The 72,089-nt window shown below is 43.9% G+C and overlaps 2 protein-coding genes across 3 annotated transcripts; both read right to left on the bottom strand.

Moving 5' to 3' along the window:
* Window positions 1-9,835: 9,835 nt before the first annotated feature.
* On the bottom strand, window positions 9,836-13,021 carry LOC147903722 (G-type lectin S-receptor-like serine/threonine-protein kinase SD2-5). The gene has a single exon (XM_087372595.1). It carries the CDS (start codon window positions 12,938-12,940, stop codon window positions 10,118-10,120), a length of 2,823 nt encoding a protein of 940 aa, XP_087228721.1. The 5' UTR covers window positions 12,941-13,021; the 3' UTR covers window positions 9,836-10,117.
* A 10,404-nt stretch (window positions 13,022-23,425) lies between these two features.
* Window positions 23,426-54,463, bottom strand: BLOS1 (GCN5L1 family protein). Of its 2 annotated transcripts, none has more exons than XM_087372571.1 (4): window positions 54,298-54,463; window positions 32,627-32,742; window positions 24,265-24,470; window positions 23,426-23,990 (listed from the first exon to the last, which is right to left on the bottom strand). In XM_087372571.1, exons 2-4 carry the CDS (start codon window positions 32,703-32,705, stop codon window positions 23,859-23,861), a joined length of 417 nt encoding a protein of 138 aa, XP_087228697.1. In that variant the 5' UTR covers window positions 32,706-32,742; window positions 54,298-54,463; the 3' UTR covers window positions 23,426-23,858. The 2 variants fall into 2 exon arrangements, with proteins under 2 accessions (XP_087228697.1, XP_087228698.1); XM_087372572.1 differs by having other exon boundaries at window positions 23,426-24,081; window positions 54,298-54,457.
* Window positions 54,464-72,089: the final 17,626 nt, after the last annotated feature.

Genomic DNA, 72,089 nt, shown 5'->3' on the forward strand with positions numbered 1-72,089 from the left:
AAAGAGGTTTTTATGATCTGGTCGAGGCTTTCACATTGGTTAATGCTAAGAGAGCCAATGCCACTCTTTGGATTGCAACCTCGTCAAAACAAAATCAAGGAGAGAAGAAATGCCACTTAATGGACTGCATGGTACAAGAGAAAGCAAGAACCCAATGACAAACCTTGCCTACTCAACCACAAAATAGTTATCCGTGTTGAAAAATGAACTGGTCGTAGCATGTGAAAGTTGCATCTCTATGAGGCAAAAGCACAGATCCAAGAATACAAGTGAAATGGCAAGAGCTTGAAACAATAGGATCGAACTTTAAAATGGCGAGACTACAAGTAAAATGCCGAGAGCTTTAAAACGGTAGGCTTGACATGCAAACAAATTACTATTTATAGTCTTTCAACAAATTCATGATACGATCACATGAAATGACAGTTCAACAAAGAGAAGAATGCGAATAAAACAATTCGTCACCTTTTCTTACGAATGAAAATTGAACCTTGAAAGACACAAAGTTGAATGGTATGGCGACACACACAGCTACTGCGCTTTTGGGTATACAAGCAAAACGTTGTCAATAGGACTCAGTTCAAACTTCAGGGACTCCTACAAGGCAGCCATGCACAATTTCCAAACATGTACACTCTCAAAGCTCTTCTCATGAAGCTGGTGACGGCCTGTACCTTCCACCAACAAATGTAGACTCCCTCGAGCAAGCACAACCGAACCAACACATGCAGAGCAGAGCAGACCACTCCCAAGGATGCTCAAGTGGTACATAGACAAGAAGAGCAGCCCGAGCCACAGCAGCCACTTCTACAACGGCAAGTAGGGACCTAGATTTTGGTGATGTGATGTGAGATCTGACTATGGAGAAATTGTGGATAATCAACTCAGTATCTGAGGACTGATGAATGTGTAATCGTGGTTGTTACGAACGGGTGAGTCTATTAGACTCGACCTGCAATTCTTGATATGTATTCTCTCTTGCAATATATGAGGATGACCGCGTGAGATAGACTCACCGAGTCTTTTGCATTTCATTTGCTGTGTATTTATTTTGTCTTCTCTACTCATCCTCCCAGTTGCTCACATAGGTTATGGGCCCACACACCCTCTGAATGCCTCACATTCCGCTCAAGCTTGCTAGTCATCATCATCTACATCCTCAGTTTTCAATTCACCAAACTCCCCATGGCCTTCGACCCCATAGCACTCCCACGAGCACTCCTGAATTCCCGAGTATTGGAACTACTCAAAGGAACCAATTATGGCCTTTGGAAATGGAAGGTCAGAATGGTTCTTGAAAAGAAGGCACTCTGGTGAATTGTCACAGGGGAAGAACAAGATCCCAACTCTCTTGAAAACCATAGTGCCTCGTCCCATCCTCATGTCCTAATGCTGGAAGCGGATTTTCCAATCTTGTAGTAAGTCCGACACCTGCAGCTGCTTCTTCTCAAACACTTGTACCTCCTGTCATATCTCCCACCACACCTCCTGCAGGTCCTAGTCCAGAATCTTTGGCCTTCCAAGCACGAGAAAGACAAGCAAAACTCATTATTTGCTTGACTTTAGGCGACATTCCCTCCAGTCAGGTCCAAGACTGCGCCACTACTCGTGATGCATGGGAAACTCCACGTGACATATACGAAGAACGCAATGTTGGGAACATCCTCACCATGCAATGATGACTCAACAATTGGAACTTGAAAGAAGGAGAGCCAGTTGCTCCTCACATCAAGAAACTCAAAGCCCTTGCTTGCCAACTCGATGCAGCAAGAGCACCTGTACCCCCGTCCCTACTGGCCTTTACAATAGTTGGGAGCATGCCACCATATTTTGACCCACTCGTCATGACTATTAAAGGTCGCAATGACAATGTTACTGTTCGCAATGTCACCACTCGACTTCTCCAAGAAGATGCACGGCGCAAACATGGAAAAGTCTCCATGGATCACGCTCTGATAGGAGGACTAGCACCAGGGGGATCTAGCTACGGTCCCAAGAAAGGTTCTATCAACCCACCCAAGAATACATGGAATGCACCCAACTACTCCGACCAGGTCTTTTGGCATTTTAGAGAGACCTTCAATCAACAACAGGCTCACATGAGACAGGTGCGTGGAATGCATTTGCTACTACTGCACCGAAAATGGACACTATGCACGAGATTACCCCAAACGGGATGAGGATCTCAAGATGCAAGATCAGTTGCGCATTCATTTAGTGCAAGCTATAGGAGATTCAACTCCCAAAGCTCTTGTGGCGACGCTTCGCAGGGAAGCAGACCAACCCAAGACAATCGAATTTGCTCTGACATCCAAGGGGACTCACAAGCAAAGTCCGGACCACCATTGGTATCCTGATTCTAGAGCAACTTGTCTTATGTGCTTTGACAGGCAAGCCTTCTTCTCATACCACTCACTTTTCCACACATGCGACATTGTCATAGGCGACAATGGTCACATTCAAGCAATTGGACATGGAGTTGTCCACATCCTCCTCAAGAATGGAGAACAAGCCACGATCCAGGTTGTCCTCCATGTACCCGAGCTAGCCAAGAATCTTCTCTCTATTGGTACTCTCGATAGTCGCAGACTTACCATTCAATTCTCTCTTGGTCGCTGTCTACTCCTTCGACAAAATGCTATCTATGCTTGAGGCACCAAAACAAACGGTCTATACATGCTTGATGCCATCACCTGCTACCAACATCCTTCTTCCCAAGCTCTTGCTACGGTTGCAAAAGCTCGACATGATGCACTGTGGCATCGGACAATTCGGGCACGTAAGCTCCAAGAAACTGGAGCGGATGGCCAAACATAGAAGGATTTGAATACACACCAGGCAAGGACCTTGAACTTTGCACTCGTTGTGTCTTTGGCAAAGATCATCAAGAGCCCTTCACTCACCATCATGGAATTCGCACCACTGAATCCACACCACTGAATCCACACCGACCTCTGCGAACCTCTCCCCATCCAATCTCTCGGCGGATCCAAGTACTTAGCCACTTTCATAGATGGATTTTCCCGCTATATCTTCATTGCCTTCCTCTCTCACAAAGACGAAGTACTTTTTGAATTCAAAGCCTTCAAAGCTCTTTACCGGCAAAACAATCAAGCACCTACGCTTTGACAATGGAGGCGAATGTAAAAGTTATGCCTTCAATCAAATCTACCTCGAAGTAGGAATTCACCGTGAATTCACCATCCCCAACACCCCTGAACAAAATCCGATCTTAGAAAGAAAGAACAAAGACATTCTCTCCATGGTACGTTGCATGCTCCATCATGAACAAGTCTTGCGATTCCTATGGGCTGAAGCTACATGCACCGCCGTCTACATACTCAACAGGGTTCCCACCTCCTCTCTGAGCGACAGGACCCCCTATGAACTCTGGCATGGTCGTAAGCCAAATGTCACTCATCTCGGAGTTTTTGGCTGCCATGTGTTCACTCATGTGCCTTCAGATCAACACACCAAACTTGCTCCACGTGGTCGACACGACCTCTTCATTGGTGGCTATGCCACTCATGGACGCAGCTACAAAATCTATGATCCCACGAACCGCCACGTGTATTTTTCAAATGACGTTCTCTTTGTTGAAGACTCCCCACCACCTGTCACAGGGAAAACGGTAGACACCAATGCCACCGATACCACCACCGACGACCCCGTCTTCCCCAACATAACACTGCCCCTCGTGGTCGTGTTGGACACCTCCACAAATGGACACATGTCGCCCATGCCGAGCTCACCCGATCTCTCCTCCTCCACCCATTCCCCGATCGACGTCTTCCCACCATCCTTCCTGCGAAACCAACCATTGATTCCCCAACCCAATCTCTCCAGAGTCCCCTCGTCTCGACCAATTGCATAGTCCCGTCCAGTACTCCGTGCAGCACATCTTCTCTTGCCTTGCACATTGACATCCGGCCCGTTGACCCAACGCCTTCCTAGCTTCTCGACGACATCCTTCGACGCTCTTCCCGGCCTCGACAGCCACCCACCCGCTTCGATGAAACCTCCTTCATCGCCACTCTCCCTCCACCCACTGAACCCACCTGCCTACGAGAAGCCCAAGCATCTCCTCACTTGTTCGCATAGGAACAAGCAATGGGCGATGAGTTTCTCTCAATTCAATAGAATCATACCTGGGATTTAGTTGACCTCCCGCCTGGACGCCATGCAATTGGCAGCAAATGGATATTCCGCATCAGTATACCCCTAACGGTCAGTTATCTCGATTCAAAGCAAGGCTAGTAGCACAGGGCTTCAGCCAACAAGAAGGTATAGACTACTCCGATACATTCGCCCCAGTCGTCCGCATTGCTTCCATTCGCTTACTGATCACCTGGGCAACCCTCCATCGCATGCACATTCATCAACTTGATGTGCAAACAGCATTTCTTCATGGTGATCTTACTAAAGAGATCTATCTTCGCCCCCCTCCAGGCTTTCATCACCCTCCTCATCAAGTCTGTCGCTTAAGAAAAGCTCTTTACGGTCTGAAACAAGCCAGTCGCTCATGGTACCTAAAAATCGACCAATACTTCCTCAATCACGGTTTCAATCACTGTTACAGTGACTCCAGCCTCTATGTCTGCCACGCCACAGACATTTTCTTAGTTGTAGCTCTTTACGTTGATGATTTGATCGTCTTTTGCAACGATCTCTCTCGACTCGAACTCTTCAAAATCGACATCCAATCCAATTTTTCCATGACAGATTCCGGGCCATTACACTACTGTCTCGGCATACAGGTCCATCGTTCCATTGATCTCGGCACCACATGGATTCATCAAATGCTCCAACGATACATTCATCAAATGCTCAACGATACATTCATCAAATGCTCCAACGATACAATATGGCAAATTGCACTCCTGTCAGTACACCTATGGACCTCAACGTCAAAATTTGCAAGGACATGAGTCCCAGCACTGATGAAGAACGTACTGCAATGTCGTCCATCCCCTATCGCAGTCTTGTGGGATCCCTAATGTACGCCATGGTCTGTACTAGACCCGACATTGCAATGGCTATCACACGCCTCGCACAATTCATGACTAATCCTGGTATTCAGCATTGGCACGCAGCTCAACGAGTCCTTCGTAAGTTCGTTATCTCGAAGGCTCTGCTCACTTCGGGATTTCCTATCATGCTCACTCTCCCCAATTTATGGGATTCGCAGACGCCCGATTGGGCTGGAGACATTGATGATCGCAGATCAACCACTGGTTTCATATACTTCCTCTCTGCTGGTCCAATTTCATGGACCTCTACCAAATAGAAGTCCATAGCTCTCTCTTCCACAGAGGCAGAATACATTGCTGTCTGCCAAGCAGCAAAAGAACACGTTTGGCTCACAACACTTTCCAACGAGCTCAGAATTCAACTCCCGAACCCGATCCTCTACAACGACAACAATGGTTGTATTTGCTTAACCAAAAACGGATGTTTCCACAAACGCAGCAAACATGTAGACCTCCAATATCACTTCGTTCGTGATTTAGTCCAAAGTGGAGCTCTAAAACTCCACTACTGTCCTAGGAACCCACGACATGCTGACTGATATCTTCACCAAACCATTCCCAAAAGACAGATTTGAATTCCTCCGTACCGGCATTGGTTTAACGACCATTCCTCAGACACTTCATTGAGGGGGGGATTGTGGATAATCAACTCAGTATCTGAGGACTGACGAACGTGTAATCGTGGTTGTTACGAACGGACGAGTCTGTTAGACTCGACCCGTTCTTGATATGTATTCTCTCTTGCAATATTATATGAGGATGACCGCGTGGGATAGACTCACCGAGTCTTTTGCATTTCATTCGCTGTGTATTTCTTTTGTCTTCTCTGCTCGTCCTCCTCAGTGAACACAGTCTCCAGCATGAAGAATGGATACATCGACGAGATGTCCTTGGGATCGATTAAAAAGCAGTATGCGACAGTTGTGAATTGCCAGGTTCGATGGAAGAGTGTCACACACAGCATACCTGAAGGCAGCCAGCACCAAGTCGTTCAAAGCTCGCATGCCAGGCTGAAGAAGCACAGCCAGCGCCCGGTCGTTCTAAGCTCGCTTGGAGTCTTCATACGGAAAGTGTTCACTTCTGAAGAAGCTTGAAGAGGGAGTGAGAGTAGGATGAAAGAGCCGTGGTAGACTGGCATGTGGAGTGGCTATGAAGAAGGCAGAATGGAGCAAAATTTCGAGCGAGAGAGCGATGTCATTAGGGATGATGCCAGCAAAATTGGCGTGCAACACGTCGAGCCCCTATATGCTCCAGTAGAGAAGCGTTCATCCCATCTCCATTGGGGTCCAGAATTGCCAGAATGAGGCATCGAGGATTTCAGGGAGTGCTCATGGGAACAGGGTAGAAATGTTGGGTTCGATCGACGCGGGAATGGATTCTTATCTATTGAATATGCATTGGTTGACTGGTGTGGGTACTCTGTGCATATGACTCATTGAGCCATATTGACTTGGAGAGCTGCAAGGCTTAATCGGCTTTATATCTCTGAGTGTGGATGGTGGATTGATCCACGAGCGAAGGGAGAAGTGATCACCTCATCCGGTCACTTGCCTATTCTCTTCTGATCCAAACTTGCCACTTGTTCACCTTTAGCTAAAGGACCAATTCCTTTCAAAATGAACACTAGTGTGTTCGGTTCTCCTGTTTTGATGAAGCAATTAGGCATGCGTGGCTTTCGTGTCCCCAAAATTGGGAGTGCCCCGTCCGGAAATGGGAATTGTGTCTACAAAGAGTCACTCATGTATGCAAAAACTTTGGAAGATTCAAAGCCCACCAAAAACGTGTACATGGGACACCACTAGCAGCTTTGCGAAACTCTTTGCAATTGGCTTTGAAGGATTCCCCACACGACCCATTCCTTCCACTCGTGTTGAATGCTTTGGAAGTGCAGATATGGGCCTTAGAACAGGCTAAGCTCGTAGCAGCCCGAGTGCAATCATAGCTCATATGGCTTGATGTCGAAGACTATCTATCAGAGGTATTCTTCCACCACATTAGAGAGAAGAGAATGCATGAACATATTGCAATGATGAGTGATAGTAACAGACATCTTGTAACTGAAGAGCGGCAGATTGCTCAAGTTGTTTCTCAGCATCTATCCAGTATTGTTGGTTCGTGCCCCATTGCTTCTCGATTATGATTCTCGAGTAGACCAATTCTTGGAGCATACACTCCCAGTCATAACCCAGGAGGAGGCACTCATGCTTCAACAACCATTCTTTGAGGCTGAATTGCACTTTGTTGTTAACTCAAGGCAAGGCAAAAATCTCCTGGTCTCGATGGCATTCTTGTGGATTTCTTCCAATATTACTAGGACCTTTGCAAAAGTGATTTAATGGAACTCCTAAATCATTGCGTGAGGGAAGGAAAATAATTGCGTGGGGGAAGGATGGTTGCCAATCTCTATGAGCCAGAGTGTCATAAAGCTCATCCCAAAGTCCATTAATCGGGCAAAGCCAGATGATTGGCATCCACTTACAATGCTGAATGCGGCTTACAAAATCTTTGCAAAAGCAATGGCTCTACACATCAAGTTTATACTGACTCGGGTGCATACATGATACCATACTCAATATGTTACTTGCGACTTAGCATGGAATGATATCTAATGAGAAATTTCTACTTCTTAACCTTGATCTCAAAAAAGCCTACAGTTGCTTTAGTTGGTCTTTTATTCTCAAGGTGATGTCCAAGCTTGGCTTTTGGAGTGGTTTTTGCAACATGACAAGATCTCTCTTCACTAATGCTACTGTCATTGTTTCTAACAATGGATATTTCTATGATGAGTTTCCTTGATGACGCTCCATTTGCCAAGGGTGTCCACTCGTGCCAGTATTATTCGCCATCATCATTGAGCCTCTGTTGCAGCAGATTGATCACCACATAAACAGAGGGACATTATCTGGGCTACCACTGCTTGATGGATCACACCTTTTTGCTCAATGTTTCGCAGACGATAACTCCAATTTCTTGAAGGTTAAAAAGGGCAATGTTGATAAGCTATTAAAGTTATATCAGGATTTTGCTGCTATCTTGTGAAGATCACTATTCTTTATTTGCACTAGGTTCATCCGCCAGACTCTGGTTGGCGCAGTATGGATTTACACATATAAAGGTGGGTGAGGTTTTCCGATATCTTGGTTGTCCAGTAGGGCTCGGAGTATCTGTGAAACAACGTATGGATTGGCTGCTCCAAAATGTAACGACCACATTCGACAAATGGCGCACAAAACCAGTTACTCTACTCGGTAGGATCACAGTTCTCGAGCATATATTGTCCCCGATGCTTGTCTTTGCTTCTACAATCCTTCCCTTTGCACAAGGCAGCTTTGTTGCAATAGATCGGTTGGCAAAAGACATGATATGGTGTCAACAATGGCATGCTTTTCCATGATCCTATGTAACTACTCCTAAGGACTCTGGCGGGTTAGGCGTTGAGCCGTTTAAGTGGAAATGTCATTCTTATGCTCCAAATGGGTCCTCAAACTGGATACTTCACAGCTTTGGGTAGCCCTGGCCAGATACTGGATAGAGCAAGCAAGGGTACTTGGATTCTCTCATGGCACACTCAACTGGCAAGAAGTGCTCCTATCAGACTTTCTTGTAAAAGTGTGGCAATCAAAGATTCTTCAAAAGTGAATCCCCATGTGGAAAAAATTCCAAGTGTAGATGGAAAGGACCTTCATGGCAGATGGAAGACAGATCATTGGGGATGAACATATGGGTTAACAAGTGGGCCTTTGTCAATCAAATTGTGGCAGTCACAAGTAGCCCAAGATTGTCAAGACGTTTGAATGATCGCAGAATGGATTCGTGGCTCTCCATATGGGCCTTTGTCAATCAAATTGTGGCAGTCACAAGTAGCCCAAGATTGTCAAGACGTTTGAATGATCGCAGAATGAATTCGTGGCTCTCCATATGGGATCGTAAATCTTGTTGATTTTTCAGCATGCAGACTAAGAGATGTTCCTTAATATACAACCCTTGGTCGATTGAGAGACAATTGGCCAACTAGTTATGCATACAGTTGGACTCTAGACTTCCGGGGTTGGACGAATGCATGGGGCAAGAAGCTAACAACGCCTTCACGCAAAGATATGCATGCCAGTCCAGTGGCCAATATTTATGCTGATGTTCAGAAGGCATGGAATCCTCAAGCGCTCCCTTGAGGTTTGGATCATGTGAGTGGGTAGAGTGTGGTCTTTGATGCCTTCTTATAGTCTCAACTTCATGCTCTGGAGACTCCTAACATGCATGTTTTTCTACCAAGGACAGAGTCGATAAGTGGAAGGACATTTCTCCTTGCTGCCCTTTCTGCAATGTTGGATTAGAAACACACTTTCACCTTTTTTAAGGCTGTATTACTATACAAGGGCTGTGGAAACAAATCGAGAGATGGCTTTCTCGGGTGCATATCTACATTCCCCTCGTGGAAGAAAGTAATCCTTGGCGATAGAGGCAAGACGAACGACTCCTTACTGCATCTCTGGCACTTACTATGGGTAGGAGTTGTCAGTGAGGCCTAGAAGATTCAGAATTTAATGGTCTTTAGACATCAAAGAGCTCCCACCTGACTCGGTACGTCAGGTTCAACATGAACTCCTTGACATGTTACCAGAAGATGTTTTCGCATTCCCAACCTTGGCATTAGAGCACACCCTTTAGGGCTGTATTTTCTCCCTTTCTTGTATTTATTCTTTCTTTAATATAATTTAATTTCTAGCCAAAAAAAAAAAACATGATGTTACTAATCGAGTACAGTAATCGTTTTCTCTATTAAGGAGAGGTGTGAGAGAGTACGATCGGAGAAATGTAAGAAATATTGGCCATTCGATTGTTTTTTTGAGGGGTAACAATCTAGTACTCAGTTGCAACCCTTCCATGATCTCTTTCAAGTATGTTCACAGCTCATTGTTCACGGCTCAGGGCTGTGAGGCATCCATTCTGATGGACTATGCACCGTGTGCAGAGAAAGCGATGCATGAAGCTCTGGTACTTAAGTATATAGAAACATTTCACCGTGGATTGGGCGAACGGGTTTCACATTAGTGTATTTGAATGAATGAGCAGCAAATACTGCATGAATATCATCGAGGAGACACAGTAATCTCTGATACAGATTTACCACAAGACGACGAGTCCTGCTCCAGATCGATGGTGGAACGTGGACGACGGCGGAAGCAAGACGGAAGCAGTGGCGGTTCTTCGAATTCCTCGCTGCCTTTCAACCACATCACGACCACGCTCATTCTCGGCCTCAGCTCAGGATCCTCTTGTACACACCACAATGCAGCCTTGACTGTCCTCTCCAGTTGCTCTCGATCGTATGCTTCGCCCAATCGCTTGTCTACAACTTCCGTCACTGTTCCTCCTTCTTTCCTTGTCAAGGACACCCACGATGGGAAATGCCACTTCTCAGATCCCACGAGAGCTAACTCCATATTCCTCCTCCCTCGTACGATTTCCAAGAGCAACATTCCGAAGCTGTAGACATCACATTTTGTATTCGCTACAGAATTCAACACCCACTCCGGCGCTATGTAACCGGGAGTCCCTCTTACTCCCGTCTCCACACGCGAGATGGCTCTGTTCATTTCCCTGGATAACCCAAAATCGGCCACTTTGGGGGAGAAATGCTCGTCCAGCAAGATATTTTGAGGCTTTATGTCGAAGTGCAAAATGGGATGGATACAATCCTCGTGCAGATACGCGATCCCCTGAGCAGTTCCCACAGCCACACGGAAACGGGTCTCCCAATCTAAAATCACGTTGGCATCTGGGCCAAAGAGCCACTGATCCAAGGAGCCATTGGGCATGTATTCATAAACAAGCAGTCGCTTAGAGCGTTCCGAACAGAAACCCTGCAACCGGACGATATGGAGATGGTTGATTCCGCCAATGGTGGCCACTTCAGCCAGAAACTGCTTCTGTCCTCCAGATACAGTTTCTAGCTTTTTCACAGCCACTTTTCTCCCATCCCAGAGAGTTCCGTAAAAAACTGATCCAAATCCACCCACACCCAACTTCTTGGAAAAGCCATGAGTTGCCAACCGTAGCTCCTGATAAGTGAATCTATGCGGTAAGGATGGCAAAAGACTAAGGACCTGGTCATCTTCCTTGTCCGACTCAGTTTCCGAGTATAAGGTCCGGCTTTTTTTCTTCCACCGTGCAATTGCGAGAGCGACAGAAAGAACAAGCACAACGCTGCCCCCAACCGACAGAAGCAATACTACAAGTATACGATTGCTGGACCGCGTAGGGGATGCAACATGGCTACTTGACGTAGAACGTGGAGGGAGCGGGAGCAATTTCAGGAAGGCAGAGTAATCAGATCCATTGGACTGAGAATTATTTACTTGGATGAGATTGAGCACTTTATCTACAGCAACGCACGAAGACGTGCTGTATTGGTAAAACAGAGCGTTGCAGGAGCAGTTTGAGAGGCACTGATAGGTGCAATCTTGGAGCGAAACTGGATCAGATTTCCACCCGGGTACTAGCATGGGAATGATCGTTGTGCCGGGGTATTCTTGCAGAAACAGCTGGGAGCTGGGCGGCTGCTTGTCTGTACAGTGTGGGAGAGTTACTGCAGGCTTGCAACCTCCTTTAGAATCGATAAAAGATACAAAAGGTGCATTGGCTGGGGAAACGGGGCATCTGCAAGCTGAGGAATGAGCATCATCATCGCTAATAACTGCGTACTCTCCGCAAGAGCTAGGATTGCTTTTAGATGCGTTAAAATGACGAGCAACTCCTGCTAACGACCCGAGAACAACGTATGAGCCGCAAAGAGCATCTAACTGGTCGATCGGTGGTGTGCCTTGGTGCCCGCCGGTGTGACTGATTCGATAGGGTCGCAAGTATCCATCGTCATCTAGCCGCATAAAATCTGGATCTCCTCCTTGAGAGCCTTCCAAAAGGCAGGTGATGGAATTCGGGCAAGGTGGAGACGATGTAATAGTGAAGTTCTTACCTCGAAACAAAGCGGTAATAGAGGCATTGGAGTCGAGGCAAGGATGCTGAAGTGCGGTGGAGAGGCTAACCTGGGGGTCCTGGATATAGTAAGACCAGATGCCAGCAAGAGAGAGAACGACGTAAGGGAGGGGCTGAGGAAGGTGGGTGTAAAAGACGATCCCAGAGGGATACACGACAGCAGAATAGAGGGAAGAGCTGCTAGTCAATTGCATGCCCTGCGTGAGGGGCTGGGAGCGCAAGAGGGTGTTCGTGGGGTTTTGGAAGCTCTCCCAGATTGACTCGTTGCGCTGATTCAAGAGGACGAGATTACCAGAGTCATGGAGGATGGCAGCTGCTACGCCGCTCACGTTCCAAGCAACACCACCGTTCCAATCGTCGTAGAGAAGCAGTCCTCCACCCTCCCCTCCCGTGAACTTCAGCGACGCCTCCGAGCTCACCGGGTGCTTCAGATTGGCGCTCCACAACGGCACAGCACCGTCTTTATCCACCCAAGTGTAAATACACAGCACATACCCATCTTCGAGCTCTGCACCGTCCGCTACCGCGATCCCGCTCGTGTTGATGCTCAGGAATGCCAAAGAGTAGTTTCGATTCGTGGACGTCAAGACCGGAGCGGAAATGCCTGCACGAAAACTGTAGTCTGTGCTGGTGAAGTAGGCGCTGCTGTAGTTGCTTGGAGTTCCCGGGCCGCGGGTGCGATGGGTTCTGTTGAAATTGTTACCACCTCTCGCTTGGTGGGTGAAGTTGGCGCTGCTGGTGAAGTTGCTTTGAGCTCCTGCGGCGAGAGGCATTCCCCATAAAACTACGAGTAGTACCGCTACAGCAGCAGGAACGTAACGAAGGAATACGTTCAAACTCCCCATACGTTCTTGCTCGTGATCAGCTCGCTCTGTCACTCTCGCGCAGCAAGATTTTAGAAACTCAAAACTCCCCATAGCTCTATTTCTCTTGCGCGACGTGCCTGCTCTGCTCTGTCATGTCTCACTCTCTACAAACTCAGATTTATCTCCTCAAGTCTTCTTACAACACCCTCCCTTGTCTCTCTCTCTCTCCCTCTCAATATCTCTCTCTCCCATTCTCCTCACTCTTCCTCCACACAATTTCCAACGATTCCTTTTTGTTTACTCTGTTTAATCTTGGGAAGGCCTGATGAATGATTGAATATCATTCACCTTGTGAGATCAAGTAGTATTTCTCGTGAGCTTCCCTATGAGGGTATCAATGTGGATCCCGGGATGATCTCAAAGTCAAAGAGATTCTGGGCTGCCCTGTCAGATTATCTGCATATTATCACGTGCGTGGGAGACTCAAGTCAACAGATTCTCGTTCCACGGAGATGGAGGTGACTCGAGGGTGGCCTAATGGCCATTCAAGCCACTCGCAAGAGCCGACTTACTTCGCTCGAGGGCTCGAAGTAGACAGGGTGCCAACGGAACGCCTTAGAAGGAGGCTGGATGCCTCTAATTGGGACAAGTATTTCATGTGAGCTACCGTGTTGTTAGATTCTAGACCATATAACTCGTTCAAAACTTTAAATGATACTTGAACACGTTTCTAGGGGGTTGCACACATGTCCGTGCATGAGGGAAACCCCCAAAATTCTTGTCCGCCCCATTTTAACCAAACCTTAATGGCCCATCCGTGCTTGTGTTCACAAGAGGGTGGACATCCACTGTTTAAGTAATAAATTTGCTGCAATAGTTTCATCCAAATATGGGTAGCTCAGCTGGTAAGGCTCCTAGGCAAGGGTTTGTCCCGAATTTGATTCCCGCAAATGTCTCAGATTGGTCTTCACTCCTCGGACACTCAGTTGGGCACCGTGATCAAGCCGCCCAAGAATTTTTGCTCGCCCGTCCATGAGTCAGACTTTACATCATATTTTCAGATTGGGCAAGCGGACGCATGTGAAAACATCAGGGAGTGGGTGCCCGATTTAATTGGAGGGGGTGTCGTCCGTTGATTTGTGGGCGGACGTGTGTGAGACCCCCCTTACATTACTTCAATGAACATAGACTTTGGACAAATGCGCAGCTCACCCCTACTGGGTTTGTTGGTACTCACAATGAAAGACTACATATCTCTAAGGACCATACGACCATATCAGTAAGCATAGCTTGCCCTACTACAGAACTAGATTAAAAAAAGGTCGACTCTCATCATAACACCTTCATGCACAAAAGGAAGGAGATCTTCTTGGCTATAACTTTTGTAAAATGTCCAGTCGCTTGTGTTTATATAGAAATCGCAAGTTGATTGGTGGATAGACACAACTCCATGCATCGCTTCTATAGCTAATACATCATTGGTAGCCCACGTCGCATGCCTTTTTATTGAAAGAATCATGGTTTAGAAACACAACCTGAGGTGAAGGGTGAGTGTATATACATGGTTCATATGTAAGGGTCACATCGAAGGTCATGGGCCTCATTAACGGTGTCACATGGAGCATGCCTATTTGCACTATGTGGTGCTAAATGTAAACAAGTATGTGGACAAAGTGTGTGGTGTATGACCCACATTGAGCTCTTGGTCCTATTTGAAGGGACCCAAGAGAGTCTATCTTATGGATTGAAATACAAAGTGCCTAAACTTGGTATAGCTATAGTCTTATCACATGTGGTCTCTTTCTCTCTCCTCATCTTCTCTGTGCTCAAGTCTTCACATGGAGCATACCTCATTGATAGTGTCACATAGGGCTAATAATGTTTTTAGGGGTTAATACACATGTTTTTAGGGGTTAATACACATGTTTTTAGGGCTAATACATGGTTCACATGTAAGGGTCACATGGAAGGTCATGGGCCTCATTGACAGTGTCATATGCAGCATGCCTATTTGCCCTATGTGGTGTTGGATGTAAACAAGTATGTGGACAAAGTGTGTGGTGTATGACCCACATTAAGCTCTCAGTCCTATTTGAAGGGACCCAAGAGAGCCTATCTTATGGACTGAAATACAAGGTGCCTAAACTTTGTATAGCTATAGTCTTATCACATGTGGTCTCTTTCTCTCTCCTCATCTTCTTTGTGCTCAAGTTTTCAAAGTTCTCTCTTATGCTTTAGCTTCTATAGTTCTCCACATTCTCGAATGCATAGATCCTAGAAATTTTAACACTTTTCTAGTTCTCCAAGGGATTACTGTCATTTTTAAGCTTTTCACCCCCCACAACCTTAGTCCAAGAACAAAGCTTTCTTCATCACATAAAATGACAAAGTTCCACATGGAATGATGACTTGTGAGTCACCTAAGAAGCTCACATTTCAAACATTCCTCCCATGAGCTAAGGAGGGGGCCAAAACATACAAACAAAACTTGAAAATCTAGGGGTGTATAGAAAAGTCATTCACAGAGGATTGTGTTAAGAACTAATACCATTCGAGACCCATCGTACCCACACACACAACAACACAAAGCAACTATAGATGCGCTTCATAGACGCACAAAATAGCGGGCGCGTCTATAAGCATTGTTCGGATAGAGAAATTACGAGCACGTCTAATAGTGCGTCTAATAGCACATCTATTAGTGTGTCTATTAGCACGTCTAATAGTGCGTGTAATAGCACGTTTATTAGCGCATCTACCAATGCATCTGCACTGTTAATTAGACACAAATTTAGACGCATAACAAAGAATACAAAAAGTGAGATTTTGGGGTAGCCTGATAAATCTACATCAATGCTTTCCAAACATTGCCCATGATTACCAAAGCACGTAATTTTAACAAAAATATCAATGCTTTTTTGCAAACCCATGCCACATATACAAAAATGAAGTGAGGTGAGGAGAAATGCCTATTTGCACCATGTGGTGTTGGATGTAAGCAAGTATGTGGACAAAGTGTGTGGTGTATGACCCACATTGGAGCTCTTGGTCCTATTTGAAGGGACCCAAGAGAGTCAATCTTATGGACTGAAAACAAGGTGCCTAAACTTTATATAGTTATAGTCTTATCACATGTGGTCTCTTTCTCTCTCCTCATCTTCTCTGTGCTCAAGTCTTCAAAGTTCTCTCTTATGCTTTAGGTTCGACTATAGTTCTCCACATTCTCTCACTCTCTCTTTGAACACATAGATCCTAGAAATTTTAACACTTTTCTAGTTCTCCACATTCTCTCACTCTCTCTTTGAACACATAGATCCTAGAAATTTTAACACTTTTCTAGTTCTCCAAGGGATAACTGTCATTTCTAAGCTTTTCAGCCCCCATAAACTTAGTCCAAGAACAAAGCTTTTTTCATCACATAAAATGACAAAGCTCCACATGGAATGATGACTTGTGAGTCACCTAAGAAGCTCGCATTTCCAACATTCCTCCCGTGAGTTGAGGAGGGGGCCAAAACATACAAACAAAACTTGAAAATCTAGGGGTGTATAAAAAAGTCATTCACAAAGGATTGTGTTAAGAACCAATATCATTCGAGACCCATCATACCCACACACGCAATAACACAAAGCAACTATAGATGCACTTCATAGGCACGCAAAATAGCGGGCGTGTCTATAGGCATTCAAATAGAGAAATTACGGGTGCATCTAATAGTGCATCTAATAGCGCGTCTATTAGTGCGTTTATTAGTGCGTCTAATAGTGCGTGTAATAGCACGTCTATTAGCATGTTTATTAGTGCGTCTACCAGTGCATCCACACTGTTAATTAGATGCAGATTTAGATGCAAAACAAAGAATATAGAAAATGAGATTTTGGGGCAGCCTCATAAATGTACATCAATGCTTTCCAAACATTGCCCATGATTACCAAAGCACGTAATTTTAACAAAAATATCAATGCTTTTTTGCAAACCTATGCCACATATACAAAGATTAAGTGAGGTGAGGAGAATGAGACAATATGTAAAATAGTTTTGCGAATATCAATGATGGGCTACAGTTCAATCTCATCCTCAATGAGATCAATCCTTTCCAAACTATCTACTTCAAAATACAAACCAGTGTTGATATCTATAAATACATTCAACCCACTACTACTTGTGCTACTCAGGTGCTCATCAAAATCAGCATCACGAATGGTAGGCTCGTCCTCACGGGTAATGGCCTCAATATCTATAAAAAGTATCTCATGATCATCCTCCTCTCTTGTATCACAGTCATCATCACCTCCATGGCCATGATCATCCTCCATACGCTCTATATTAATAAATGTACTATACGTCACTTTGGAACGTGGCGTAATAGGTATGACATGCCACCATCTATTATTATCCACCATTGGTTGATAGACAACCTAGTTCAAATACAAATACGATCATGTTATTTTCCTTGCATCAAAGGTATCAAATATTTAAAAGTGTATTTTTATATGTGTGTACAATACATGTTCACATTGTTGCAGTAGTACTAGTGTGTCGTTCTTACTTTGCCAAAACTTTGTGGAGTCAATAGTTACAAAGCCACTTGCATGGCGTTTGATTGTTGCATTAGGGCTTCTTTCCACCACGTCCTTAAACCACTTTACATCCAAAACATATACAAAGAAGCATCGAAAATCAAGCTTAATAATATCTTGGATTATGCCACAATAATCATGCATGGCTCCATTGGCCCCCTCAAAGCTAGCAATGATGCCACAATCTTGTGTGTTTCTCTTATCATCAATCCGTTATGTTTGAAAATGCTTGCCCTCACACCATATAGCATTGAACATTGTACACTACACGAAGACAAAATCAATTAAATAAGCAATCTAAATTATTAAAAGCTCCTAACTTATGCATAACATTCTATATACCGACCTTGCTCATGCATCCCCTAGCATACTCCCATTCTTCCATTGTGATATGCATCCCCTCGTCTATCTCTGCTCTCTCTATTTCGTCAAGTAGCAAATCCACATGAATATCCTTTGGAAGTGCTCTTAAATACTAAGGGTATGGCACACGAGATCCGTGGTGTGTACGAAAGAGGGCCCTTTCTTCTTGTCGTCTTGCACATGTTTTTAGGGCTAATAATGTTTCTAGGGGTTCATACACGTTTTTAGGGGTTAATACACATGTTTTTAGGGCTAATACACATGGTTCACATGTAAGGGTCACATGGAAGGTCATGGGCCTCATTGACGGTGTCATATGCAGCATGCCTATTTGCACTATGTGGTGTTGGATGTAAACAATTATGTGGACAATGTGTGTGGTGTATGACCCACATTGGAGCTCTTGGTCCAGCTATTTGAAAGGACCCAAGAGAGTCTATCTTATGGACTGAAATACAAGGTGCCTAAACTTTGTATAGCTATAGTCTTATCACATGTGGTCTCTTTCTCTCTCCTCATCTTCTTTGTGCTCAAGTCTTCAAAGTTCTCTCTTATGCTTTAGCTTATAGTGTGTTTGTGTGTGTTAAAAGACGGGGGGTTAAAGAATTCCTTTTGAGAAGTACGAAGGGGGGGGGGGAAGCATACATGGGTTGTGTTGGGAGATTGTGTCAAAAGGGTGTGTGTGTGTGTGTGTGTGTGTGTGTGTGTGTGTGTGTGTGTGTGTGTACATGTGCGGGTAAAAATCAGGGATATATATATATATATATATATATATAAGGATCTCAAAAAGCACATAAAGATAATGTTCCTTATAATGCTACTAAATATTTAGTTCAATTTGTGAAATTATGCCTAAGGGAGGGGAAAGAAATTGACAATTCAAGATGATAATACAACTTATAAGCACCAAGTATTAGTGAAGGGAGACTAATTTTTACGAACAAAGGATTACTATATAAAAAGCATATCTATATTCATATAAAATAAAATTTCTATACAATAAGGCTTCAGAGCCTTTCTCTCTTCTCTAAAACACTGAGAACATCAGGCTTTGAATTCCCAAATACACTCCTAGCTCTAAACCTAGTCGATAGAGAGTCAACGCTATTGTCGTTGTTGGTCAGGGACATGGCTGCTGTCGTCAATGCCATACCTTGAAAATTGGTTCCAAAGGCATTGAGGGCAGCCATGCGGTTCACCAAAATGACCTTGTTAGCATTGCGATTGATGTCAGCATGACCAATCACTCATGGCAAGGTCTTGCACTTCATGAGGTCATTAGTGCCATGTGGAGAAAACTTTTTATGGATAACCACAAAGCGCCCTTTTGCTTAGCCAAGGTAATGTGCCAGTGAGTGATCTCGGCCGAAGCTACTGCAAACAAGGCGTTGCCGAGATGAGAATAGGCCGACCTCAAATGCCTCCTACAACAGTCCAACATTACATTAGAATTCCATTAAAGCAAAAGTATACCAAGAGAGAAGAAATCCAAAGCTCATAGTTTCTTACCACTATGGAGTCGTCATGCTCAATCCCTTCCTCTTTGTCAATGAGGATGGATCCAAAGGCCTCCTGCTGTTTGGAGTGAGATGTGGAGGCTTCTTTTGGAACATCAGGTAGGTCGGAGTAGATTGATGTCTCTGCATCTTTGATTTGGGCAAGTGTTAAAGCAAGAACCTCTTCTATTGAATCATCTGCTCCCAAAAACCCAAGTTCTTGCATAGTCGTGTCCACCTCGTATCCACACAGGACACCAAGAGCTTCATCCTCTCGGAGACCAAACATAACCTCTATGTCATGGAGAAAGAGATATTGTTCTCCATCGACAAGAAGGGGAGCAAGAAACCATATCATTATTGCGAGGTCAACAAAGGTGATGCCCGAGGTGGATGGAATTTGAGAAGTAGAATGGGGTTCAAGAGGTCGTTGGAGCACTTCTAGGGCCAATGCAGCTTCCCGCTTCTCAGCTTATTCATCTATGGGCTCTTCATTGTAGATGTTGGGCTCATCTACAGAAATAAGAGGATTGGAAAGGGCAGGGGCAAGGTCAGGGCTTGAGGTCGATGCCTCCTCTTCCATCTGTCCCTCCTGGAGAAGTAAAATAAAGGTCATTTCCCAGGATAGGAACCTATTTCCTATGTTTTCGACGACTCCACATGTTAGGAGGTCATCAGTGTCCACCTCCCTAAACCCTAGGGGTGTGAGCTGGGCTCGAAAGTGATCTAAACGCTTCACGAACCTAGGTTCTTGATTGAACAAGTACTTCAAATAAACAATTGGGACCCATCGTTTTGTAGACTCATCAAGTTGATATGCAAAACTCGCGATGTAGTCTTGCATGTACTTGATGAGGTCTTCAAAATCATCTCGGGCTCCCAAGTAGGTGCCTAGGACATCTATGCTCTTATCAAAGACTAGAAATAACTCCTCTCTATCAATTAATGGAGTATGGAAGATGAAATCATGGAAGGCAAACCTAGCAGATCCATGGTAGTTTGGTAGCTAGGAGAACTATGGCTATGATAGTGAAACTTTGAAACTAAAGTAACTTTATAACCTATATATACCCAAATGTTCTAAATATAAAAAATAAAAAGAATTATAAATTTTTTGGGAAAAACTTGACATTGACATGAAATAAAATCATTCAAAACATCAAAATTAATTCCACCACTATTAATTGGAAAATGTCAAAATCCACAATTGTCTCTTGGGGTCGTCTTTTTCGAACCCATATTTACCATGAGACCCGCGATGCAGGCGCGCCTAAGCAGAGGATATGCTTCATTGGCTAGACTAGAGAGACAGTGCTTTCGCTCTCACTTTCAGGATCCACTGACCAAAGGGTTGCTTTTTGACTCCTTGGTCTGCCCAGCAGGGATGTATGGCAGTCCATGCTGGGGGCTAGACTTGTCAGATACAGAGTGGACCGGGTGGAGCGGCTACATGTTCTCATGTTATCACGAATGATCAGTGGGGGTAAGCCATCAGTCCCTCACTAGATCATTCGGGCGGAGTTTGGGTCACCCCCATTACTGCTAGATGCTGCATTTCAGGTCACTACGTATCTGTACCGAGTCAGGGAGTATGTGGATTACACATCCGGGCGTAGCAGGATACCATGGCTAGCACTATCCTCTTCTATGGCACTTACAGCAATAGGAGACTAGAGGTGCTAGTATGCACGCACAGAGAGATGGTTTGCAGGACTAGGGCCCCACATGGACAAACTACCTCCTTTCCAGTACAGCATGGATGCTCCTTTCTCTCCCCTCCGATCACACGAGGTCAACCAGGTTATCCATGAGGATCTACTACAGCTACACACATTCCGGACTTGGTTGGGCCTGAGTGATCTTCCAGTGAAGCTGGGCTTCTACAGAGATCACTTCTTACATATCACAGTGGAGGGTTTCATTGATCCACCAGGATACACGCAGATTCACCTACCCCACTCACAGAGGATCTCCCTTGGGCGATTCCGGGTCTCTTCACACAGACTTCGTATCAAGAGCGGCAAAGCAGAGTGGTTACCCAGGGAGAGGCACATATGCACACTGTGTGACATGCAGGAGATTGAGACAGAGGAGCATTCCATCTTCAGGTGTCCTGTTTACTATGAGATCCGAGGGCGTTTCTACTGCCTCTTCAGAGATAGTTTTGGGGTTTTGGCCCGTTTCCTCTCCTACCCAGACCAACGATGTTTGGTTGGTTTCATTCATGAGGTGCTCAAACACCGCGATAGGATACTCCGAGCACAAAGATAGGAGCAAACCTCTTCCTCGACTGATACCTCTCAAAGCTCTATCACGGAGTTCTTTCAGCTAGATCACATAGACCCCCACGAGGTGAGACCTCAACATGACCGTGACTCGGAGCCTGTGACCCGACAGCTCAAACAGAGGGTTGACTCACAAAGCATACTTAGGGACATCCCCTGCTTGTTTAGGGTCGAAGCCCGACCGGCGGGGATCACAGTGGCCTTGGTTAGACACAGAGCTACGACCAAGAGACGTACCAAGACTGCACCCTTGGGGGGGCAACAATGCTCTATTGCTGACCTCATGCCTCCACTTTCACAACCTCATCCATCCTGATGTCTAGCTACTGCTGATGACGATGATGATGGTTATGATGATGTCGACGATGATGCTGAGGTTGATATATATAGTCAAGATATGACTATGTTGTACTTAGGAATTAGTACTGCCATTTTGCATTTTTTTGCATTCTGCATTGGTGTGGATGCTCATTTAGTAGCTCCACTACCACAACTCATTGTATCAAGTTTTTCACAATCTCATAGACCCATCGGTCTTTCGAAGACTTTAATAAACTTCCTTTCTTTCTTTCTTTCTTTCTTTCTCACTCACCCTTACTTCTAATAAAAGGCACCAATTCAGACTATTTTCAATCTATGAACTATGGCAAAAAAGACATCATTTTTCTTGGATCACAATAGCAAACTTGATGACATTAACTGTGGAAAATGAAATATATCTGGTTTGAAGAAATTATGGGGCATTTTCGATGGCATAGTTGCACGTTGCACATCTAGTTATTGATTTAGATGATCTAATCAAATGGGATGACGAATGCTAGCACGTCCTATGCATGATCAAAGTTAGATCAAGTGACAAAAATGCTCAATTATAATAGACATAAGCTATAAAGTGTGGGATCGTGCTAGTTATGAGCGTCTCTCGACAAAGTTCACAATAAGAGAGTCAATTTGCAAAATAGATTATACAAGTGGTTCACAAAGATAGTTTACAAAAGTATCAAATTTGAACTTCATGACCCCTTATATCTTGAGCTCAATCGATTCGTACACTCTTGCAAGTTCCTTAAAGTGTTGGAAAGCACCAACCTAAGACCATACAAGTTCTTCCTAAAAATCCCTAAGGTGCACTTCTTCAAAATGTTAGGAGCACGAAAGTGAATGAAAGTTAAGTTTAAAAGAAGATAGAAAGGGAAGAAACAATCAAAAAGGAAGAAGGAATTGGCCCACTACACCTAGCAAAATCTTGTGTAGATTTTGTCGAACACTTGTATGACGTGTGTGTGACCTCTTTGCGACTTTTGCAACTAATGTGTGAGCTCTCTCACTTTAACAAAGATCTAGAGGACTAGCCTATGGCTCTATAGCACCACCAAAAGCAATAATCCTAAGAGCTTTTTAAAATTTTCTCTCTCAAACCTTGTCTTAGGTCTCATTATTTCTCCTTACTTTTCTTTTACTTCTACCTCACTTCAAATGTTGTACATACTTGCTCAATGGACTATAGACATGCTAGAGTTTTCTAAAACATCGTTAACTTCCCAATAACGATGCTTGAAGACTTATTAACTTGGTCAACTTCTCATATTTCACGAGAGTGGAAGGTATATGTTGGCTACACAAAAAAGAACTATACCTCGAAATCAGGTCTACCTTATTTGATGTGTTTAAGAGAACATGTACAGAATTGAAATTGAACAATAATTAGTCACAACTTTCATTTAGATTTAGTGCTAATCATACATAGATTCCACCCATAATCAGAGCCGTGTCTATATACTTCTGAAATGAAGTTTGGAAACGTGGTAGGATTTTGTTCCATATAAAGTGTTATCAGTCATTTTCCAAGTCCTTTCTCACACGCAATAAAAGTAACAAAGAAAGACAATGAATATGAAAGGAAGGGGAGAAAGCACAAGCGCACTCGAAGCATACAGCCACTTTGCTAAAAGACAGCAGCAATCCACCTAGCACGCCCTTCATGCAATATTTTCCAAGACGATTAGGAATGGTGAGAAATGTGAAAGGCCTTGTGCAGCACCTGATTACCTTACTGCACTAAAATATGGAACTGGGAGAATGAAGGGCTTATGTAGATGTGCTAAAGCACAAATTCCGGTGCCCTTTATGTCATCTTTACGATACTCTTGGTTTCTTGAACTCCAAATTATAGAGACATGCTTGACATTGCTTGCCAAAATTAATATTGAACGAAGCCAACATTTATTTCAGCTGTCTTTTGCAGATAATATAGAAACTAGTGACATGCCTTCATTATCGATATCCTTCTGTTCAAAATCGTGTGTTATCTTCTGTACAGATCAGATTTCTGTGCACAAACCTGCACTTTGCTCTTCCAATGTTCTATCTGTGCACAATTCTCTCCTTTGGATGAGAAATCCTGTCCAACACGTGACTCAAGTGTATGAAGGCCTTCCTGAAACAAGAGAGATATGTCGCATTGCGCTGGCAATGCTCTCACAGTCATACTCCATCACCTTGATCCAATTTTCGAAGTCCCCAATTTCCTGCTCAAAAGGAAAAAGTTATTTAACAACCATAATCTAATAACTTACTAACCCTAAAGCAATTAATGGAACAGTATTCTTCTACACATACATACGAGACAAACACTTAGTGATCAAAATCAGATTTGTAAAATAACGTATCCATGTAAACAAGTAGTTCTTATGGCTTGAAAATAAACCCACCTTTAAAGCCACATCAAAGCTGTTTACTACCCTGAGCCATTGATTAGTCTGCTTTACAAACCGCTGCACAGTTGCAGCTAAAGCCTGAGCTTCTATTGCAATCCGTTTTTCGTTGATAAAACACTTTTGCACATCTCCATTCAGAGTGTCCACTAAAATATCTGAAACAAGAGCGGCTGCTGCCAAGGCGTCCTTCTTTGCTTTCTCTGTTTTGGAAAAAGAACAAGACATCAGAAGTCAAGCACAAACTACGTTCTTTCACCAGTTCCTCCTGTTACTGACTCGTTTTCTGTTAACTGTTTACCTTCAGCCGGAGGTATTGCCCATTTCCTTATTTGCGGAAGTGTCAACTGACTGTAAAAACTACATCCGTCCACCAGTTCCTTTTGTAACTGACTGATTTTCTGTTGGATATTTATATTCAGTTGCCACAGGAAACATACTACGTAACAATGCAGTATTGTCCATTCTTTCGCCAATTTATGCAAATTCAACACCATTTTGCAACTCACATGCAACGTGATGAAAGGAACAAAATCCCTATCATAAATGTAACTGACACTCTAAAAGCTATAACTCTGAGAAACAAAAAGAATTAAGGGGCATTTAAATTCACTATCACAGAATAACAACTTCTTTTGATTTTCCTGAGACTATTGTCAAATCTCAAGGAGATAAGTTTCGATGGGAGCCGCATGTTCCCATAAACTGATTATAAATTCTGCACAGTGCATCTCTTTAATTATCAATAAAAAGTATCCACGTGTTAGGCCCTAGGTGGTGCATCATTCAATCATTTCATAAATACAAAGGTCATACAGAAAATAGCATTAATTTTGGTCTTAGCATGGCGCAGAAATCAATGCCACATGGGGACGGCTCAAAATCTGCAGCTGTGTTGCCTCTTCAGCATTTCAAGAATGCAGGGCAATTCCTGCATTCTGAAGAAGCATTAACGTGTCCCAGAAATTACATCATTTTGTAAACCCAGATTCAGAACATCTTAGATTGTGCATACATTGTGGTGCTACCAGCAACAAACTTATGGAGAACAACTTGATCCACAGAATTAGAGGATATTTTCTAGGTCAAGCTGGAAGAAGGCCCAATGCAGGAGTTGAATTCAATATGGACTTAAGTAAATCTTCTAGGAATCTACTTGTCTTTCCTCCTCCATTTCGCAAAGAGATCCTTCTTAAAATTGGAAAACCCACCTTTGTTGCACAGAATTCAAACCATGGACCAAAGCAACCTAAGGTTGACAAATATCAGAGCCAAATCTGCTTCTATGGTTGCATAGATCTCAACCATTGTAGTCAAAGGAACTTGTGGAAGTGACTAAGAAGTATAAAAATGCCACACAAGAGGTGTACTCACCAAGAGTCAAAATAGAGTCCTGGCCCCTAGATCCAGAGAAACCAGGCTGCTCATGAATCACTATAACATCCAGATTCCATCCAAAAGGCCATTGCGAAAAGAAGCAATGCCAACCTATTGCAGGTCTACCTACAATTCAAATATCTAAAGCTACAAAACTATTTCACTTAACATAGAGTTTCCAAGATCACTACCCTCATCTCCAAGGCGTGGGTAGTCCTCAAAAATATCTGGGTAGTTCGAGGGACCAAACCTCCTGAACTCGCTCGAGAGAGGCTGTCGTCGACAAGGTCTCGAACCAATAGTCCACATTCTCTTCATTCAAGCTACAACTAGTAAGTCTACTTGATCAACTCATCCATGATCAGCTCCCTAATGAAGTGGTAGTGAACCTCGATTTGCTTCGTCTAGCATGATCACAATGCATCGTGAGTTGTCGCGGTAATCTCCACTAATTCCTCTTGTAGAACCTCCATGTCTTTAAGGAACCATGTGAGCCATAAAGACTGGCATGATGCCATGCAAGCCACTTTGTACTCTGCCTCCATGATGCCATGGAAGCTACTTTGTACTCTGCCTCCATAGATGAAAGAGCGACCATGGGCTGCTTCTTACTAAGCCAGGATATGACCCCCAGTCGTGGAACGTCGAGTGTTCCCATCTCCGACCCAATCAGAATCACAATGTCCAAAAAAATTAATCCCCATGTGGTATGTGATCACATATCCTGAGGTACCCTCCAAGTACCTTAAAACCCACAAGCAAGCTTGCCAATGATTCTCTTGGGGTTTTGATGAGGACTGGCAAGGTAATCCCATTGAGAATGCAATGTCGAGATGAGTGTTCGTGATGTAGAGTAAGCTCCCCACAAGTTGTCGGTACTTGGTCAAATCCACCAGCTCAGAAACATCTTTTTTCTGAGTTTGTTTCCAACTTCCCTGGGCAACATTGCCACCTTGCACTCTTCCATTTGAAACTGCTTAAGAATCTCTTGGTAGTACTTTTACAGAGAGATGAAAGTCTTCTCTTCCTCCTATCAAACTCAATCCCCAAAAAGTAATCCAAAATACCAAGGTCGGTCATCTTTTTTTTTCCCAGAAAAAAGGAACTTCTATTAACACTTGACCAAAGCCACCATAAAAATCAGCAAAACCAAGAAGGTGCTGATCATGGGAAAAAGAACAAGCGCCGCCTAAAAAGAGCCAACTTGTTTCCTGATCTCCTAGCATACTGCCTAGAGAGTCTCTGGAACAAGGGCTAACAACCACAATGCCGGACTACACAACGAACGAATGCCTCTCTCCATGAGAACATAGAAGGAGCCTACAAGCCATGCCTTGCAGAAACGCGACGCCTTTCAACGGTCGCTCTAGCCCCTAGAGTCCCACGCTCCCATATACTCCTAAAGTATAGATGATACCCTGCCAGATGGCAACTAAAGTGGCTGCCAGAGTAGTCTGTTGGCCTCCCATCACCCAACTACAGCGGGCGACCCAAATATGCCAAGCATCGATGCTAGCCATTGTCTCCCACACACTATCCTCTACCAATGGTACAGGGAGCACCATGTGCCTCAATCCTAGTCACTGTCTGACCATGAATCTGAAAGGCCGGAGTGGTGGGGTCTATTCAAAAATGTGTGTGCCTCCTCTGTGAGCCAGGCAACCATCCCCCACATCAAGTCCCTATCCATGCATTGGGTACTCTCCACTATTCTCAAAGTTGCTGACCAAACCCTCTATGATGTCCGGCATCCCCAAAGGCAATGAAGAATTGTCTACATCACTCCATCTGTACAGCAGTGGCATCTGTTGTCCACCCTCATCTACTCCAACCATCCAAAAGAAATCAGTAATCTTCCGTGATCACAAGCTGAACCAAAGACGTGACCAGAACCAAGGAATGATCTCTCTGGGAAGCTCCTGCTCGACCCAATGTCGCTCCCTCGAGGGAGTCTACACCTCTATGCTACATCCAAAAGAAATCAGTAATCTTCCATGATCACAAGCTGAACCAAAGACGTGACCAGAACCAAGGAATGATCTCTCTGGGAAGCTCCTGCTCGACCCAATGTCGCTCCCTCGAGGGAGTCTACACCTCTGCCCCCAACTGCAAGCGGCAACCGATACGGGTTGTGTAGGAAAAGAAACCCACCTCCTCCACCCTGTTAAATTGTCCTACTCGAGCGGGCCAGAACCACTCCCCTACACCTCCTCCACCCTATTAAAGTGTCCTACTCGAGCGGGCCAGAACCACTCCCCTAGATCCCATCGAATGTCCCTGAGAGGACCCCTCCCATAACCACAGGTACCAATGCCCTGTCCGAGAGAACTACATCTGGGTCAATGGTCCAATTCTTGCCCAACCAGCCCACAATCCTGAGCCTCTGCCAAGTAAGCCCATCTAGAGCCTCCTCGTCCCACTGATTGCTCTCTGTCTCTGCTAACAAAAGGCCTCCCTCCCCTACTCTCTAGAATCTGCGTTGGAAGTGACCTAGGGTATGCTTGAGGAACTGTACCCTAAGGGGAACTCCTGTCCACGAAAACTTCCCAAACCAACAGACCAACAGTGCAGAGTCCAGCTAGTACTCAATCCCTCCCACTAGGAGTCCGGTATCGTTGCATCTATCTTTGCCACCTTGGCCTCCGCTCCTCTTATGTGCAAAAGTACCTGATCTCTATCCTCCTCCTCCATAGGAAGCTGCCTACAAGTCCCAATAGAGCGTGCACGGTCACTATCCTACTGTGCCCAACTCATATGCGTCCGCTAACTGAGCATGCGCCACTCTGGATCCCGAAAGTCCGGGTGCCATAGCAACAGTTGCCTATCAAAATCCTCCCAGCCAGTGGGGTCGGCCCTAATAAGACCAAGCGACAAGCACTTCCAGACTCTAAACAGGCTTCTCATCAAGGGGGAGCCCTTCCCTATGAGAGGCGCAGACAAAAAAATTCACCTAAAAGACGACTGCCATTGGCCACCTATACGGGGGTGTTCCTAAGCAGCCCGCACTACATCAAGAGCCTCCAGGGCTCCAAGCTTGGAGTGAGACCTCGCACTATCAACTTGCCCAAGAGGGCTCTACTCTGCATCTCGGGATCAATGATGGTGAGGCCCCCCTGGGCTAGTAGCAAGATCAATGTTTGCCATGCCAATCTTGGCTCGGGTATTTCGGGTGCCATCCGAACCTGCCCAAAGGAAACTGCGTACCAAATGCCTTAGTTGCCCCATGCAGCCCCCTGTGAAAATACCAACAAGAGGCTATGTACCAAGCTGTTGCGAGGAGTACCTGGTTCACCACTAGGACTCTACCTGCTAGAGAGAATTTGGCCGAGCAAGCTTAGAGAAGCTTGCACCGCACACTCTCCAAGACCAGGGCTATCTGCTGATCCGTTGAGATATCCATGCCCACATGGTACCCGAGATACCGCACTGTTTGCCCCCGCGGGATCCATCTTAAACCAAGGACCGCTCCCCAATCTCAAATCTCCAAACCCCCCTCGGTGGTTGTAAGTATGCCCATTGATTTGGCCTAGTTTCAAAGTCGTACAATACGTAGCCAAAGCCCTCCTGACCGCCTCCAGGCTCTCTGGAGGGCTCTCTGAAGAGCCCTCCACATAAAGTGTTGTGTCGTCTCCAAACTCCGAGTCCAGCAACAGCTCCTGCTGCGAAGTGGAAGTCTCTTTCCTATGAGGTCCCCGCCTATGAGCACAAAAAATAGCCCAAGGCCTCCGCCATAAAAAGAAACAAGAAAGGGGTGAGGGGGCAGCACTGCAGAATTGAGCGGGAGAGAGAGAAGGCGTCACCTGTGTGACCACCAAAAAGCACCTAACTGGAACTACCTGCATAAAGGGCCGAGGCCCCTTTGATCCACATGTCGGAGAAGCCCAACCGCTACATAGTGCCCTCCAGGAAGGGCCACTCCACCCTGTCATGCGCCCTCTCGAAATCTCAAAGTAGGATAGTGAGGCTGAGACTCCTCCTGGGCCCAATCAAGCGCCTCCCAAAAAGTGTCATCCAAGATATTGTGTTCTTGGACAAACCCTGTATGAGTGTCATGGATGATGTCCACCGAATGGGCGCAAATGCAGGCTCAAGACCATAGCTAAGATCTTGTAGGCTATGTCCAACAAGGTGATCCGCCTCCACTGGCGCAGGTCTGCTCTATCCTCCCCTTTCGGGATCAAACAAATACATCCCCTGCTCAAGGACTGAGGAAGCAAGCATGTGTCGTAGATCTCCTGAAAAGCCCGCCAGAGATGGGTACAGACGTGCTCCCAGCAAAGCCTCAAAAAGCTCTTGATCCATAAATGTCATCATCCGACGAATCAAAGGCATAAGAGGTTCCACACCAATCTTGAGGGCCCACTGTATCATGAAGGACACCTCAATCCCCAGTTTGGCTGCACACTGGTGTAGAGACTAATGCGGGACCTGTGAGTAATGCATCTCCAATCCAAGGCGAATGATGCCCGTGGCATAACCTATGCTAGGTGTCTCAAGGGAGAAACCTAGCTAGAAAGTAGCCGAGTTGCCATGGTTGAGTCAAATGTCTACCCAATGTGGGCCCATCCACTCCTCCATCATGCTACAAATCTGATCCTTCATCATTCGATCAAACAAGACAGGAGTCCACCTTTCCTTCCCCGTTGAGGCAAAATTGAACCCCAGAAGGGGCGAGTGAGAGAATCTATCACCCCAATCGAGCCCCCTTTGCAGGGCTGCAAAATCATAACCGTCATCTCCAAAGTAAGGGGGTATGCATTGGGTATCTCCTGGTAGTTCCAGGGACCAATCCTGTAAAAGTCTCTAGGCAAAGGCTTACTTTGCTTACCAAGGTGAGGCATCAGACCTGAAATCTGAGATGAGTCTCCTAGAGAGGCCTTTTGCGATGAGGCTGTCCCCTGCAGAGGAGCAGAAGACTAAGAGTCTAAGACTGCGTCGAGAAGGCCACAGCCTGAGAAAAAGGGGGGGGGGGGGGGGGGGAGGGGCTCTTACCCTGAGGCTTTGGGTCTGGGGCAGAGGGGGACAAGAAGATGAGGAAGAAACTGCTAGCCCTACCTCAGCGAGAGGGGGAGTGGGGGGAGAGGGAGAGCTGACAACTCGAGGGCAAGTGGTGAGGGTGCCCGCAACAGGAGGGAGGGGAGGAGGAGGTGGAGGGGGGAGGAGGGAAGAAGGATGGAAGGGAGGCTGCAGGGGGGAAGGGGGGCTGAAGCGGGAGTTGTCAAGGCGTTGGAGGCACGAGGGAAGAAGTCCCAGGATAAGCTGACACTGACATTGCTGAAGCCCTTTGATCCTGTTGCCGGTCGGCTCCTGAGGATCCTGGCCTATTGAAGCCAGTGGGACTGCCTGAGCAACCTCCTTTGCACGGGGGTTATCAACTCTACCTACTTCCCCTTAAGGCTGGGGAGGAGCATATTTCCCTTGCGGCTGAGGAGTGGCCTCACGCTTTGTCCTTCTTCGTTCTCGCTGCCTGGCCCGTCTTCTTCGCTACTCTAAGGCATTTTTGCTGCGTTTCTTCTGCTTCACCCTAGTCCTAGCCCCTCCAGAAGGCTCTACCCAAGGTGTCCAGGACTCCATCCACTGACCTGTCCCATGCTGCACTCCCTCTGAGCGAGCAGCCCGCTGCTCAGGGCGCAGCCGAGGGGAATCCCTGCACTGACCTCTCCTACAATCCCCGGCCAAGTGTCACATCCACCTGCACCGTAAACACTGCCACAGCCAACCTGAAATCACTATCTGCTGTTTGAACTCACCACCATCTAGTGTCTCTAGAAGGATCTCCTCCGGGAGAGGGACACTCCACAATCAACCTGAGCTTTGGGACTGCAACCACTGAAGCGTCCATCTGAGGAGGCGGCTCCAACACCGTGCCAATGGCTCCCCGAATGGAGTAGAGAATGGACCTATACATACTCCTTCGGGAGCCCCAAGAATCAGAGTGTCACAGGGAAGCGAGGTACGGGATGGGTCGACTCCATCAAACATGGGTGAGTGATCTTTTCTAACAGTCTTGTTCGACAAACAAGAATTGAAGGCCCCGTTCCCACACAACAGCAACAATTACATTTGTAATCAGTTGCTCCATTGCACATCGCTTCCATGTAGAGAATGATTGCAAAGGCTCACAGATTTACGTGATCTATGTCCTCCATATCACTAGTGGGCTGGTCTCCTGTGCAGTTTCTCAATCATCTGCTGCTTCGCAATCGATGGCACCTAGAGCATTGGCATGCATGCATATGGTTGGAGATTACTGATCAAAATTCAAATTATATTTGCAAAAGGAACAATGTAGTACATATACATCCATACACTAGCATTTCATTAATAGCATTAAGTGCATGCCATCGCATCATCCACTCATGCTTTTTGGCATTTCCCTCTCAATCCCCTGGAACTCATCCATACATTGTTGCAGAATCCATACTCTCATCCTCAATCACACGTTATTTTGCATGCTTGTTTTCCAAGTAATTACATTTCTTTCAAATTGTGTGAATGTGTGCGTGATTTGAAGAAAGGGGGGGGGGGGTTTTGGTTTTGCTGGACGGGTTTCAATTGTTCATGTAGGTGGGAGTGTCCATTATTCTCACTCTCAATAACTTAGTTCCCCATCCTACTGGCGCCTCCACAATAGCCATCTTTTTCTTTTGCTAAACTTGTATAAAATCCAATACACCATGCCTCTAACTTCATAGTAGAACATCGGACACAAAAAACTCACTGGGACCCCTTGTATCTGGAATAACAGCAAATCAGTCTCGTTTCAAAGCTTCAGACTTCATTCAAATGAATCCATAAGACAATATCATAAGAGGAACCCTTTCATAGAATGGCCATTAAGAACATGTTCATGCAATCCAGAGTCTTTCAGTTTTCACGATAAATGTACATAAACCCCCTAGTGAGAAAGTACAGTACAGATCTCATACGCAAGTAGTTAGATGCCAAAAGTCTTGGGGTACAGAAAATCTGTGAGGCTTACCAGCACGGTCTTTTAATTGTAAAGTACGTTGAGCATGCTCTTGCATCATGGAATTCAGAGCCACTTCCAGGCCCGCCATTGCAACAATGCCCCGTTTAGATATTCTTCATTAATACCTGAAAGGCATGCAAGTATAGAAGACATCTAAGTGACTCAACCTATTCATACTTGTATGCTGGGACTTGAATGACGCCTGCCAGAGGAGAAACTATTTACTATAGCAATATCCAAACATGGCTTGGTACAAACTACATAAGACTTAATTTTCCCTCAATACAGCAATGCAGACAAACACTTCCACCCATCATAATGCGAGCATTTAAATGCCTAATTTGATAAGCTCATTATCCAGGAAGTAATTCTATCTTTTGGAAGCTTAGAGAAATAAAATTTCTTCAAATGCTAGCTACATCTTTCTAGAGTGGACCGTACATCTCAATCAGAAGGCCAACTTAATTCTGAAACTTAAGCTTCACAAAATCTAACTAAATGCAATAAATGTACACCAGTATTGTCAATCAGATTATACTGGGGTACTAATTGCAAAGCGTAGCTGAGGTAAAGGATAAAAGTTGCGTCAAAAATTCGTTGTTCCAAAGCATACTCAAAACATAGGTTACGAAATGTAACCTTGTCATTCATGCATGATGTAATAGGAGAAGAGGTCAGTAAGAAATAAATTCCCCTCTCTCTCCTCCTCACTTGCTACTCCCTCTCCCCCTTGCTCCTGTTGGAGGTCAGCATCTTCTGGTGTACCCTGCTTAGGTTAGGTCATGAGTGAGGGCCTTTGTTGTGGGTGTGCCCGCCCCTTGTGAAGCAGTGTAGAGTAGGGTAGAGGGCAGATCTGCGGCCCCACCTGGGGGTTGTCTGTACAGGACCGTCAGGCACAGTTCAGCCCATGGCTCGCAGCGCGATGGGGTGCATTGGTAGGCTGCCTAGGTGCACTACATGGCAGGTGTTCCCAGAAGGAGAGGTGCAGTCCACATCACGGCTGTTTGGGGCCCTTGCAGCTAATTGCTAAAACGTGGCAGCCCCTATGGAGGCGCATTGGGCAGGCCAGTGTGGCCACCCTTTGGTGCTGCAGCCCCACCCCTACCAGGCTATATATGGGCAGAGGTGGGCCGACCTGCTGGCTGGTCACCTAGGCTGCCTGGTCGGTCAGTCCCCCTATATGGCTGTGTGGCAGCCCTTTATAGGGCAGGAGTAATTCGGCCCCACAGAGCTGTCAGTCAGGCAGGGGGTCAGCCCTGTTTAGTAGCCCCCCACATGCTGTAGGGGGTCGGCCCTATGGAGCAGGTGGCTCTGCCTACATTGGGCCTGCTAGTCGGCCTGTTTGTCCAGCCGACTGGGGGAGGTGGAGTGCCTATATATAGGCCCCCTCCCTCACTTGTTGGAGCATCTCTTGTAGCATCTCTTGTGCACCATTCATTGGAGGTTTGCCCAGCAGTTCTTCGCCCTTTTCCTGATCCCTTGCAGTCTCTCTCTGTCTTTCCACTCAGTTCAGGTTGTATGTGGTGTGGTTTGCTCTCTCTTTTCTGTTCAATTTCCACTGCACTGTCACGTAATATCAGAGCCACGGTTGGCTAGAGACCCGAGACGTGGAGGGAGCATGGAGCCAACAAATTGTGGAGCTTAGGGCCGTTTTTTGGAGGCGTCTTTGAAGAGGAGTGTGCGGAGGTGTGGACTGTTTGGGTATCAAGGTGCCACGTGCATGGATCGTATATCTGACGTGCGTTTGCGCACAGGACTAGCTTTGATAGCCTGGGGAGGCTAGGGGCTAGGCAGGCGATTCTCAAGTTGGGTTGCAAGGGCAATGGACGAGTTAGGGCTCCTGCTATTTTTAGCAGCACTGAGCAAGAGCTTATATAAGGGCCCAGGGGTTCACTTTTCATTCACGCAGGTCTAGCTCTTCCTTGCTGGTGCAGATCTTTGATCCTGTTGCGGACATGCAACTGCTTTCTAGCATAGCCCAAATTCCCAGCCATAGTTACTAGGTAATGTGAACGGGAAGGGAATGCCATGTCACCATACCCATAAAAGAACATATTATTCTATACATTAGAAAGCTTAAACTTAGAATTCAACACTCAAAAACGTTGCAATTGCTTGGAGTAAGGACTCAAGACTCAAGACATAAACTCAATACTGAATCTTATAGATGAATCATGATTCATGAATAATCATTGATAATAGAATCTAGATTAATCATTATAGCTTGCCAACTGGCATACACAAGCAAAGTCCATCAAAGATAAGGCACAAGCATATGAGATTATCTTGAGTCTTGGAGTATATCTGTATTCTAGGAAGAAATATGGAATGTGTGGCTTTGAGGATGCACAAAGGGACATGTATACTATGGGGTCTGCTCTATGGTGGGAGGATTATGGGGCTGATACACCTTCGTTGCTGAAATCGGCTATCCGCATTTTGAGTCAAGGAGCAAGTTCCTCTCCTTGTGAGCACTTGTGGAGTAGCTTTGGGCACATTGCATCAAAGAAGAGGAACAGACTTGGGACAAGTGACCTTGTGTTTGTGCATGCAAACTTATGTTTGCTTCAGAAGATGAATGCTGGGTACAGCCGTGAGGAATTCATTGGATGGCAGGAGAAGAATGGTAAGGCAGCAGGCCAGCAAATCATGCCTTTGGTGGGTGCATCCATGGTTGATGTTGAAGATGACCAAGAAGATGGAGATCATCCATGATGGAGATGATGAAGAGGAGGAAGAGGGCAGCAACCACAATGCTGCAGATTTAGATTGATCATTGATGTGGACAGTGCTGAGTGGATCATGCATGCTGATATCAACCGGAATGCTGACAAGGTCATTTTGGTGAGCCACATGGCTGCCCTCAATGCTTTTGGAACCAATTTTCAAGGTATGGCATTGACAGAAACAACCATGTCCCTGGCCAACAACGACAATAGCCTTGATGCTCTATTGACTAGGTTTAGAGCTAGGAGTCTATTTGGGAATTCAAAGGCCGATATTCTCAATGTTTTAGTTAAGAGGGAAAGGTTGTGAAGCCTTATTGTATAACTTCTATTTTATATGATTGACATCCTCCCAATAGGCATCAGATAAGCATAAAGACTTGCATTCCAAGGCATTTGCACTCTTTGATTCCTTCCACGCATAAAGACTTGCATTCCAAGGCATTTGCACTCTTTGATTCCTTCCATGCCTCCCATTCATTACACACAACAAGCTGCCTTAGAGCATTTTTTACCTCTAGAAGACGCTCCAACATGATAAATACTTCAAGAGGTCTTTGGAGACAAGCTTACGATACACTGCAAGAATGCAGTGGTGTTGTGTGATAAAACCAATACTATCCTTTGCAAAATCAATAATTGGATGCACCCAAGCAAGCTTCCCTATGTCCTTCAGCAAGTTATTCAAGCAATGTGCCATGCAAGCACTAAAAGTGAGCTTAGGATAACGTGCCTCCAAAATGCGACCTACTGCCCTGTAGGAATTCTCCCCATCTGCTATGAATTGAATGGCATGTTCAGCCCCCACCTCATTAATAGATTCAATCCACAAATCAGCCAACCTCTCTGCTGTCTTTCCACCCTCCGAGTTATCAATGGACTTCAAGACGCATGACTTGCCCCTGCAATATGCAACTATGCCCTGAATAGATCGACTACGTGTATCACTCCATCCATCACCCCATCAAGGTAGCACCAAATGTCTTCCATTCCTCTTTGACAAGCTTCAAAGCCCGCTCTATGCTCTGCTTCTCTCCTTCTAAAATCTTGGTTCTCAAGACTTCATAAGATGGCGGTTTGTAAGAGGGACCAAAAGCTGCAATAGCCCTCACCATATCCACAAAATAAGGATTGCCGGCTTGATTCAAGGCAATGTCACCGATATTTAAAAAAACGCCCCCTACATCATCTACCTCTGCCTTCCTGCCCTGGTGCCAAGTGGCAGCTAAGGAAGCTTGTCTCTTGCCCTTTCTGAGACTGGAAGTGGCAACTGAAACAGAAGGCATAGCTGACACTGGAATACTGGTAGACACTGCACTTCCAACAGGCATAAAAGCTCCATGCTTAGATGCATTTGCCAATGCAAATGCTTTTAAGTATAAAAGAGCATTGTCTGGCACTAAAGGACATATGCTAATGCCTTTGTTATGCACTCCTAACAAGTGAGCTTGCACTCTCACTAAACTGCCACTTTTTGGCTGCCCACAATAGCGGCATGTCCATTTTCGTGAACCTCCTGCAAGCAACTCCTCGAAATTTAGGAGGTCCACTTCCTTCCACAAAGGGGATTGGGCATCAGGTCATGGAGGAGCCATGAGAATTCAAACTTCAAAGTTGATTGTTGTAACTTGTTCGCTGCTCTCACAGTGCACTGTTAAAGCAACAAATTAAAGTCCATAAATATCAACTTGGTACATTGCACAATATGCAAATATTTGATGCATTGATACATCATACAAGCAATTAATTATGACCAAGCTGTCAAGTAACTTGCACACAACATTGTCAATGTGCATATGTATAGAATTTTTGTAGTAATGTACCTGCAGGTTGCTTCACTGAGGCTTGAGTGACTCCTAAGTCCTAACTCCTCTCTGCTCAGTGTTGGGGTAAAGGCACTGGCCACCCTATGTAAATAGTACTTTATGTTGTACTTTAGTGTAGGACACTTAAGTACACTAAGTACACATTTGTACTTAGATGTACTTAAGGGTTACTACCTTATCCATAATATATATGTGTGTACTTGGGGAGGTACCACTTACTCATTGTGATTATCCCCACTATTGTGTGTGTGCAGTGAGTCTCTCTACTCCCTACTCTATCTCCCTCTCACTCTATCAACTGGTATCAGAGCCAACGGGCTCTCTCCCTCCTCTTCCACTCTCTCCTCTCCCTAGCCTACCCCTTCCGTACGGACCGACCCGTACGGCCGTACGACGTCCGTACAACCGTACGGACGGATCGCGAACGGCGGCTGCAACGGCTGCAACGACGGACGGATCGCGAACGGCGGCTGCAACGACTGCAACGGCGGCGGATCGCGAACGGCGGCTGCAACGGCTGCAAGAGCATAGGCAACGCGCAAAGGCGCGGCTGCAGCGGCGGCTGCAAGAGCGTGAACGGCGCGACTGCCAGGGCGCAGGGCGTGGCTGCACGTCGCTGGTTTCACGGCTCACAGACTTTGTGAGTTCAAGCCAAAGGAGCTTTCTAAGTCGTGCATCCATCTCGTCAACGGATCCTTCACCCTGCTCTTTAACAGACGACCTGCTGCACGCTCACCGTTCTGTTCACTGAAGCAATACGCCGGAGCTTGCCACTGACTGTCTTCAAGAACAGCTCCCACTTCAAAAGTCATCACATGAGCAGTCATCCCGGAGGAGAAAACCCACTTCACAGGCCTGCTTGTTTCGGTGTCCTCCCAATAGACGATGAAGTCCGCCTTGGTCCACACGTTACAAGTGAATCCACCGACCTCTTGTTGGCCAAGGTAGGTAGCATTGTCCATCCAGTCTGGACGAAGGATGCCCACTTCGAAATGGATGGTCGAGCAGCTTTGGGCGTGATCCTCCTCACCTCCCTTCGGATGCAACAGCCCCCCCCTCCTGCCACTCGAGGTCCCGTTGGTCCATTCCAAGTCATGGAGGACATTCTTGAGCTGATTGTGGATGATATTGAAGTTCCGACCGTTAGGCCAATCGTACCAGTCCGAGTAGTCCTTCTTGGACGATGACCAGATGGGAAACGGGTTTGTCCTCACTTGCATTGCCAACCTCTACTTGCCCTTTTAAAAAAAAAAAATGTGCTGAAGATATCTTGCAACAGCTGCGTGCACTCCAATCAAAGCAGGAACAAGTTCTCTGTCAACATTTCGAAGGTACTGTTTTGCACGAAAATCGAATGCATAGTACAGCAGCAAGTACACCGTACAAGTACAGCCAGCAGGCAGGGTACCGTGCAAAGGTACGCAAGGTGTTCTATTTGGGGCAGGGCTTACACTCGCACTGAGGCATTATGCCGCAAACAGTGTTGAGACAGGTCTTATCACTTGGCCAGTGATTGTACACAGTGGTGGCACTGAGAGTATGCATTGGACAGATCTGTACTTGATACTTGCAATGGATTTGCAGTCAAACGCCTTGTGTGAGCAGTAGCAGTTGATGCCATTTACTGTGTCAATGCACAAAATGTGCTGCCAATTCAAGGGGCTTTTGATGCTATTATGCTTGTGACAAATGCTTTAGCTTGTTGCTGAAAGTACAATCACATTTGGTACAGATTTGGTCGATTTTGACCAAGTTTGACTTTAGTCAAATTTGGGGCTTTTGTAGCCTGACCGGAAATTTGTCAAGTGGGAGCACTCTACATGCATCAGGCTATCTTGTGGAGCACTATTATGCTTTGAAAGTGCAAATTTAACTTACAGTGTTTGGTCAAAGGTCAATCTCTCATATTGGAGGTCACATCCCTGATTTTCTTCATGCATTCAAAGGGCTTTTGAGCCACCTTACTTCCAAACTGCAAATTCAGTTGGGGGGGAAGTTTATGAAGCATATGGAGGTCTAAAATCAGGGATTTTCATCAAAAAATCAGAGATTTACAGTTACTGTTTTTTTTTTTTTGACAGTCCGGGACTGTCAAACAGCAGGTTTGACCATATTTGACTATCAAAAAGTCAAAAAGTACTGCTGTTTTTTATTATATCAATTCTGGATTTTTCTGGAGCGATTTGAAGCAGCTGTACCGCACTTTCGCCAGCGAAAAAAGACAGGAACAGCTTGCTGTACTGTTTCTGCAGCAAGTGGGAGAAAAATATTCAGTTGGTTTTGTGCCACTGAAACAGTACCAAGTTCATTTTTTGATCGTACTTCCGCTGCGGGGGAATTATCTTGGAGTGACTAGTGCTTAATTGCACGACTACAGGGAGTCAAACTCTACTTTCTTTACCATGAGTTCCGGCAGCAATGTGTCGTCCTTGTTTCAGATAAAGAAGCTCGAAGGAGCTAAAAATTACGACATATGGAGGACACAATGCTACAATGTGCTGATGCAGAAGGACCAGTACAAGCCTATAAAGGAGAAGGGTGTTAAGCCCTCCAACGTTACTGATGAGCAGTGGGAGAAGATGGACGGCTTGGCCAGGTCGACCATTATGCTTACAGTTGTTGATTCACTGGTTGTAGGCATCAGGGATGAACCTACTGCGTGGGAGATGTGGCAACGTCTTGAGGATACTTATGCCAAGAAAAGTGCCACGGGAAAAGCTTACTGGCTAAAAAAGCTTGTTGGTCTTCAAATGAAGGAGGGGACAGCTATGTCCACTCATATTATTGAGTTTAACAGCATATTCAGCCAGGTGATCAACCAGGGGTTGAAGCTCGATGATGAGCTGAAAGCTACACTCATCCTATGTTCTCTACCTGAGTCATGGGACACATTCAGGACTTCTACCAGCAACTCAAAAGCCATTCTGTTATTTGCAGATGTGGAGAGTGCTCTTCTACAGGAAGAGATGAACAGAAAGAACAATGCTATTGGGAAGTCAAATGCTTTGAATGCACGCAGCAGGTCCAAAACACGTGGAAAAGACAAAGAAAGAGAGAGGAGCAAGTCCCGCTCTAAGAGTGATCTTGTATGCAACTATTGTGGCAAGAAGGGACATATTGAGAAAAAGTGTTTTCAAAAGAAGAATGACCAGAGAGCCAAAGAAGGCAAGACTCAAGGCAAGTCTAAGGGCAAAGAAAAAGAGGAGCTGAATGTTACTTATGTTAGTGACAGTGACAGTGGACATGAGATATGTTTCACCTCTTCACTGGAGGCTCATACACTTCATGCTGGTGATGGATCAGATATGTTTTCCTGGATTATAGATTCAGGTGCTTCCTTTCATGTGACATCCTACAGAAATCTGTTTGTCAGATATGCAGGAGGGCAAAAGGGAGTGGTCTTTCTTGGTGATAACCATGCATGTTCTATCATTGGCATAGGTGATGTCAGGCTTGTGCTTGAAAATGGCCAGCAGTTAATGCTCAAAGGGGTCAGGCATGTTCCTGAGGTGAAGAAAAACTTGATTTCCACAGGGTTGTTGGATGACGATGGTTATCATACCACCTTTGGCAGTCAGAAATGGAAAATCAGCAAAGGGGCAATGGCTATTGCCAGGGGTCCTAAGGTTGATACTTTGTACTCACTTCATGCTGGACATTGTCCGCATTCTGATGTAAATGCCACCGAGCTGCCAAAGATTTCATTGTGGCATAGCCGGCTTGGCCATATGAGTATTAAGGGAATGGAGCAATTGGCTCATTTTGGTTACTTGCCGAGTCTAAAATATTCAGATTTACAGAAATGTGAGTTTTGTCTCTACGGTCGTCAAGTACAAATACCTCATAAGAGAAGGTCAGATCAGAAATTACAGCTCTTGGAGCTAGTACATACAGATGTGTGTGAGATGCCTACACTCTCTTTAGGAGGTTCAAAGTACATACTGTCATTCATAGATGACGCCACCCGCAAAGTGTGGGTTTACACTCTCAGAAAGAAGAGTGATACGTTCAAGGCTTTCACTAAGTTTGTTGCACTGGTCGAAAATGAGACAGGCAAAAAACTGAAAGCCTTACGATCTGACAATGGTGGAGAGTATTTGTCCAAAGAATTTCAAGAATTCTGTGAGGCAAAGGGTATTCAAAGGGTGTTGTCTGCACCATATGATCCTCCACAGAATGGTACAGCTGAAAAAATGTTCAGGACCATTCAAGAGAAAGTCAGATCCATGTTGTCACATGCTGCATTGCCCCACACATTTTGGGCTGAAGCTGTAAAGACAGCTGTGCACCTTATTAACAGGTCACCAAACAAGAGACTATGTGGTGGTGTGCCTGAACAGGCATGGACGGGCAAGCCTCCGTCTTACAAACACCTACGGGTCTTTGGTTGTGTCGCGTATGTGCATGTACGCAGGGAGGACAGAACTAAACTGGATCCAAAGTCTCTTAAATGCATATTCCTAGGTTACGGTGACAAAGGTGAGATGGGCTACAGGATTTGGGATCCCAAGAACAGAAAACTTATACGCAGCAATGATGTCGTGTTTGATGAAACCATCATGTTCAAGGAACCTGTTGTACAGCAGGGACCTTTAAAAGTAACTATTGATGATAACAGGCATCATGGGCAACACGAACAGGCTGTAAATCAGCCACAACAGCAGCATAACCAGCCATTAAATGATGCTGCAGCAGGTCCTAATGGACAGCCAGGTATGGCAGAAGACATCCCAATGGATGAAGCACAGTTAGGTGATCTTCCTGACATGCAAATGCAGCCAGGAGACATGGGACAGCCACCTTATCAGGGTGATGAACAGGCTGGACAGCCACCTCAAGACGATGGTCATTGGGTTAGAAGGTCATCTAGACCGACGCGGCAGCCAGAAAGATTTGTTCCAGGCATTGATTATTTGATGCTCACTGATTGTGGAGAGCCTTCATGCTACAGAGAGGCTAGGCAGAGGGCAAACAAGGTTCAATGGGATCTTGCTATGAAGGCTGAAATGGACAGCCTTCACAAGAATGGCACTTGGGAATTGGTATCCTTGCCTACTGGTAAGAAGGTACTGCCATGCAAATAGGTTTATCGACTTAAGGTCACACCTGGTGAAAAGCCAAGGCATAAAGCCAGACTGGTTGCCAAGGGGTTCAAGCAGGAATATGGTGTTGACTTTGACGAGATATTCTCTCCTGTTGTTAAGATGACAACACTCAGAACTGTATTAGCATTGGTTGCACATGCACATATGGACTTGGTCCAAATGGATGTCAAGACAGCATTTCTTCATGGTGATTTACATGAGGAAATTTTTATGCAGCAGCCAGAGGGTTTTACAGTGAAGGGAAAAGAGAAGCTTGTATGCAAACTAAAGAAAAGTCTCTATGGTCTAAAGCAGGCACCCAGGGAATGGTATCATAAGTTTGATACATTCATGCGAACCCAGGGTTACAGGAGAAGTGACATTGATCACTGCTTGTATACCAAGAAAGCTTCAGATGGCAGTTTACTTATCCTCATTTTGTATGTGGATGACATGTTAATTGCTGGAAAATCTCATAATGAGATGAATGCCTTGAAAAAGAGATTGCACCAGACCTTTGATATGAAAGATCTTGGTGATGCCAACCATATATTGGGTATGCGGATACTTCGGGATCGGGAAAAGCGGTTGCTATACTTGTCTCAGAAGGAATATATTGGCAAGGTCTTGCAGAGATTTCACATGGAGGGGGGGAAGAGTATTGGTACTCCATTTCCTCCTTATGTGAAAATCAGTGCTTTGGACAGCCCTCAGACAGATGCTGAAAAAGCTGAGATGTTAAAGATTCCGTATGCATCAGCATGTGGCAGTCTCATGTATGCTATGGTTGCAACCAGGCCCGATATTGCGTTTGCAGTGGGAGTGGTTAGCAGATACATGGCTAAACCTGGCAAAAAGCATTGGAATGCAGTAAAAGGTGTCATGAGATACCTGAAGGGTACACAGGACTTGTGTATATGTTTCGGCAGTCAAGATGCAAAAGTGCAAGGTTATACAGACTCTGATTATGCCGGTCACCCTGATACCCGGAAGTCTACTACCGGATACGTTTTCACTTTCACTGGAGGTGCAGTATCGTGGGTATCTAGAATGCAGCAATGCGTTGCATTGTCTACCACAGAAGCAGAATACATTGCAGCCACTGAGGCATGCAAGGAGGCTATATGGCTATCTCGGTTAGTGGCAGATTTGGGTTATCCATTGGAGATTCCATTGTTGCATTGTGACAGTCAGAGTGCCATACAGTTGGCACGTAATCCTGTCTTTCATGCAAAGACGAAGCACATAGATGTGAAATATCACTTTATCAGGGAGGTGCTTGAAAACAAGCAAATTAAGCTTGTTAAGGTGCATACAGATGACAATCCGGCAGATTTGTTAACCAAAGGGTTAGCTGCAGAGAGGTTTGCACACTGCAGATCTCTTATGGGTATTGGTTGAGGCCAATATTCTTTCTCTCCTTGAGGGCACACTGCCTTTAAGTGGGAGGTTGTTGGGGTAAAGGCACTGGCCACCCTATGTAAATAGTACTTTATGTTGTACTTTAGTGTAGGACACTTAAGTACACTAAGTACACATTTGTACTTAGATGTACTTAAGGGTTACTACCTTATCCATAATATATATGTGTGTACTTGGGGAGGTACCACTTACTCATTGTGATTATCCCCACTATTGTGTGTGTGCAGTGAGTCTCTCTACTCCCTACTCTATCTCCCTCTCACTCTATCACTCAGCTCAGCTCAGCTTTGGTCGTTGAGCGCGACAGCCTGTTGTCTACAGGTTGTACAAGCTAGCATAGCTGCCAAGGCCCATCCTCTAACATCAAGCTGGAACTCTGCTTTTGCGTAGCTTTCACCTGTGTATGCATTTGGAGTTAGCCGTTAGCGTGGTTGTTTGACTTGTGTCGTGGCCCGTCACTTGTGTGCGTTGGAATGCTTGCATGTGGTAGGCTATTGTAGGCTAGCTATGCGTAGGCTAGCCTCTAGGCTAGCTGTGCGTAGCGTAGGCTAGGCTGTTGTGTAGCGCATGCAGCCTTGCAAGTCAAGCAGCGAACACGCAGATTAGATTGAAGGTCGAAGCGGCGAACACACAAGTCGCCTACAAGCCGTGAACACACAGAGCGGCGAATCATGCCGATTAGATTAGGAATACATGATTTGTCCCAAATCGGGATCTGCATGCAGGGAACAGCTTAGGAAGACATTCCACAGGGGCTGTGGAGCGTTCCATAGCCGTTCCATAGAGCAAACGTTCCACATGCGTTTGCTACAAGCTCAATGAAGAGAACGCCGTTCCAACATTCCATAGCTATGAAATGGCGTTCCCTAGCAACTACGTTTCCAACGCAGTCCTGAGGCCCTATGGGCACCTCCTGGTGGTATGGGATGCCAAGATGGTTGTGGACTGGTTGGATGTAGATGATCGTGCCAGTAGCCCAACCTGTGGCTCGGAGGGATGCTTGGATTCGACAGGTCCTAGACCCATGAGCATCATGGTTGGGTGGTGAGCATGTCTGCACCTCTTTTTGTGGTTCTATGATCAGTTGTTCGTGCTTGTGTGTAGATCCGAATTCCCAGGAGCGATCGTGGACGTGTCAGTTAGTATCAGAGCCACTCTCGGACGACAAATTTCTGTAGGTGATAGCAATTTGCTTGGATGTTCTAGATAGGTGCAAATTTCGTTTTTTGCACTACTTTGGCTAGGAACTACTCAATTTCGTCAGTAGAAAGGAATGGAGTGATCTCTGTTTGTGGAAAGACGTGTACTAGTTTAATTGGTGCCAAATAGGAAGGGATATTTGCCAATTCATTGGAGAGGGAGGGATAAATTTGAGGAAAGATGGCATGCGATTTTAGAGGGTGTCTAGAAGGTGAATTTTCGTGGTAGGAGATGCGTTTTGTTTTGGAGAAGAGGCTCAAGGTGGAGGTTTTGGTTTAGAAATCCCAGAGGTGAAAAGTTTGCGCTCCTGAACTCAAATCATAGCAATTGTTCCAGCAAATCGCTGCTATGCTAACTCAACTTCACACTCTGACTCACATGGATGCGATGGCTTTTGTTCTTGGACCAAACATAAACCTAGCTCAATTTTCTAGGGAACAAAAAGATCGCAAGTAGAAGTAGTGGACACTTGGCTTCACAAATGGCAAGTCCACTTCAACTTTCACCCCTACCCTTAGGACAAGCGAATCCAGTTAGCAGTTGGATACCTGGCCAGAAAGGCTCTCCTCCGATGGAAGGAATTGAGGCCTCAGCCATCCACTTGAGCAAAGTTCGAAGAAGCTTTTAGAACTGGATTCCTAAAAAAGGAAGATGATTATGATATCGTGGCCAAGTTCAAGGCTCTAGATATGACCAACAGAAATTTCAAGATCTGCAGACCCATGCTACAAAGATGGATCATGTTACCCTCTTGGGTTTCTTTGTAGCTGGATTACCCAATTCCTATAGATTGCAAGACAAGAATAATAAAAGCTCTACCTTGAAGGAGGCCATTCATTTTCCTGCATTTATAATGATACCATGGCCTCGACCAAGAAGTTAACTACACCTGAGGGCCCGGGCAAGAACAAGAGAAAGTTCTTTAACTCAGCTTCTAGCACGGGAGAAGTGAAATCTCCGGATACTCCTCAGAAGAAACAGAAACTGAAAAGGCCTTCGGAATCTCCCAAGGGTAGTGAACAGATAATAACCAGCAAATACTTCATTTCCAGCCATTTAGAACTTTCCACAGCAAACTAAAACAACTTAGAACAAAACCCCTAAGAGTTAGATTGCCCTTGTCCTGCACCGAACAAAAGATTGGCCCGTAACTTAGTATTTCTTTATCATTTATTCAAAAGGCATCCAAATACACCAAAAAAGCATTGTCGTGTATCAGCCCAAAATCAGCCAACTGAATAATCCGTTCACAAACACTTTCGTCCTGCTATGCATCAGTTTCAGTCTCAGAAAGGCATCCCAGTCCAGTGCAATATCCCATGGTAGCCTTTCTTCCGATAATGGCTGATTGTTCTAACCTGGCAGCTCTGATACCCTTCAAGGGAGTCCTAGCAGGAGAGAAATCATCCAAGTCTATCCTAGCAGCTTTGACACCCTTCGCGGGAGTCCTGGCTGAACAAAGACCAACAAAACAACCAGCCCTCTATTCCTCATACACAAAAAGGCTAGCTATAACAAGGCAATAGGATCTGAAGATTCTGAGGCAGTAGGAGAGATCTGAAGGTTTGAGAAACCCTGGAACAGCAGCAAGCATGAAAACGAATTTCCCTAGACCAGTTCTCTAGCACTTAGGCACATAAAAATCAACAGAAGCAAGCCTGAAAGCCTACTAGAGAAAAATTGCCAAGCCTGGATGCCCTAGATGGCTCTTGGCAGATGAAATCAGATGGTCGTCCTGCTGGAAGGCACCGAGGCAGCCTAGAAGGGTGCACAACTGAAGCCGACTAGCCAGGAGAGCTCCTGGCAAATTGCGAATCAACCAAACAGCCCTAGCAGGCTCCTGCAAACTGCAATTCATCTATACCAGCCCCGGGAGCATACAAAGCAATGAAACGCCCAGCCTGGAAGCTGAAACAGCCCTAGAAGAGTGTGCAAACAGGAAACGCCTGTTCAAGGAGGCCCTCTGGAGAATTGCGAATCAGCAACCAGCTCTGAACACGCCCCTGGTGAACTACGATTTCATAGAATTGCTCCTGGGAAGGGCATTTTTGCAAGCTAGGACCTGGCAAGGCTCCTGGCTGGTGGCAGATCAAAGAAACTAGCTCCTGGAAGGTGTGTGGACAGGTGGAAAGCAAGAAAAACGAGATTATGATCTGAGTCGGAGCTGAACCAGCCCTAACGTAACCCCCAATCCACTTGAGTCAAGAATAGCTGCCTTTGCTTTCCCTGCAAGTCACTGGATTTTTACCCCTCTCTAACCCCCAGATCATTTGCCTTGGCCCATCGAATTAATTGCATTGAAGTGTCCTTTATAATTTTAATCAATTTGAGGCCAGGTCAATCACCCTAAATTCCTAAAAATTAGGAATTCACGTCCCCGTGACAGACACCCCTCTTGAAACACAGCAAACATCCTCGTGTGCTGGTTCAAAACAGCAAGCACACAAATCAAAAAAATGAAAATATTGAGTGGCAGACTCGGCCAATATAACAGGTACCCGTTCAGATATGTGCTTGAAACATCAAAAATGCATAAGCAACGTAGAAAAATCAGAAAATATATACAAGGTATGGCTTGGTAGAGCTTGAGATAACCAACCATTCCAGATATATAAACAGAAGCTTACAATGACTAGTACACTGATCCAGAAGTCTTGCAGCAGATTTACGGTCAGCAAACGATACCTCGGGTGAGACTAAAAGTGTCACCAAGCAACCTCTAGATATCACTCCCCCGGTAAAGACTCAGAAAAACAATCTTGAAACTGAAACAAGAAATCTGTCCGCTCTTTATCCAAACCAGAAAGAGACAGCTGATTGTCTTCTCTCTCTTTTTTATTTGGAAAAAATCAAATACGCAGAAATATGTTTTTGCATTACTGAACTAATTGCAGAAGCAGATACGACCGGAATGGACTATCCTTTGAGTCTTTTCACTGTGAGTCAGGGTAATTGTTTTATTGAAGGTATCAACAATAGCCCAAAGATGATAACACCATGGAATGCCCAAAAGCACGTCACAACCATTCAGAGGCATAATGTAAAATTCTTCAGTGTCAACATAACTCTGGATATGAAGGCAGAGCTTCCCAATGATCGGAGTGATGGATGTAGTATGTACTCAGCCCTGTAGCAGCCACATCTGCTTGCGCAAGTGAACCCATTTCTTCTGGGCATATACCAAGCTTACCTGCTAACTCAGGAGAAATAAAATTTGTTTTAGCACCTGGATCAGAAGAAAAATAGAGCGGTCTGGTCACGAACTTTCTCCCAAGCTCTACAAAGCTTCATGTCATCTTCCTATTTCTTATAAGTAATCATATCAGGCACAAGGCCAGCAGATGGCTTTTGCTTCTAGCTCTTTTGATCAGCTTTGGATGCAAGAACTCTTGGAACAATTCATTTATCATCTGTTGGAAGGTTGCAGCATTGGTCAATTCCAAAGGTAATACAAGGAAGTTGTAATGACCATACCTAGTCCGAAAGGCGGTCCTCTTCCAATATGTTTTACATAGATACGAATCTGGTGGTAGCCAGTCTGTAAGTCAATCTTAGTGAAATACTTCGCTCCAACCAATGTGTCAAATAAGTCATTAGCACGAGGGAGAGGATACTTATTCTTAACCATAACTTTATTCAATCTTTTATAATCCACACACATTCTCAAAGAACCATCCTTCTTTTTTCTCAGAAGAATGGGAGCACCCCAGGGTGATTTGCTCTGGTGTATATACCCCAACTTCAAATATTCGTAAAGTTGCTGAGATAACTCATCCTCCTCTAACTAGCTCATCCTATAAGGTGGTATACTTATAGGCTGAGCACCCAAGACTATATCTATGCAATGATATTTGCCTATTCTGGAGGCAAGCCCACCGGCAGTTGCTCGGGAAATAGATAATTAAAATCGTTTAACAACTTCTTTAATTCAATATGTTCAATCACGCTTAAATCATTGGTATCAGACACATAATATAACAAATGCAGAAAATGAGATTAAAACACATTGAAACACATCATAAGAAGTTGTTTTTAATACATTTCAAACTTGAATCGCATTTACAAGAGGTCCCTCAGAGAGATGTATATCATCAATTGGGTAGTAAGACGGGTGTCTCCATGCAAAAGAGAAAGAGTACATGATTTCCAACAAAATTGGACATCATGGGTTTTAAACCATTCAATGCCCAATAACAAGTCTACATGAAACCAAGTGCATCACATAGAACTCCAAAATATCCCCGTAGGCTTGAATCCTGATTGGAAGTCGATCCACCTTGCGATCCCAAAACTGCTTCCCAACTGGAAGCCGCACCTCGTAGGTGTCATCACTAGGTGTCGTAGTCAACTATAGTTTCTACACAAGGTTGTGGTTAACAAAATTGTGAGAACTACCGTGGTCAAAGTAGTTTGAGCGGCTGTCTTTGACTTCATAGGTGGTCCTTTGAGCTTGGGTAGCTGTCCCTGTGAGGTTCCTGGCTTCTTTGGGCAATCAGCCGGAGTGTGTCCACACTCTTCACAACCTTTCTTCCGAAGCCAAAGCGATCGAAGGAACAACTCCTTGCTACCCTTAGTCCGTTCTATCGCGGGGAGGTGAATTTCTAATTGTTAGGAATTTGCGGTGACGGACCTGGCCTCAAACTGATTAAAATTATAAAGGACACTTCAATGCAATTAATTCCATGGGCCAAGGCAAAGGATTTGGGGGTTAGAGAGGGGTAAAAATCCAGTGACTTGCACGTCATGCAAAGGCAGCTATTCTTGGCTCAAGTAAATTGGGGGCTACGTCAGGGCTGGTTCAGCTCCGTCTCAGATCATAATCTTGTTTTTCTTGCTCCCAGCTGTCCACGCACCTTCCAGGAGCTAGTTTCTTTGATCTGCCACCAGCCAGGAGCCTTGCCACGTCCCAGCTTGCAAAAATGTTTTTCCTAGGAGCAGTTCTATGAAATCGTAGTTCACTAGGGGCCTATCCAGAGCTGGTTGCTGATTCGCAATTCTCCAAAGGGCCTCCTAGGACAGGCGTTTTCTGTGTGTGCACTCTTCCAGGGCTGTTTCAGCTTCCAAGTAGGGCGTTTCACTGTTTTGCATGCTCCTGGGGTTGGTCTAGCTGAACAGCAGTTTATAGGAGCCTGCCAGGGCTGTTTAGTTGATTCGCAATTTGTCAAGAGCTCTCTTGGTCAGTCGCCTTCCAATTTTGCACCCTTCTGGGCTGTTCCGGAGGGCTTCCAGGCTTGGCAATTTTTCTCCAACAGGCTTCTAGGGTTGCTTTTGTTGATTATCATCTGCCAGATAGCTTAAGAACTAGTCCAGGGAGATTCGTTTTCATGCTTGCTGCTGTTCCAGGGTTTCCCGAACCTTCCAATTTCTCCTACTGCCTCAGAAACTTTAGATCCTATTGCTTTGTTACAGCTAGCCTTTCTGTGTACAAGCAGCAGAGGGTTGGTTGTTTTGCTGGTCTTTGTTCTGCCAAGACTCCCGTGAAGGGTATCAGAGCTGCCAGGACAGACTTGGCTGATTTCTCTTCTGCCAGGACTCCCTTGAAGGGTATCAGAGCTGCTAGGTTAGAACCATCATCGAGAATCAGAAGAAAGTCTGCCATGGGATATTGGGATGCCTTTCTTAGATTGAAACTGATCCATAGCAAGACGGAAGTGCCTGTGAGCGGATTATTCAGTTGGCTGATTTTGGGCTGATGCACGATAGTGCTTTTTTTTTTTGTATTTGGATGCCTTTTGAATAAATGATAAAGAAATACTGAAAGGGGCGCTAAGTTTTGGGCCAATTTGGTGTCTGGTGCAGGACAAGGACAATCTAACTCTTGGGTGTTTTGTTCTAAGTTGTTTTGGTTTGCTGTGGAAAGTTCTAAATGGCTGGAAATTAAGTATTTGCTGGTTATTATCTGTCCACTGCCCTTTGGAGATTCTGAAGGCCAGTTTCAGGGGTTCCGTTGGCGGGACATCGCCAACTTCTTCAAGAGGGTGAGCAGTTAGGACAGCAAATACTAGTTGATGTAATAAATTTGCAGCCTAGAGAAAGTTTTCCCGCCATGGCGGCTGTGTGGCAGCCCTTTATAGGGCAAGGGTCGGCCCCATGGAGCTTAGTCAGCCTGTTTGAGGCAAGGGGTCACCCCCTTATAGGGGCTGACATGGCAGCCTCCATATGCTGTAGGGGGGCGGCCTTATGGAGCAGGTGGGTCACATTGGGCCTACTGTTCGGCCTGTTGACTAGCCGACTGGGGGGGTGGAGTGCCTATATATAGGTTCCCTCCCTCACTTGTAGGAGGATCTCTTGGAGCATCTCTTGTGCACGAGGTTTAGCCCAGCAGTTCTTGGGACTTTCCTGAGATCCCTTGCAGTCTCTCTTTTCTTCCACTCAGTTCGGTTTGTGTGTGGTGTGGTTTGCTCTCTTTTCTGTTCAGTTTCCGCTGCACTCTCACAGCTCCTGCCTTCTTGTCCGTCCACTGTCTCCTCTTGGCTTTCCTTTTTGGGCAACTAAAGTCCATGTGCCCAGTCCACGCTGCTGCTCTCCATTTGCAGCAAATGAGTAACTAAAGTCCACGCTGCTGCTCTCCATTTGCTCCCCCTCAAACAACTCCATGAACGCAAAAGGTGAGCACGCATATGTGCAAAATGCAAAGATAATTTGTGTGTAACTGGATGAAGGCCAGTCCTCTAGGAAAGGTTGAATGCAAGCATTAAAAAACCCCAACACTGGGTAATGGCATTTAATTTTTAAACTACGATTAACATACACAAACCCTATTAGATCCATAAGAATACCCTAGCCCTAGTACAGCAAACTAGCCAGGTGGCCAACCAGCAGCATAGGACAGGTGCAAGCCTGTGCAGGGGTGGCAGCAGCAACATGGACTGCAGATGCAGCTGCACATGACTGAGTAGCACCAGCAGCTGCTATAGAACAGCCACATGGCACAGCAACTGAAGCAGTAGGTGGGCCCCACCAGTCGGCCTAGTAGCAGCAGTACACAATCCATTTTGCTTACAGCCCTAGAAGTCCGTTAGTTAGACAAGGGGGCGGCTGCCTTCTAAGTGCCTCATCGTCCCCTTTCATTGATCCATCACCCAAGCAGTGTGCAAAGGACAGCCTTTCAGCAAAAGTAATCAGCCCATCGTAGCAGCCATCGATGCAGCCAAAGTAAAGCCCACTTGGGCTCGCTACCCAAGGCAAGTGTGGGCAGCCTGATGACCACAGCCAGGATCGAGCATGCACTCAGCCAGTGGAAACGGGGGGGGGGTGAGGGGAGGGGGGTGCGGGTTGCAACCCCATCATGTGTCACGTCATAAACCTTTGATGTTTAATGCTCTCTCTTTCACTTGAACAAGCATGGGCATGCATGAAGCACCTTAGTCAGAGCCCTAATCCATGTTACATAAAAATATCAGTCAATTAAACGCACATGTGAATGCTCCTCTCTTGAAACATACAGATTCAGTTCTAGATTGTTTATGTGTACGCAAATTCATCAACCGTTTTCAGTTCGCTTGGTACATGGGCACATAAAGCCTACTTGACACCATTGATAGCTCTCTTCAACTATCCAAGTTTTCTTTCAGGTGCTACTCAAACTAAATATTGTCCTTTAGATTACCTATTGTCCTTTAGATTACCAAATGTAGACTTCACATCCATTGGGTGTACCTTCCAACTACTTTGAATCGCACATGCTAAAGCAAGGCAAATGGCTATCACCTTTGCAGTTGGTATGAAGATCTCTTCAAAATATATGCCTTATGCACACATATACTTTTGCAACTAACCAATCCTTGTGCTTGTCTATAATGCCATCTCCACTATACTTGGTTCTAAAGGCCCAATTTGTCAAGTCCACAACTGAGGTAACTAGGGCCTAACCAAGACTGGACCGTCTGGGCTAACTTAAGATCTACAATGGGATCTCGGGTTAGGCACAGTCTAACCTAGGGTTTGGATTAGCCTGAGGTTGAAACTCAAGATAGCATGAATGAGAGGTTTAGATCCAATGGATGAGAGCTGATCCATGAAAGGCAAAGCTAAAGTAAGCTATTCTGGGAAAAGCATGGCTTGAAGGAAAAGAAAAGGCCTTTGTGGAAGGTAAAGCTACTTTACGCATGAACCCTGAAGTTAAGGGTAACTACTAAAGATAGCAAGGCTAGGCTTATAAATACAATCCTAAGACTTCATATTTGATCATCCTGGAGCCTCCTTGAGTTGGATGTCTGAAATGTATGTTAGACCTGTTGGTCAGGGAGTAGCAGCTAGGGGAAGGGTCATGTAGTGTTGACACATGATCTGCCCCTATTGTCCGTCCATGTGATTGTAAGTTGCGATAGTATCATACCCCAAATTTTGAATATTGCCAATATAACTATAAGCAAATTGATAGGTCAGTAAAATCGATAGTAATCGAGTGACTGCTGGAAGGGCTAGTAATCCAAAGGACTGAGTTGATGCGATTTCTACGTTGTGAAGATGGCGAATTGGAAAATTAGATAGCTCTACGATGACTGAGATGCACTGTTGACCCCGGCAGCTGGATTGATAGAAGCTGCGCTCGCTGCTAGGTAGCATTTGCTACCATACACGAACAATTCAGAGCACAAGCTCAATTTGACAACGCAACGTGACGTCGATTTGCACGCCAATGGACTTGGGATGGTGGCAAAACGTTTGAATCCATATACATTAGTGAACTATAGCATGATGTTGAAAGATCATTGGTATTGACAAGTCAAACCTGGATATCTTGTAATCCTTTGACAGAAAACTGGAATGATACCGAGATGAATCAGAATCAAGACATTCAATAGGATGCTGAATATTGCCTACTCAACCCTCAGATAAGAATTGAGTACGCACGATGTTGAAAACATGGAAATTCGTATAAATTAGTTCCTCCCCCCCCCCCCCCCAGAATTCATACCTAAGCTCGAAAATTTATCCTGCGTGCCCTTCTCCTTCCAGAACCTTCGCTTCTCCTCTGCCCTTTTTGAACCCGTCGACCTTCCTCTCTTCTGTCGCCCATTCCCCTTCCTGCTCTACGCCCCCATATTCGTAGCTTTTCTTTGCTCTGGGTGCAGTGCACTCACCCTCCTCATAGCTTTTCTTCCGTCTCTCTCTGATCCCTAGTCACTCTATTTTTAATTAGTTCGCTCCCTCTCTCTCCCTTCTTGATCACTCGTCAAATCCCTCATTACTACTGATCGCTCCCTCCCTCCCTCTCTTCCTCCCTCCCACTGATCGCTCCCTCTCCTAACTGAACAGACTTTATTAAGGTGACGTAGAGATAGACTTTCTTCAGTGCAGCAACTTCCGCAGGGTGCAATGCAATCAGCGCAGGACTGAGCAACGACTAGTAAAGTGCGCTTCAATATAATTGTTGTTTACAGATTAAGACACCTCTGTACTTAAAACTGACTCTTCACCTTCACTGCTGCTCAGCAAATGCTCGGCTCTTCGGTCATGGCGGAACTGCATATAGGACAGGGATCCGACGAGGGAATTGTTGAAGAAGAGCATCAACAAAATTTGAAGGGAGTCCGAGTTGGAAACAAGGTGAATTACATGCATAAGTCTGCCTTATTAAGATTGTATATTGTGTAAAGAAGGGAGTCGTCGGACCAATTAATGACTTTTGAACCATATGACTTGTGGTCGTTTATGTTGTTAGTCCGTCTCTCGTCAATTGTGGATCCATGTATTGTTGTCTGGTGCTCAATTAGCTGTGTGAATTTTTTTAAAGTAAGGAATTTTGAGAGCTTATCTTTGCCATATTTAGAGTCGCTCAAGTTGATGTTGAAATCTCCTGGTATTTGAATTTGTTGAAGTATTATTTCAAGGCAAGCTATTAGTGTTGTCCTTGTCGTCTATGGTGACTTATACACATTTATTATTGCAATTTGTTGGGAATTGTTTGTTTTGAAAATTGTAAGCAAGCATTGGCATCCATTTTGTTGAATGTATTGATTGTAGAGCAAATCAATGTTGTTTTTGTAGCATGTCGCTATACCCATAACGTCAGATACATTTGAAATTAGGCAAATCAATGTCTCCAATGCTTTTGTTGTGTAATTCTTGAAGGCAAAGGATTGTGGCACTTGGGAGGCTTTTGTCATGAAGTATGTTTATCATATGGGGATTGAGTGCACATGTGTTGAGAGACTACAAAATGACGTTGTTTGTATTATGCATAGCCAGGTTTTGTTATTGTAATGGCCATTTTTTTGTTGTTCTTAAGCGTTCAATTTCATTCAAGGCATTGGCATCTACTTTGATGTGTTGTGGTTGAAGTGGTTTGATCACGTAAAGGTATTCTGGTTTTCTTACACGTGAAAGAGCTGTGTATTAACCCATGAGGGATGGGTCAAATGCAAGAGAATCCATTGATAGTCCCTGCAAATGATGTATTGTTCTACCTACAACAGGTTGTATAGGAAATTGATGGCGAGTTATTGAATTGAGGTTGTTTTTACCTATTTGAAATTCTCTTGTGATTTGATGTATTGGTATCCACGTACTTGGAATGTCATTTATGTAAAGATTTGAGTTGTTGAAGCGAGATTTCTTCCCTATAGTTTTGTTGAATAAGATCCAAACAGCATGGGGTTCGTTTGTTCTGCTCGAGTGTTTAATTACTCCATCGGCTCCATTCACTAGTCCATCTGATATGTCTAAATTTCCAGAGCATATTTCGACTATCATGCCTAGTTTCGAGTGTAGTGTTTTGTGCAACCCTCCTGTGTTTTTGGGATTTGAAGGGATTGTTATTGTTTTGTTGTATGTCTTGTGTCTTTTGTCAATTGCCTCGAGGGTGTGAGGATTGTCTTGAATTAAGTCGAATACCTCTTTGTTGTGTATGTCCTTTAAAGCATTTGTGTAGAAGAGGTGGGGAATGTCTTGCTTTTGCAGAGGTTGTCTCAGATAGTTGTCATTTAGGTATGAGATGTCTTCTAATGTGTGTTGTCCCAATCTTACTCTATTGAGTATATTCAAGAAATGAATGTTTGTTTGACGCATTGGTGTATTTAGTTCGTAGAGCAAGACATTGTCTTTCCAAAAAGATGACATCATTTGTGTGTTTGTTGATTGGTCCATGAAGATCCATGAATCTTTTGTTGGACTAGCTTGGCATAGATCTCCACATAAGAGAATGTCAACTCCTCCAAACGGCTGTAGATGGTTGTGCTTGATTTCTTGGAGTCGCATATCAGCTGCTATGATTGTACTTTGTCTAATGAAGGATACCTCATCGAAGACAACTCGTTGAAGGTCTTTATACAGAATGGATAGTTCTTGTAGTTTTTCGCTTGAAAGACTTGTGTAGTGGGATGCCATTAGTGGTAGATGCAACGCAGAATGGATTATTGTGCCACCAATGTGGAAAGCTACTTTCCCAGTATAAGCGAGGAGGAGTACTTTCAGCAAATCCACATTATCTATATTCTTGTGATTGTTCCTGCATTTTCGGTCAAGAAAAGATAGAAGAGTTTGTTTGGAGCTATCCTTTTTTTTAGCAAGATGTCCTCAAGAATCAATCTCTACTCGTTGTTTAGTGTTCTTATGGTGTTATAGTAGTCATTGATAGTCGAACCCTTATATGTTAGCAATGATTTTATGATGAATTGATTTGCTTTTGAATTTTTTGGCATGTCCTTGTCCTATGTCATAAGTGTCTAAGTTTTTTTCTTTCTGGAGATTAGATGATGTATTTGTGGAAGTACTGTTGTTTGATGAGTTTGTGGGGAATTTGGGGATGAGTTTGTTGAATTTAGATGAATTTGTATTAATGATATCTTTGTGGGCATGATACATATCGTGCCATGTGTAAGTCTCATCTTCAAGTGTTGGTTCCATGATGTTATATGACCAGAAAAGCAGACATTGCTCCCTATAGTAGTTTTCAAGATCGTTGATATCATTATAGTTGTTGAATCGTATTATTTTCTCTTTTTTTCTCTTTTTGAGTGTTCTTCCTTTGGTTGTGTATTTGCTAGCATAAGTCACTAAGCAAATGTTCTGCAAATCTTCTGAACGTTTCAAGTATTTTGTAATTATGTCGTCGAAGAAAATGTTTGTGCTCTCCGGGTCAAGGTTCTGAAGTTGTTCTTGTCGTTTCAGTAGTGGAGTTCTTTTTTCAAGGGGGTTTGTATTAATGTATTGAAACTCTCATGATGAAGTTGAAAGGGGCAAAGAAAGAGATAAGTATACTGCTTGTTGTGAACTTATGTGTTGCGTATTCAAGATTGTGTTTCCAACTCTCGTAATACACTCATTTGCTAGTGCGTTTGAGCCAATGCTTTGTGAGAGTGCTTCTTTGACTTCTGTGGTTGTTTCCTTGTCAATTTTTGTTATGTAGGATGTGCAGTAAGTAGCTGCTCCATGGGGATTAAGTATGAATTGCACATCTGTGTTTGCACCCCACAGATTTAACAAAGTAGGGTTAAAGTTGGTGGTGTAAATGTCCTTGGGATCTCTTTTAAGGAACAGTGTTGGCTGTGATACAGTGGATCAAAGTGCCAATATGTACTCGTTCTTAGTCAATTGTGTAGCAACCAAAAAACCATTATAGTCTAATGACAATGTACTATCTTGTAGGAGAGTGGAAATGATGAGCTTCATATGTTGTGCAAGAGTACTTTTGTTGCTATCATCCTGCAGCGGTAGCAAAAATTTAGCGAAGGCCATGGGTTTGTGTGGGAATCCAAATCGTCACTTGCCTTTGTTTTTTAAACATATTTTATGATGTTTGTGTGTTTGTATTTCCTTGTGTTGACATGGGAATAGTGAAATATATGTTGAAATGTATTGATCAACAAATTTTCCTGTTTCTACATTTGAAGATATATGAAAGGTCGGTGCATTATCAATCCACAACAAACCTTGATCATGTTGGCTTCCTCTATTTTGGAACTCGGTTACGAAGTAGAAATCATTTATTTTCCCAAGTATGATGTGGTCTTTTTTCAGTAAGCGTTTGAGCGCCTGGAATTTATGCACATAATATTGTGTTGTAGTCACAAGATCGGAACGGAGTAGATGTTGTGCTTCTGTTCTTGGGTCTCACTATCTTGGAGAACTTGACATTGAGTTCAACTTATGTATGCTATCCATTAATGGTTTCCATAGTTTCTCAGCTCTGCTGCAGATAAAGTGACAAAGAAAGTAGGTGGACCTAGTTGCCTTATCATTGCGAAAAGTTTTTCTTCAAGTAGTACTTGTAGTCTGCCAACGTTCTCAAATGGGAGAAGTCTCGAAATTTAATATTTGAATGTAGTAGTTTTTCAATGTTAGTGTCCAAGAGAGCATCTTTTGCTTGTATTATTGTTCCTTTTGTTTGTGCCTTACGCATCTAAACCAAGGAGGAGGAAAGAACTTGTCTTACCAAAATTTTCATTGTTTTAAAGAAAAGGTTGTCTACGGACAAGGCAAAGAGACGATCCACATTTGTTAACTCCCACTTTGCAATGTCTTGATATGATATGTGCTTCGAAAGATTGTAGCTTCGTGGGTTTCCAAAGAAAAGTTTTGGAAAAGAAAATATAGGGAAGTCACTAATAATTCTCTCAATGCAAGCATTGTGAAAGTGGTCGCATGATTCTGCTCATGTAGTTATGTTTGAATGTGAGTTTGCGTTTCAAGGCTACTTCAATAGTATCATGTTCGGTTAAAAACCTTGGCAAGACTCGTTGAGCTCGTCTACGTCTGCAAATACATTGACAACGCTTCCATGAAGGCCATATTGACCTTCATAAGTTAGCTCCCTAATTTGAGCAAATGGTATTCTAATCGCTACCAAGTGTGCTTCAATGTCATTGAGGTTGCTTGTGTATTTTGTTTTTTGGTTCATTTGCATGTTCTTTGAATTTTTCCTTTTTAAACATCTTTATAGAAAAAGTGAAAATAATACCTTGGTTGATGACTGCTTTGTTGCTACAGTTACTCCGTTTGCTTGAAGAAATATAGCCATGGTTGTCTTAAGCTTTTTCATTTTTGACCGAAATTTCAATGAACCACAACATAGACATGGAAATCTTGGAGTGTCCAATATCTTTTTAAACTATTGGTCTTTTAACGAAACTTGGTTTCTTTTTCTCTTGTGCCCACCAAGGTTGTTTGCTTCTATTGGTGCATTTGATGTTGTGGGACTTCAAAGAGGATGCATAATATCTCTTCGCAACGTGTAAATTTTGTTTACAGTTGCCTTATTGGAAGGGCTTTAAAAAATAGACGATATGTCTTCAGCAAGGATTTTCTTTCATAAGTTCGTGTAGATGTGAATGAACGCAAGATCGCACCATGGCACTCGTTGAAGGACCTAGACCTTCGTAATGCTGCTTGAATTTGTCCTCCCCACCCTTAACATTACACACTTGAGTGCCTACTTCCATGGTAAGGCTAGAGCCTTTGACCGTTTGGATTCTATGATGCATCTCAGGGCCTGTCTGCTTTAAAACCGGTGAATCGAGGGCTTTTGCGCCTCAAAATGATGCTTTGGATGCCAGCCGTGAGCCTGGTAAACTTTCACGGCAGCTGCCCTCTGTGCAGCTAAGAAAGGATTCAGATGGAAGTGGGGTGGAACGGAGCGGGGATCCATAACTGAATGCATTCCGCCTGCGCGAAAGTCTTGGGAAGCAGGGCCGTGAAAGGGCTCCCTTCCTAGTGCTGATCGTATCCTGCGTGCTTCTTGTGTTCCACGGTTCAGGGCATCCCTCAGGGCAGGCATAGCAGGCGCAGATGGACCGCTTGGAAATGCAGCGCCCTTGACAGCGGGCAGGCGCAAAGGAGAAGATTGATTCGGGGTCTGTTCCCACACGTCGTCGGTGAAAGAAACCTTGATTTCGTGGATGAGCTTTCGATTCTCATAGATCAGTCGATCCTAGCTCAGCAACACCGTTCAAGGTTGGCACGCAGACGATGGTCTGAATTTACACCTTACTTTGTAAGTATGTTCAATCGGTAAGTGAATCAATGGGCAGATTGTGCACATATTGTTTGATTCATTCAACAACAAAGTGTATGTATCATTGTTCTTGTTATGGCCTGTTATTTTTTTTGCAGAAAGTTTTACCCCATCATAACATAGGAAAGTAAAAGTTGTCCCAAAGATTGAATGAAATCGTTCAAGGATGTCAACAATCAATGCACGAGAGGCTGCAGATTTCATAACAAAGTTTTCCATACTTTCAAAAGTCAACATACAATCTTTGTTCATCGAATTCAACATGTGCCATGGACTGTTACAAGTGTTTGGTGTGCACATGATGTTTTCAAATATAGCTCTTAGCAATTGTTCATATTTAAGAGCTGGGAAAATTTTTACAAGGAATAAAATAACATTTGTATTCAATGGATATGAAAGCAAGAAATTTGAATCCTCTGCTAATTGTTTTTGAAGAAGCTGTTCAAAGTCCATGTTTGCCTTTCAGAATATTTTATAGTTGTCAATTTAATTGAACAGGATTTGAAGTAATTAAAGCTGAAGTTAAAGCAATTCAATATTGCATTAGTAATGTCATGCAACTTACATCTCATTAAGAGAGGAAAAATAAATCATGCATTTGATTCAAATGCAATAATAAACCCAAAGCTATTAACTGTGAAGCTCCCACTAGGTTTACAAGTCCTTAGCTTGCTTCAAGACATCATCAAATCCTCTTCATACAATTGGAGAAATGGAAAAGGCAAACAAAGCACAATGTCCACATATGGGCCTCTAATGTGAACCGGTACTTGTTCGCCTCCACGTTGCACAATATTGCTTGTAAGAGAAGGTACTTGCACAATAGTTTGAAGGCTTTTGCAAGAGAAGCAATAAGGATGAAGGGAGTCTCTACTGGCACGAACACCTCCACATGCCTCGAATACATGCTCGATCAAGTTAGCATTGATATTTGTAAAATTTAGAATGCCAAACACCTACAATCATGAGAAATCTTTCACATAAGCATTTGCTAGCAAAAGAGGAAACAAATTTTCCAAGAAAGTAGTATACCTTTGTGCCATAACCCAAGCATGAAACTTGGTTAACGAATCATCTTTCATTGGACCATCGGGAACCTCAGCTAAAATAGTAAAGTCAAATACACAAATGGTACCCTTTGCTTTCAGAGATGATACATTTTCAAGATATACATCACCACACCTTCTTCATTGAACTCTTGTATAAGTTGAGTGAGAGTTGCTTTCCTCTCATTCATGAATGAGAGCTGTATCAAACAAAATAAGTTAATTGTAGCAAAGGAAAAATGAGCCTTACTTCTCTAAATGTGTCATGCAAAATAGCTTCCAATGAAACTTACTGTACATGAATGAGAGCTATATAAAAAAAAATAAGTTAATTGTAGCAAAGGAAAAATGAGCCTTACTTCTCTAAATGTGTTATGCAAAATAGCTTCCCATGAAACTTGCTGTAGCTCAATCCTCGTCGCGTGGCCCATCAGCAACAACAACAATGATTTGGTCTCCCATGCCTTCATCACTTGCAACTTCAATGATGAAAATTGCAATAGTCCCCATCACATTTGCTACTAACAATTGACCAAAGTTAATCATCTCAGCGGCCCAAGGGACGTATGTGCGTAGTGAGTGATCAGGTAGCATATGAAGGTTGCCCTCAAAAGGCTCCCCCCTAATGATGCATGTAGTGGCATCAATAAGTAGGGAATATCTACAGGGTCCACCCTCAGTTGTTCCCTTTGGTACAACAGTTGCCCCTTCTATTCTTTAGAACTCCTCAACTTGCAAGAAGTTCACAAACTGGTGAATGCAAGCATTGGGTATGAGCAATGATATTGTGTGAGAACAAAACTTGTCCATAGAGTCTCCTTTTAAGAAAGTAGGATTTTTTATTTTGAGACTCTGTGTTTCCTTGTTCTAATGCAATTGCTCTTCACTTTTCATACAAGTGATATTTTTTTCTTTCAAGACTCTGTGTTTCCTTGTTCTAATGCAATTACTTAATGGAACAATTTATCATTCATCCTCATTAGGTATTGAGAGTGCTCTCAACGGAAGCAAGAACGAAAGAAGGAGAGAGAGAGACAGAGAGCCACACAAGTTTTGGTGGGTGCAGAACCACCCTAATCTTCTTTTTCATTAATTTATATATGTGTTTGAGTATTGTACATAACCGGGGTAAAGGCACAGTGACCTTTAACCCCCACAACCTCCCACTTAAAGGACAATGTGCCTTTAAGGGAGAACAACCAGTGAGCATACTATCCAATGCCCATCAATACACGGCAATACTCAAACCGCTGACTAGGTAGACTCTTCGTCAGCATATCTGCAGGGTTATCACATCTGTATGAACCTTGATAAGCTCTATGCGCTTGTCGTCAAGTGCCTCCCTGATGAAATGGTACCTGACCTCAATGTGTTTGGTCTTTGCATGAAAGACCGGATTCTGTGCTGGCTGAATAGCACTCATGGAATCACTATAGCACTCATGGAATCACTATGCAATGTCGGTACACCTGTATGAATCCCCAAATCTCCCACTAGCCGATCAAGCCATATAGCCTCCTTGCAACCCTCTGTGGCTGCAACATACTCAGCCTCTGTGGTAGACAAAGCAACGCACCTCTGTGCACGAGACATCCACAACACTGCACCACCTACAAAGGTGAACACATAACCAGAAGTGGATCTCCTACTATCCACATGCCCTGCATAGTCTGAATCTGTGTACCCAAGTACACGCATGTCTCCTTTACCAAAGCAGATGCACATCTCCTTGGTACCCTTCATGTACCTCATGATGCACTTAACTGCCTCCCAATGCCTCTTTCCTGGATTAGCCATATACCGACTAACAACTCCCACTGCAAATGCAATGTCTAGTCTAGTAGCTATCATAGCATACATAAGACTCCTAGCTGCTAATGCATAAGGAACCTTGGCCATCATGGCCCTTTCCTCATTTGATTTGGGACTATTTATATGACTCAGTTTCACATATGGAGGCAATGGAGTACTCACTGCCTTCCCCCCCTCCATATTGAAACGCTGCAATACTTTTGTAACATACTCTTTTTGTGAAAGCCAAAGGAGTTTCCTACTCCGATCACGCGTGATGCGCATACCAAGAATATGACCTGCAAGTCCCAAATCCTTCATATCAAAGGCCTCATGCAACTTGGCCTTTAATGCATCTAGCTCATAAGTATTCTTGCTAATAGCATATCATCCACATATAGTGCCAAGATTATCAGGCTATTATCCTTAGCCCTTTTAGTGTAGAGGCAGTGATCAATTTCACTCCTTCTAAAACCCTGGGACCGAATGAAAGCATCAAACTTCTGATACCATTCTCTAGGTGCTTGCTTAAGACTATAGAGACTCTTCTTCAGCTTGCAAACTAAATGCTCTTTGCCCTTTTCTTCAAAGCCTTCCGGCTGCACCATGTAAATTTCCTCATGCAAATCCCCATGCAAGAAAGCTGTCTTAACATCCATTTGCATAAGCTCCATATCCTCTGATGCCACTAGTCCAAGCATGCATCTAAGTGTGGTCATCTTCACAACTGGAGAGAATATCTCATCAAAGTCCACACCCTTCTCTTGCTTGAACCCTTTAGCAACCAAATGGGCCTTGTACCTAGGCACGTCATCACCTGTGACCTTCATTTTGTAGACCCATTTACATGGCAATGCTTTCTTTCCATGTGGCAAAGAAACCAAGTCCCAAGTCTTATTCTTCATAAGTGAACTCATCTCTGATTGCATACCATACTCCCACTTGCGTTGATCCTCACGCATCATAGCCTCTCTGTAGCAAGAAGGCTCCCCGCAATCAGTAAGCATCACATAGTCTACCCCTGGAACAAACCTATCACGCGGTCTAGACACTCTAGAAGATCTTCTCAAGGGCATTTCAGCTTGCTGTCCCACTTGCATATCAGCCACATTTGGCTCATCATTTCCACCAATAGATGATCCATTATCTACCCTTGATTGTATACCTGTGGGAGTACTTGGTGGTACCATTTCTTGCACATTTGGTGCATGGACAGCTTGCTGTCTATTAACATATGCAGGTGGATTCACATCCTGGAAAGTGATTCTCCTCATTTCCACATCCCTCATGGGTGCCTTATGCATCTTCTTCTCATTGAAGACCACATCATGGCTACGTATGATCTTCTTTGCTTCTGGATCCCAGAGACAATAGCCCATCTCTCCACTTTCACCATAACCCAGAAAGATGCATTTCCTAGACTTAGGATCTAGCTTCTTTCGAAGCTCTTTTGGCACATGTGCATATGCCTCACACCCAAATATATGCAAATGAGAGTAAGAGGGCTTCTTGCCACTCCATGCCTCTTCAGGAATACCACCATCCAAACTCTTACTAGGTGATCTATTGATCACATGCACTGCAGTCTTCATTACCTCAGCCCAAAAACCACCAGAAAGACTTGCATTGGAAAGCATGCATTGCAACCTTTCTTGAATGGTACGCTTCATCTTTTCTGCAACTGGATTTTGCTCTGGAGTACGAGGGGATGTGAGCTCCCTCTTAATCCCACGTGTATCACAGAAATGCTGAAAGTCATGAGAGAGATACTCTCCACCATTGTCAGTCCGTAGGCATTTAAGCATTCTACCTGACTGATTCTCAACCAAGGCCAGCCATTTCTGAAATACCTGGAACACATCACTCTTCCGAGCTATAGCATAAGCCCACACTTTCCTAGTTGCATCATCAATGAATGTCACATAGTATTCAGCCCCGCCTAATGACCATGTAGACATAGGACCACATACATCTGAATGCACCAAATCAAGCTTTTCAAACTCTTTCTTTCCCCTTCTTTTATGGGCTGATTTGGTCTGCTTCCCATAGAGACAATGCTCACAAAATTCAAAATCAGAGAAACTCGAATGCGGTACATAACCCAAACGGCATAAGAGTTTCATTCCATTCTGGCTCATGTGCCCCAACCTGCAATGCCACAAAGAAGTGCTTGGCTGCTCGGTTATTGCAACAACATGATCAAACACCCCTGATAGATGTAAGGGATACAAAGTCCCACACTTGGCACCCCTAGCCAAAAGCATAGAGCCCTTCTGAATTTTCCAACTCTGAAAGCCAAAAGTGGTGTGAAAACCAGCATCATCTAGCTGACCCACTGAAATAAGACTCTTGGTCAGCTTAGGCACATGTCTCACATGTTTCAAAACAAATGCAGACCTATTTGCAAAAGAAAATTTTATGTCACTTACTCCCACTATGTCACATGCATAGTCATTTCCAAGATGCACACAACCTGTCTTTGGGAATATGCATCATCTGAAGTGGTAAGCAACTCTGCAAATAAACTAGACATGAACAGAACGTCATTGTCACTATCATGTGTGACTGCATTGATCTCCTCGATCTTCACTTTTCCTTTGTCCTCCCTTGGACTCTCTTCCTTCTGATTTGCACCCCAATTTGCATTCTTTTTCTTATCCTTTTGCTCTCTTTTTAGCTTGCAGCAATCCTTTTTCATATGGCCCTTCTTGCCACAGTGGTAACACTCAATGTTCCGTGCCCTGGATTTGCTACGAGACTTCCCTCTTTCTTGGGACTTCCCCCTGAACTGTGATCTGCCCCTTTGCACATTTAAGACTGCATCTTGCTTGTTGCCATCCATAGACTTCCATCTAATCTCCTCGGCCAACAAGCTACGCACAACATCATCAAATTTCAGTACTCCACCAGGTGGAGAGTTACTGACAGCTGTACGGAAGGTATCCCATGAGGATGGCAATGAACATAAGAGAAATATTGCCTTAGTCTCCACATCAAAATTCATCTTCTGAGCCTGAAGCTGGCTGAAAATAATATTGAATTCATTCAAGTGAGAAGCAATGGAGACCCCTTCCTTCATCTGCAACTCAAACAACCTCTTCATGAGGTAAACTTTATTAGAGGCAGTTTCCTTCTCATAAGTGGCACACAATTTCTTCCACAAATCTTCCGTAGCCTGCTCATTTACTACTGTGAAATAAACTGACTCTACAAGATGAAGTCTAATAGTAGACTTTGCTAATGCATCCAACTCATTCCAATCATCCTCAGACATATTTGCAGGCTTAGCTTCAATCCCTGCCAAGGGTTTAATCTGCTTCTTTTGAATAAGCACATCCCTTATTTGTTCTTTCCACAAAGAAAAGTTTGTCCCATCAAACTTTTCAATGCTGAAAAACTCCTTTTCAAACATGGAAGAGAATGCCATGATGTAAATGAAAAAAAATCCCAAATGCTAGTGCCTGCAAGAGAGAATCACAACAAATACCAGGTGCATCCAAATGTGTATTCCACAATAGACTGAAATATCACCAAAAACTCAAAGCTCAAAGCATCAAAAGATGCATCTGACTCATGTGCATATACTATGCATCCATATGAGCAAATCTGACCCAAAAGAAAATGCCAATAAGTGCCAAATGACTCAAGCATAAACACCGTCCATTGGCATATGCATCAATAATATCTCATCCAAGAGAGCATAGCACTATTAGTGCATCATCTGCAATGTGTCAAAGCTGTCCATCAGCATAAAATAGCATCCATGTGCAAAGCGTCCATAAAAAATAGCATCCCACAAGGCAATTTGGGCCTATCAGCGCATCCAATAAGGACTGCAATGCATCCAAATGGCCTATAAATCATCCATTGCAACCCAATGCATACCACGAATGAGCACACACTGCACACTGCTCAAACTGCAACCAGAGTGATCTGCATAAGGTATGCTTAAGAAATCGTAGTCCCACGGTAATGATTGCTATTGAAAATAGAACCTGAGATGCCTCAAAACATGGGCGCCATTGCATAATCAGACTCAGCAAGAAAATCTGCAAATCTCTCTCTTCTGCCAGAACTCCAAAATCCCAACCGATGAGTGAGAAATGGGAGTCAACACTTATCCACTGCCATGTGGCATAAATCTAAGGTTTCAAAACCTTAGAATGAAAAATGCATAACAGAGAGACAAAATCGAATACACAGAGATCTATAACTCTGAAAATCCTCCACCGAATCGCGTAAGAACTGATAGGTAGGGGTTTTTGGGCATCCGGAACGCAATGGGACAGATAGTTTTGGAAATCGTGGTCTCAATCACTAGGTCCAACACACGGACTGAAAAACGTTTTTGGAAACAAAGCTGTTTGTAAACTCCACTGGAGTGCAAATGATGAGCAACATAGAAGTTTTAGGACCTCCTGAGTCCACCGGAACTGACAGATCTGCAAATAGTTGCTCCAAACTTGAGTTCCAACACCCGGGCAAAAAACGCAGAAACTGACACAGTGAGTTAGAAATCCAATGAAATGATCCCAGATTCAAGAATGAAGGTGTTTCCAGGCTCCTGAAGTAATGTGGACACCAAAAGCAAGCAATAGTTGCCTCTACAAGTCAATACAGAGTCTCTGTCATCGAACAGAACAGGGAAAAGCTCAAAAAACGACTTTTTCTTTCAAACCACTTAATAGGCTCTCAAAACCACTTCGCAAAGCCAAAGTGACTTTTCCAAAGGTTCCTTCAAGGTCTTTGCACACTTGAATGCAAGTAAAGTCATCACAAAGCTTCCCACAAAGCTTCTCCTTCCTCCCACAGAGCTGTTGAGATTCCAAGCATTCACGCACGCTTAGCTAGATCACCCGAGCTCTGATACCAGTTGAGAGTGCTCTCAACGGAAGCAAGAACGGAAGAAGGAGAGAGAGAGACAGAGAGCCACACAAGTTTTGGTGGGTGCAGAACCACCCTAATCTTCTTTTTCATTCAATTATATATGTGTTTGAGTATTGTACATAACCGGGGTAAAGGCACAGTGACCTTTAACCCCCACAGGTATGCTATCTCCATGTTATACAGCTTTGATCCAAAGTTACCAACAACCATGACATTTAGTGCCATCTTGTTTGGTGCGTTGTCAAGGTGATTTTTTAGCACCCTAAAATTAAATACAATTTCGTGCACTATTTCACCTTTGACTTGCTTGAGATTGTTGAGGTTCAGCAATACATCTTCCTTATTGAAGTTGTGTTGGAACTTTTTTGGGAACATAGCCTTCAGCTCATCCCATGTCATGAAATGCTTATTGGGATACTTTGGAAGTTTCATACTTGCAAAGCAATTTTTCCTCAAAGGCACATCTATGAGGTTGACAATTAATTACGTAATGCTGAGTGATGCTAGTGAATTTCCACCCCCTACAAAGTTTCTTTCCTTGGAATTATTGCTTTTTCAATGGGCGGATTATGTGGTGATGGTAGGAAGTCATTCGCATCTTTACACGCTTTGTACGAAATCACTTCATCATTCTCTTCCTTGGACATAAGCTGTTTGCTTGTTGCAAATTAAAAATATGATAGAAGACATTTACAATTAGTGAATCTATTTGAGAGGTTTATATCATTTGGTTGTCACAATAAATTATCCCTTCTCATAAAGTTAAAGTACCATTGTAACTTGTCAAAGTTTCGTCAACTCACGAATGATAATTTGGAGGAAACAAAGTAATAAACACTCAATTTCGCTAGTTTGTTTAAATCTTTAATAGCAAAACATGGTTTTCATGCATATTATAAATTCAAATGTATGGAATATCTGAAATGAATTCTTTAGGTATGCCAATTGTCATCAATAAAGAAAAACCAAATAACAAGGGAAAAAATAGATTTGTTCTCAATCTAAGTCAATGTTAATGACTTCGCTTGCACCACCTTTACGCACAACTTACTTGTCCTTCATTTGAGTGACATGTTTATTTCTAGTTGAATGTTGGACATAGGATGTAATGGTGGTGGATTTAAAACTAACGTATTCAGGATACAGCCTCTTCACTATTAACATAAACACGGAAAAAAGTAATTACAACTTCAAAATAATCCACAAAATGTTAGGAGGGAAGTTGGTTGATTATCTTGAGCGTACGCCTCTTGGGCAACCTCCTGAAATGATCTTTTGGGCCAAAACAATCAAATGTTGACACCTTGCCAAAATATAGGGATGTGAAAATGTCCTCTTTTGGGCCAAAACAGGGAGCGCGTTAAACACCTTGCCAACGCACTCCCTGTTTTGGCCCAAAAGAGGACATTTTCACATGCTTGTATCTTTTGATTTATAAGTCCAAACGGGGTCATGTTACATATCAAATCAAATGGCAAGGTGTACTTTAGATGATTATCATGTCTTTGTGCACCATCTGGTAAAATTTAATGCACCAAAATATGAATTTGTGGTCAATTTGCTGCATTGGTAAGATTAGTGGAAGGTAAGAATAAATCATTAGGGAAGGATATTTTTGCAATAACAAAGAAACATGGGTTTTGTTCCAAGAGTGAACAGAGTTAAAAAAGCTAAGCATTTAGATATGCATGGAATCTAGACTAATCCATGCAAGGAGTCCTTGGAAGATGATCTCAATTACTCTAGTGGAAAGAGAGAACTTGATTGAAGTAGGGTTTGTCTTTGATACAAACAATAACTTGGAAATTAAACATACAAACTGTCTCATGGATGATGTGAAATTAGTGTTAATGGCTTTAAAGTTATATGCATGTTTAACCTTCTAGCATTGAGGGAACATATGCACTTTTGAATAAGTTATTATTTTTTGCTACTAAAATGGGGGATTTATAAATCTTTTATTGTTTTTTATCGCTCGCTTTTTTTGGCTCGCTCGCTTTTTGTCGCTCACTTTTTGGTAATCCTCGGTGGAACCCTGTGCAGCCATTCTCTATGATTCTACTCTTTGACAAAGACTTTTGATTGGAAGGGTGAATACTTCGTTTTTTATAGACAGCCATGGATTTGCAAAGCTGGCAAAAGAGACAAGGGACTTCAAAACACCAAATCTACCGAAATATTCTCATGCAGGTTAGAACTATTGCACGTCGGCGAAGTCGTTCAATACCATCTAATGAACAAACCTGCATGCAAACAAATATATAAGAGAATATTTCCTTGCCATCATCAAGGCTTGCTGATTTGCAACCATAGTGTGATTTAAATGCCCCCCTCAGCAACTAATCACAATTTTGTTATTTATCATATTACAAAAATTCTTATTTTCTACTTTCGTAGAACTGAATGTCCACTATGGCTACCCAAAGGGCAAAAACAAGATGAGTTTCATTCATAGGGCTTGCCCATTTTGAATGTTCTTGTCATTGATTTGTCATTTTAAGTCGATCATTGTATAGAGAAGTGAGTGGTCTGACCACTAGATGAAGTTAGTCATTGTGCATGTTTAAGGGTTGTTTTTGTTTGTCCAAATGTGGTTAATCCTTGAAGTGTAGAGTGTAGTATTAGTGTCAATAAGTTGATACATGTTCTTGGACATGAATTGGTTTATTTGTGATGATTCATGATTTTGTTTGTTTAGGTCGATGTTAAAGTCTCCAATGATGCAAGCAATGGTTTCATGTGGGATTAATGACATGGTCAATTCTAGTCTCTCTATGATTGTTGTAGCTCTTGCTTTGGGATGTTTGTAGACGTTGATTAAAGCAATTTGTTGTGAATTTATTTTGAATATTACGAGTAGGCACTGAGCTCCTTCTTTAATGTGATATTCTTGTTCCAGAACTGTTAGTTGTGGTTTGTAGTAAGTTGCAATTCCTACACCATCTTGTTTTGCAATGCTTTTAAATTCTGCTATGGTGTGGATATTTGGATTTTGTGCATGTGTTTCTTACTGAAAAAGTATTGTTGCAGACATGATGCTTGGACAACTTTGAATATTTTGTTTATGAGAATGTATTGATCTTGTGTTAGTGATTGAATGATATGTTGTTTGTGTGATGTTATCGAGAAGTCTTTTTGTTCTATTGTCCATAACGACTCATTTTGTAGTCTATGTCTCTCATTTAATACTATTGTGTCCACCTTAATGCATTTTGCCTCTACATTATATAGCAAGAAAAGGTTGTTCGGAACTTTGACTTGTGATAGTGTTGTGTAAGGTAGCCATGTGACTTAATGCCATGTGGGTCGAATGCTAGTGAGTCCATTGATAGTCCATGCAAAGGATGTATTGTTCTTGCTGACGCTAGTTGGATTGGGAACTGTGTTCATGTGATGGTATTTAAGTTATTTTTTCCTACCTAGAATTCACATCGGATCTAAGTAAATGAGGTCCATGCTTCGAGTGCAATGCAATCATGGATGTTTGTATGTCTTAATCTTGCCATCTTCCTAGTCCTATTATCATTGAATTTTATCCATATCCCTGGATGTGTCTTGTGCTTAGTATAGAGCATGAAAATTATGTCAGCCCCATTGATGAGGCCGTCTTGAATGTCCAGATTTCTTGTACAAATTTCTACAATCATGCCCACCTTTAGCTGTAGTGTGGAGTGCAAGGCAGCGGTGTTTTTTGGATCATCTAAAGTGCCTTGCTACAGACAAGAATGCCTTTTGTACCTACCATTCATGGAAAGGGAACACTATATAATAGTCGAAGAGCTTCATACATAGCATGACTTGTACAATGAGAACATGCAAACAATCGAACATAATAGAACCATATTTAATAAAATGCTACTACCACCAATAAAATCTCCAACACCTAGTAACACAACGTCAACTTCATCCAAAATGACGAGGCAAGATGAAAACCAACAACAATACAATATTGGCATAGAAATGGAAGGGTTGCGTAAGAAAACGAACATCGACCAAACTCAACCGAAGGGGCAAGGCATGATGCAAAACAAAGAATTCCACAAAATGTTTAAGAACTTAAACAATGAACAACATATAATAGTAGAAGACATTATGTTGAAAAAAGAAAACATGGAAACAAGCAGTTCATTCTCTTCCTATCCGGAAATGCAAGAACATGCAAAACTTACACTGTCCATGTGATAGTACAAGCATTGCTACGACATTACTCACATAAAGAGAGCACAGATGTTGAACTACCACAAGTCATTGTCTTAGCATACATAGGCAAAGCAGCTTTTAACATTGGTGGCATGACAACAATTCACTCTGCCTTGCATCTACCACTTCTCATGTCAACGCTCTACCAAAACTTGGAATTGCTAGTCTTGGATAAAATTTTGTTGATTGATTTAAACACATTCATTGCCATTGATATGCGTATGAGAGAGATTAAGCATAACCACTCTAAACCGTTTGAAGGAGTGGATCTCTTAATGTGTGGAGATCTTTGTCAAGCAAGCCCAACAAAGGATAGCTGGATTTTCTCACAAAA

This window comes from Dipteris shenzhenensis, chromosome 3 (assembly GCF_047967505.1).
Source record: "Dipteris shenzhenensis isolate YYH24624 ecotype China chromosome 3, Dip_SZ_1.0, whole genome shotgun sequence".
Classification (NCBI taxonomy): Eukaryota; Viridiplantae; Streptophyta; class Polypodiopsida; order Gleicheniales; family Dipteridaceae; genus Dipteris; species Dipteris shenzhenensis.

Excerpts from the sequence above, each read along its gene's own strand:
- BLOS1 (XM_087372571.1), bottom strand. The coding sequence starts at position 32,705 with ATGGCGGGCCTGGAAGTGGCTCTGAATTCCATGATGCAAGAGCATGCT. Across the intron at positions 24,471-32,626 it reads ACAATTAAAAGACCGTGCTG|AGAAAGCAAAGAAGGACGCC; the intron begins GTAAGCCTCACA and ends TTTCCAAAACAG. Across the intron at positions 23,991-24,264 it reads GCTTTGATGTGGCTTTAAAG|GAAGGCCTTCATACACTTGA; the intron begins GTGGGTTTATTT and ends CTCTTGTTTCAG.
- LOC147903722 (XM_087372595.1), bottom strand. The coding sequence starts at position 12,940 with ATGGGGAGTTTTGAGTTTCTAAAATCTTGCTGCGCGAGAGTGACAGAG.